This window comes from Anser cygnoides, chromosome 2, assembly GCF_040182565.1.
Source record: "Anser cygnoides isolate HZ-2024a breed goose chromosome 2, Taihu_goose_T2T_genome, whole genome shotgun sequence".
NCBI classification, from domain to species: domain Eukaryota; kingdom Metazoa; phylum Chordata; class Aves; order Anseriformes; family Anatidae; genus Anser; species Anser cygnoides.
In genome coordinates this window covers 19727403-19797393 of record NC_089874.1, presented here as the reverse complement: position 1 = coordinate 19797393, position 69991 = coordinate 19727403, and the positions used below count along the sequence as shown (strand labels likewise).

The window sequence follows — 69991 nt, the reverse complement described above, 5'->3', positions numbered from 1 at the left end:
GATTTTCCTCTATCATTAGAAATCAGAGGAGCTATGATGTTTTAAACACATAAACCTTCTCTGTTTGTCTCTATCCCTGAGTACTTAAATAAGGACTGAAACATAAATAGCTTAAACATGTATAATTTAAATGTGTATATAATTTAAATGTGAAAGCTGTCAGTTTATTTTTTCTTAAGATTTTTTTTTTTTACAGACTAAGAATATGTGGCTCTTTTCATGTATGAGGGGAATGCAAGAAGATCTTAAGTTTTGACAAATAGAAGACAGAAACAAGTCAGAAAGTAAATCAGAAGGTAAATAGATAAGCCCTTCATGTTTTGTTTTGGTTTGGTTTTTACCTAAATTAATGTTGCTTAAATTCAAAAATACTAACTAACAATGAAAGTATTTTTTCAGGTTAAACTTAGAATAAGAAATATTAAACTCCTGATCAAAACTATATTCAGCTACTATAGGTTTTACCTTACTAAAATAAATAAAGTGCTTCCACATATATAATTCAAAAGTTAATTTCCTGAACTGTTAATGAGAACTATTTGTGAGCAAACAAAGTAGGTTTTATTGAATAGTCCTTGTCCTTACCCAAACAAGGCATTTATTGAAATTAATACATACAAGAAAAACTTGAGGATATAAAATAGTTTTGCAAATAGATGTTATGTACTGTACTTTCACCAGATAGAAGGACTGTCTACAAGAATTGTACCAACTAAATAACCCATGTTACGGCTTTGTTCAAGGCAGTATTTTATTTGCTATACTGCACTTCTGTACCAGTTGCACAAGGGAAATTTTCCTGGGCCTTTTTGGGTATGCATGCTCCTTTTCTTTCATGCTATGATAATGTCAGTGAATGAAACATGACTGTTGATTTTTTTCTTTCAGAAATTAATCCATGCAAGAATCAAACTTTGTAGTAAATAGTCACTAATTATTTAATGTTCTTATCTGCTTCAAACGCTTTTTTTTTCCCCAGTAAAATATGTAAGTTAAAATAGACTCACTACTGACTTAGAAGAGAGGTTCTAGGGGCAGCCCATTACTTGCAGATGAAACTCTGAAGTCAGTAATAATTTGACTAAAATTGACATTAGAAATATCATCTTAAGTTACTGCTTTTCACTCTGTGAAAAACAATACACAGAAAAAAATGCTACTCTGAGAGTTTTCAGCGATACTTATGCCAACTCTTGAATTTTATGAATTAGTGCTCGTGACATGCAAAATGATTTCCCCTCATTTTGAACAGTTGCGTTATTTTGTTTTGAGTAACAAAGAACAAGCTGTAAAAAAGACTAGCTCGCATGTACTGAGGTAGTTTCACTGATTAATTAATATTCAAATATTAATGCATTTCCTTTGTAGTTTCCTTATTTGATATACATGTTGGCTTCCTCCTCTTGGAAATTATGATGAACAGGGTTTTAAAACATGTAAACACTATGCACAGGCAGTAAAATCTGATATCAGTTTGACAGCCTGTGAATACATCTTCTGTCCTTTTTGGGGGTGAAAAAAAAAAAAAGAGAGGAAAAATAAAGGTCAGGCTGAGAGGTTGGGCAGGAGAATTGAAAACACAAATTTTGTGATTAAAATTAATTAAAGGACTGACACGGGCTGTATAATCTTGTGATGAATCCTTACCAGTTGTTTTGCCTTTAAAGCCAGATTTTAATTTATATATTTCAATATGCTATAAATGATAAGGGGATGTTGAAGAATAGATTTCTGTAGCATGTAACCATGCCATATGTGTACATTTCTAACATTTTTTTATGACAATCCTTTTCCATAGCTGCGGTCTCTGCACCTTTGTAAATCTACAGCTCAGAGCTTTGTCCTCTCCTCCATTTTATGGTTTTTCTTCTCCTCCATTTTATGCCTTTTCTTATGTATCGTGTCTATATTTGACAACCATACCACAAGACAGAGAAAGCCTGATTTTGCCAGCCCACCTTGCTGTTGTCATGCCTTTTAGTTTCTGGCAAAATGCAAATCAGCAGGAATTCTGTCAGGCAGAGCTCTGAAGCTCAGCGTTCATCAATTCACTGGTGTTCATTTGTATGCCAAAGCATCGGACCAGTGCTATCACATCAGATCATACACCAAAAATGTAAGCAGTCGTTCTTCATGCGACCGCAAGACCTGACACTGTGCTTACGCGGTGTGTCAGAATTAAGGGCCGGATCCTGCAGGCAGCATACTTTTATTTTTTTTACCTCAGTTTGTGCGTAGTTGAGACCTAAGTTTAGCAATGCATGATTTTACCTAGTGAGCGGAGAATCCACAGTGCCAGCAACCTGATTGCTCGTGTCCTGCATCAGTACTGAGGGAGAAATGTACGTGGCAGGCAGACAGCCGATTTAGAGAAAAGAACTGGATTAATATCACAAAGAGAAAACACACTCAAATGCATATAAAATGTGATGTGGCTAGATGTGATAAAATCTAACCTTACCGTTCTCACTGGAACAAAACTTGAGCAGGTTCAAAACCTGGGCTGAGCTCTTAGATGACCGTCAATAATTAGTGACAGGTACAGATGTGGATACAAAATTCCTAACAGCTCTTCAATTAAATCCAGTCAATCGCATTGAATAGGTCAGGTGAAATGAAATTTGTATATTCAAAGCTCTTTCCTAGCACGAGGTCCACTCCTCTGGCAGCAGTGTCAACCCGCGAAGGGATCGCAGCGCAGGTCAGAAGTTGACCCAAAGAGCAGGGGATGCTCACCAATTTTAAATCAGGTTATGACAATATATGAGGGGTATGATAATATGTAGGGGATTGCACGGGATATGCTTTACACGTTGCACTACATTTACATATGTGCTAGTGCATCTGACTTACTCTCATCACCAACTCCTATTTCAGAGAAGAGGCGTTGCAAATCTAGAGGGAAAGCTCTTTTTATATGATTTTACGTTACATATTTGGTAATAATTGGCAGCTGGTCATTTTTACACCTCGTGTTGTCTGAAGTGTATGCGTAGTGTGGGAAGGCTGTGTTGTCTGAAATGTATCTGTAGCAGGAAAAGGACTACAATCTTGCTGTCAGTATGCAGATATTATTCTAAAATCACCAATCTGGCAGGGGCCTTTACCTTCTACTTTTTGTAAAAAAATTAGATTTCAATATGGAATTTCCACTGAAGAAATATTCTGCAGATAAGGCTTGTTCAGTCAGTATGTAGATGTTATTTTAAAATCACCAAGCCAGCAGGGGCCTTTTGCATCCGTTCTTAAAAATAAATAAACGAGTGGATTTCAACAGTGAATTTCCACTTCAGAGATATTATAATAAAAGTTGGTCGAGGGAAGGCTGGGTTAGGCGTCCCCGTCAGTGGTTAGGCGTTAGTGTCCCTGTCAGTGCTTCTACGTTTTGCAAACTGAGGAGATTTGAACGCGGAGTTTTCACTTCAGAAACACCACCGTAAAAAGTTAGTCGAGGGAAGGCTCGCTTATGCCTTATCGGTCCAGCCCGTTCAGAGGGGGGTGCTGCGGTCCCTTCTGCCTATCCCGGTTAGGATTTTCTCCTCAGAACACCGGGGAACGGGATCTGAGGAAAACCCAGATTATTTACACGGTTCGGCCGCAAAGGCACCGCGACCGAGGGAAGGCCCGGGGGGGCGCTTTCCTCACGGCTACGCGACCGGGGGGGGGGGGGGGGGGGGCGAGGGCGGGCGGAGGCGCCGCCGGGGCGAGGGCTCCGCGGTTCCGCGGAGCCCTCGCCCCGGCGGCGCCTCCGCCCGCCCTCGCCCGGTGCCGGTCGGCCCCGCCCCGCCTCCGCCGCCGGTGATCAGCTGCCGCGCGTCACGTGGCGCGTGTCGAAGGTCACGGCGGCACAATGGAGCTGTCGGCGGCCGCGCAGGGCGGGTGGCGGCTGCTGGGCGACCCCCGCCGCCTCCCCCGCCGCGCCTACGCCGCGCTGCTGCGCGCCGCCTTCCGCGGCCTCCTGCAGCCCCCCGGCGGCCTGGGTGAGCGCGGCGGAGGGGGTGAAGGGAGTACGTTTGTGTGTGTGTGGGGGGGGTGTTAAGGGGGCTTCCTGCTGGCACCTGCGCGGGGGTGGGGGGGGGGGGGATGCGGTGTGCCCAGGGGGTCGGGGAGAGCGGGGGGGGGGCGTGGGGGGGTCGTGCGTGGGGCTGCGGTGCTCAGTGTTAAGGTTGTGCGTGTACGGGGGGGGTGTATAAATATAGGGGTATGTACGCATATAGGGGTATAGGGGTGTGCATGCGTATAGGGGTGTGCACACACATAGGTGTGCGTGCACATAGGGGTGTGAATGCATGTAGGGGTATGCAAGCATATAGGCTTGCATGCGTGTATATAGGTCTGTGTGCATATAGGGGGCTGTGCGTGCTTATAGGGGTATGCGTGAATATAGGGGAATGCATACACATAGGCTTGCATGCATACATATAGGTCTGTGTACGTATCGGACTGTGTGCATGCTTATGGGGGGTATGTATGAATATAGGGGAATGCACACATAGGCTTGCACGCGTGTATATAGGTCTGTGTGCATATAGGGGTCTGCGTGCATGCATACAGGGGCATGCATGAATATAGGGGAATGCACACATCAGCTTGCATGCGTGCATATAGGTCTGTGTACATATAGGACTGTGTGCATGCTTATAGGGGTATGCATGAATATTGGGGTATGAGTGAATATAGGGGTATGCACACATATAGGAGTATTCATGCATATAGGAGTATGCACACATATAGGTGTGCATGTGCGTGTGCATGCACATAGGGGTGTGCATGAATATAGGGGTATGCATGCATATAGGCTTGCATGTGTACATATAGCAAGCAGTGTGCATATAGGGCTGTGTGCATGAATATAGGGCTGTGTACGCACATAGGGGTGTGCATGGATATAGCGTTATGCATGAATATAAGATCATGCATGCATATAGGTTTGCATGCGGGCAAATAAGTCTGTGCATATAGGACTGTGTGCATGCACGTAGGGGTGTGCATGGATACAGGGGTATGTATGAATACAGGGTTATGCACGCATATAGGTTTGCGTGTGGGCGCGTACAACTGTGTGCATATAGGACTGTGTGCCTGCACATAGGGGCGTGCGTCTGCCTAGGACCGCCCGCATGCATATAGCCGCGTGACCCCGCACACACCGCGTGTGCATGCACGCGGGCGTGTGCACGCGGACGGCGCCGCGTGTGCGAGCCCAGAGGTGCGTGCCCAGCGCCCCGGCACCGCGGCCGGACCCTCGCCCGCGGCCGGCTCCAGGCTGCCGCTGCGCGGGGCCGCCCCGCCGCTGCGCGCCCGCCTCCGCCGGGAGGTTTCAAAGCGGCGGAGCCCGGCCGGCTCCCCGCACTCCGCACCCTGCTCCCCGCACCCTGCTCCCCGCACCCTGCTCCCCGCTCCCCGCACCCTGCTCCCCGCTCCCCGCTCCCCGCACCCCGCCGGGCCGGAGGGGGGCGGCTGTGCCCCGGCTGCGAGCCTGCCTTTAACCCGCAGCCGCCCCGGGGAACCGCGAGCAGAGGAAACCGAGCTTCTCCTCGCGGTGCTTTTTTTTGTTTTTTGTTTTTTTTTTTTTCTATCATTTTTAATGGGGTGGAGGTTTAGGCGCAGCGCCGGGACGGACCGCGGGGTCTGTAGCATCATCTCCTTCGTCCCGTAGCATCATCCCCCGTCCCTTCCCCTTCGTCCCGACCCCGACGCCGTCCCCGTCCCCGGGCGGGTGGCACGGCGAAGTTTGCGGGCTCCGCGCTGCCCTCCTCAGCGGGGCGTTTGTTGTAGACGATCCAGACCTGCAAGATATCGACCCGGCGGTGCTGAAGCAGTGCCACGCCGCAGCCGCGACGTGCATTCTGGAGGCAGGAAGGCAGAGAGCCGACGTGGCTGCCATCAGGTACCAGCAGCGCCCTGCGGCCGCCCCACTGCCGCCCTGGCTCACGGCCGAGCCGGTGCTCGCAGAGGGCCGATAAATTCTGCTTCCCCGCAGCACGTGCCTGGAAGACTGTAAATTGGATAAAGAGAGAATCGAGCAGTTTTGCACCGAATATCAGGTTTTGAATCCAATTCGAACACATTGGTGTTTTTCTTTCTCCCGTAGCAATTTGTCTGAAGCTTCCAAATATATCTTCCTTTCTCTCCCCCTCTCTCTTTTTTTTTTCCTTCAGAAAAACAAGGATGCCTTGGAAATCCTGTTGGGAAGGTAGGTGAATCAGTGCCCGTTAAAGCTACTCCGAAACTCTCCTGGAAAACATCCATGCATACTTTACCTCATTAAAATAAAAAATATTGATTTTTTAAAAATTATTTATTTTTATTTTTTTTTTTTACATTTTTAACAGACCTTAGAAAACAACTGTTGAAACTTTCCTTCCTCCTTTCAGTATTCCACTTTTAAGTAACTTTTTGAACTTTTCAAGGAGCACTACCGGTATCTCGTTGACTTTATTGATGGGCAGCTTTAGAAAATTAACTTTTTCTTTTAGCGTAGGGAACTTGTTACTGTTGTGTCTTTCAGCATAGGCAGATCTCCCCTCCACATAACTGATGTGTCTTGGCGCTTGGAGTATCAGATCAAGGTAATCTCAAAGCATCAACGTGTTTCTTTGGTCCGTCCCAGTGCTGAGACCTGACTTTTTTCAATGCTCTTTGTTTCTAATTTAGACCAATCAACTTCATAAAACTTACCAGCCTTCCTATTTGGTGACCTTAAACGTGGAGGTACGGTACTGCTCGCACCCTCAGAGGACAAAATGCAATATCATGTCATTTTTTAATAAAACTGTCTTTTGTTGGTGTGTTTGTTTTTTTTTTTCTTTCCCTCAGAGTGATTCAGGATCGCACCCAGATGTTAGTTTTAGTTGCACGATGGAGCAATTGCAGGTACTTCTTTCCCTCCTCATTGTTTCTATGCTTGGCCCCAGTTGTGGATGTAAATGTTTTTAACACCTTGTCAATCATAATTAAGTGATAGAAAGTATGCTCAAAAAATAAAAATAATAAAAAATAAAATAAAAATCCAGAGCTGGGAGGGTATGGGAGAAACTTCTGACAAAATTACCTGGAGGTGGTCTTGCTGTCTTCTCAAATGAAGCTGTACAGTAACTGATTTTGGTTGCATGTGTTGTTTCCATGTGTGCGTAAATATTTGGTCAGTTTTCATAACCAATGCGTATATTTGGGAGGGGATGCATCATTTTTCTGAAACTCTGATTTGCCACGGTTTGGGGAAATGATTAAGGAAAGCGGTTCACTGACTGAAATATGTCACGAGTAAAAATAGAGAACGAACTGGAGCCCCTTCAGTGGCGTTAATGGCACGTCAGAAACGTGGTGAAACAAACGTTGATCTTTGTTTAGCGATTTAAATGTGTAACTGAACAATGGAGGTATTGTAATGCTTGAAAGTGAGCAAACGGGGGGAGAGTGGGAAGAGGGGCTGGGGGCAGAGAAGGCAAGATATTAAAACTGCAGGTTTACACTGCCCCTTGGTTCACGTGTGCCTCCAAAGTTGTCTTTGACATGCTAGAGAGTATTTTAGATTGGTTCACTGACTCACTTAAGCCTGGCGTACGTTGACTGGAGAATGGTCCCAGTACAAAATTGCACTCAAAATATTTTCAGGATTTTAGAAACGTATATAGCGCTCAAGCTTCGAGTAACTGTTAGCACCAGCCATTGTAACCATACCAATAAAATCTGCACGTTAAAAATAGTGATATATTTTAGGAGATCATATACGTTAAAAGGCGTTTTCCTTCAGTTCCAACTTTTCTTACTTTTTTACAACAGTATAAAAAAAAAAAAGGAATTTATTTAATTACTTGCTGGCATTGTTTGTCAACTGCAACAATTCTTTGTGGTATAGGATGCTGGTCTCCCTTCCCTCTGCGTGTAAAAGAATATTCTGTTCTACTGCTAGCTGACCTTTAAAAAATGTTTATTCTAAGATGGCATTCCATCTCTCAGGATTTAGTGGGAAAACTAAAAGATGCTGCAAAGAGTCTAGAAAGAGCGACTCAGATGTGACCGAAGGAAGGTGTCAGCCTGCTGAGCTCACGTACTGATTCCTAAAAGCGTCTTCTGAAGGACAAACGTCTTTCATCTCCGTTTACATCTCGTGATCTGAAGCTTTTTTTTAATGATCTCCTGGATGAGGGTTAAGTGAAATAGCTGTTCTTACGACCGCAGTTGCTATTCCTTGCTCAGTTTTTTGGAAGATCACCTCTCGAGTTAAACGTGCACCCACCCGCTGTCTTCCAAGCGTTCCTTCCCGTTCCCTGTGCCTCTGTTTCTGTGGTTTCTAATAAAGTTTATTCGCTCCTACTCCTCTTTTTCGGGGGGGGGGGGGGAGCGGCCGTCCCTAGCAGCGGGGCTGCGGAGCACGGCCCCGGCCCCACGGGGCGTTGCGGACTCGCCCCTCTCACGCTGTGGGATTTCACCGGGCCGATCCCGCATCCCGGCCGAGCTTCGAGGTCGGGCGGCGGCTCGGGAGGCGGAAAGGGCCCTCACTGAATTTTCTGGGGGCCGGCTCGCCCCGCAGCCCGCCCGCCCGCCGCACCGGAGGAGCCCCGGCGGCGGCTCCCGCCTCCCGGAGCCGCTCGGGGGGGGGGGGGGCTCGTCCCTTCGTCCCCTGCTCTCCGCCGCCCCGAGGTGGCCGGGGCCGAGCACCTGCCGGCGGGGGAAGCCCGTCGGGGGGACCCGGCCGCCCCCACGAGGCGCCGAGCGGGGCTCTTCCCTCGGCGCTCGCCGCCCGACGGCACCCGGCCGGCCTCGGCCCCGCTCCTCCGCGGCCGGGCCGCGGCGTGTCCCGGGCTGCGGGCTCCGGGCTGCGGGCTCCGGGCTGCGGGAGGCGGCGGCGGCTTCCCCCCGCCGCTCCCCGGCCCCTCCGAGGGGCTGCGGGCCCCGACGGGGCGGGCGGCGGCCGACGCGGTCCCCACGCGGGGCGGGACGGGGCGGGCGCAACAAGTGCGGGGGGGGGGGGGGTGTCCGGGGGGGGGGGCGTGGGGTGTGGAGGGGGGGGGGTCACGCGTGATCGTGGGGGAGCGGAGGGGATGAAAGAGAGAGGAGCCCGAGCGGCCGGGGGGGGGGGGGGGGGGGGAGAAAAGGAGGAATCGGGCGCGTTGCGTGGGGAGCGGGGGGGGGGGGGTCGGGGGGGCGGCGGGTGCGGGTCCGGGGCGGGGGTCGGTCCGTGCCGAGCCGAGCCGAGCCGAGCCGTGGCGGGGCGGGGAGGCGGCGGCGAAAAGGAGGCGGCGGCGGCGCGCGTGTAGGGCCGGGGGGGAGGGGAGGGGGCGGCGGGAGGGGGGAGGAGGAGGAGGAGGAGGAGGGGGAGGGCGAGGAGGAGGAGGAGGAGGGAGAAGAGGAGGAGGAGGAGGAGGAGGAGGTTGCGGGATTGGGTCACGGGGAGGCTGCCGGGCTCCGGCGGCACGGCCGCTAATTCCCAGGCCACCCTTAAGGAATGAGGAGCCCCACGTGACGCTGGCGGGGCGGGCGAACTCCGAGCCATTTTGGGGCCGGTGTCAGTTTGCAGTGTGTGCCTTCAGCCTTGCATTTTTCCCTCCTCCACCCTCCCGCCCCCCTCCTCCCCCCCCCCCCCCCCCCCCTCCGCGTCCCCCCTCGCCACCAACTATGAAATAATAATAATAAAAAAAAAAAAAAAAGGAGAGAAAAAAAAAAAGAGAGAGAGGAGAGGAGAGAGAGAGGAGAGAGAGAGAGCGAAAGCGAGAGGCAGAGCGGGGGGAAGAGGGAGAGACAATGGGCTGGTGGAGAGAGGACCCATCCGGATTAGCGAGACTTTGCGCTCCCGGCGCCTGAGCCACCCAAAAAGGCAGGCTCGGAGGGAGCGAGAGGGAGCCAGAAGGGTCGGTGGAAGCGAGGAGAAAACCCGGGCGTTTTGTAACTAACATGAGCGGAGCGCAGCGGCGGCGGCAGCAGCAATAAGCTTATTGCAATTGACAGCGTCTGCAGTTCATTTCAAGATGGCCGCTTGGCTCACATTCATTTTCTGCTGAACGACTTTTAACTTTCATTGTCTTTTTTGGCCGCTCCGATCGTCCCCCGCCGGCTCCTTCCTCCGGGTATGTATGCAGCGAGGTGTCTCCTCACCGACGGCGGGGGGCGGCGGGGGCTCGGCGGCGGTTTTCGGCCGGTTTGGGGGCTGCAAAGGGGAGCCTAGGTGTCCCCCCGGCTCTCCGGCTGGGAAAAGCGCTGACAGGCTGCTCCAGCCACACACGCACACATATAGACACGCAGCAGCAGCAGCAGCCCGTGCACTCGCTTTCGCTGCGCACCCACATTGGCAAATTTTAGTTCCTTTCTTCCCCCAGGTGCCCCCGAAAACGTTTCTGTGCACATGGCCCCCGAGGAGAATATTTATATTTCCAGACCCTGCTGCCAGCCCGGCCTGAGCGCCCTTTGTTTAAAGGCAGATTTTGATTAAACAGGGACGGTCGTGAAATCTGGAGCTGCCTGGGTCAAGTGATTTCAGTCCTCTCCGAAAGAAAGGCGTCCGGGGGAGCCCAAAATGTCAGATAACGCCCCCATTTTATAGAGACGGAGCCGCCGGGGGGTAGCGATCCTCCTGGAGGGGTTGGTAGGCTCCGGGGCGCCCGGCAGAAAATGTTATTAACTTAACTTGGACAAGTACTTGGGGGAAATTGGATGGCTCGTAAGATGGCGGTTCCCAGTTGTTCCCAGTGTCTCCTCTTACATTTGTGCTTCAAATGCGAAAGTTTGGGGGGGGTGTCCCTGCTGGGAGAGGCGGGGAGGGGGCGACCAGGACCGAGGAATAACTTTTATTTTTATTTTTTTTTTAATTTTGAATTTGGTGAAGAGAGCAGTTTGGCTGCGAGCTTTGGGGACTGGGGTGTGCGATTTGCTAGAGCCTTTGGAGCAAAGGTGATGTGCCCGTGGGACGGAGAGGGGTTTTCGGATTTCTTTCCTGCCATGGGGATTTTTTTTCTTTTTCCTCCTGAGCCCGGGAAGGGTACGTGAACGTGGAATCCTTTGTCAGGTCTTAAAGGTGTCACGAGTGGGATCCTCGTGCTGGCTGTGGGCAGCGCTGGGAAGTTGCTTGCGGATGTGTTTGCGATTGTCTGGCCTTGGCAGTGTGTAACGCGGGGTGTTTCCGCCTGTTTGCTGTAAATATTTGCGAATAAACAGGTAAAAATAAGCAAAAAACACGCGTATCTGGAAAAGTGAGAGAGTCACTTTTCAGCAGCTAGAAACTTTGATTCGCTCCTCCACTCTCAGAAAAGTTCAGGAAAACCTGGGCGCATGTGCCTATTTGCAAGCTGGGCACTAAATGGATTTTTTTTAAATTTATTTATTTATTTTTTTTTGCGTGGTCTGCAGTGCTCAGAGCAGCCTGTTTTACGGGACCGTCCCAAAGACCGGGCAGGTTCTGGAAGTGCAGTCCGGGGAAGCTACCGAGACTGCCCATTTGCAGCACGTCCTGGAAACCGAGACGGACTTTTGCTGCAGTTTGCCAGAGATACGAAGCGGTGACCTACCTGATCCCTTAATGAATGCAAAATTAACATTTTAGTGCATTTTTTAAGGGGACCGACGGTGGAGTTCACGTAGTTCCAGGGAGGTTATTTAAGGGGCTGGGATCCTTTTGCACTCTGTTGCCAATATTCAGGTCTTTTCCTGGCCGCAGCGTGCTGGGCGAGGGTATCTGAGCTACCTATGCCTCCTTTGAAAGGAGCACCATCCCTCCTTAAAAAACACATGGGGGCATTCTTACGTGAAAGAGCAGTAACAGACTTCTCAGTAGAAGTGGTTCTGGCTGATAGTAGGTGAGGATGTGGCATGACAGCTTCTTCCCTGATGAGGAGAGACTTTCCCGAGTGGATATAGGTGCCAAGTGTGCAGACCTGCCCCAGTGATGTTTCTATTTTTTTTTTATTTTTATTTTTTTGCGGGTGGATTTTCTGTCAGAGACCTGTCAGGCGAGCTTTGATAGTTTATTGCGTTTATGGATTTTTAATAATGTAGCTGATCCTCAGCAGGAGAATGCACTTCTGTTTTTCCTCATTTTGACACAGCCCGTTTAAGGCCTCTAAATAATCAGTCGGCTGGCAGTGTTTGCTTCCAGCAAGCATTATCTTCCTATATTTTACGTCTGGTTGTCCCATGTGTCAATGTGTAAATAAGTATTGTCCTGGCTGAGAGGCTGTTTGTATTGACCGTGTGAAGTGTCGGTACTCGTCGTCTTATCACCACGAGCAGGAAAAAAAAAAAACAAAAAACCGAAAGGGTTTCCCTCCTCCCAAAATCTTGAGCTCGGGCTGCTGGAGTGAAACGCGCCGGGTCGGTGTGGCCCCCACGCAGGGATTTACACGCGTGTCCGTGTGCCCGCTCGGGCGGCTGTCGGCGAGGGGTTCCCTGCCGGCTCCTGCTCGCCGGGGAAGATCTCCGACGGCAAAGATAACTCAAACTCCGGGCAATAAATAACCCGCGTTTAGGGGGTCGCTTCGACAAAACAGGTTTCACGGTTGAATTTAATCCTCCTCCGGTTGGGCAGGGGCTAGGCTCGCGTGAAATAAACGCGTCGGTGTCCTGCAAGGTTTGTCCCAGAAAGTCAGGGCTGGCGAGGAAGGAGTTCTGGCAGCCGGCTCGCCTGACCCCGCTCACCGACGGGTTTTTTACTTCGGGGATTTGTCAGCTCCGAGGCGTTGGCTCGGAAGAACAGGAGGAGGCAGCCCGGGGCAGGCAGGGACCCGGGGGCGCCCCGCAGCCGCTGCCTCGGGGGGGCCGGGGGCCGCAGCCCCGGCTCTGCCCGTGCTGGAGGGGGGCGAGCCGCCGGCCGGGGGTGCAGGGGGGGCCAGGGACCCTGGCAGCGGCAGCACAGCCCCAGAAAGCGGGGGGCTGGCATTCCTGCCCGGTGCCAGCAGCAGCTTTGGGGACCTGCCGTCGCTCGGGGCTTTTCGCACTTGGCTTTTCTCTTCGCCTGCTCGCTCCGCTTTTGGTTTGGGGGAGCCTGCTCGTGCGGCTCGTCCCGAGCTTCTCCTGGAGCAGCAGCAGCAGAAGTTTCCTTGCTAAGGTCGCTCGTTGGCGCTGTGTGTGCACTCCTCGGGAAATACCCTACCCCTGTCCTGGGCGGGGCTGGCCGAAAATTCAAAGCGTCTGCAGAGCTCGGGCTGTGGGGCTGCTCGCGCTGCCCAGCATCGAAGTTCGCCAGGAGCTGGGGAGAGCCTCGCCTCCGGAGGCTGCCCCAGCTCGCAGGAGGCGGCTGGGGGCTGCGGCTGGGCGACAGGGGGGACAGGCAGCCGAGCCGGGGGTGCCGGGAGCACCGGCATGGGAAAGCGAGCAGCGAGCAGCTCGGTAAACACGGGTACGTCGCGTTTTTTTTTTCAGGATCTGCCTGACAGAAAATAATTCGCTCTGCAACTGACGTGGCTGATAGGGTATTTTTCCCGCTGCGTACTTTCCCCTCTAGCTCTTATTCCCTCTCATTTTTTAAAATAGTACGCGTGCATGTAGCGCTGGTGCCCACTGCATCCGATGGGGGTTTATGGCTTTCAGACTGTGAAAATGACATTTGTTTTTCACTCTTGTCGCTGCATTGTGTTGACAAGGTGTTGATTTAGCTTTAGGAATGATTTGGTCACATGGTCCTTTGCATGTTGTCACTAATGTACCGTTTAAAGTCGGTTTGGGCTTTTTTTTTTTTCCCTTCCCTTGGTGCGCTTTATTACTGAAAAGGAGGTGGTTTCATTTTATTTATTTTTTATTTTATTTTTTTATTTTTGCTTTTTTTTTTATTTTTTAAGGATCCGGAGCCGTGCGTTGCCTCCCACCCGAGCACCTTGCCCCGGGGTGCTGCAAATCACTTTCCACCTCTTGCAAAACTTTGCACCGCTCTCGCTCCGTCCGCGGGAGGCTTTTCAAATGAGCCTCAAAAGAAGGGGGGGGGGGGGGAAGGAAGGAAAGAAAGAGAAGAGCGAGCTGGGGCGGAGGGGGAGGAAGGGGAGACCGGAGGGAAGGGGACCGGGGGGCGGCGGGACCCCGGCGGCGCGGCGCGGAGCGGGCTCAGCACCCCGCCGGCGGTGCGGGGGCCCGGGAGCGCGGCGGGGCGGCGCGGGGGAGGAGGGAGCGGAGGGGGGGAGCGGAGCGATCCGAGCCCAGCTCCTCGCCCCGAGTCGACGTGGAGAGAGGCCCCTGCGAGGAGCCGAAATGGCCGAGGCTCGGGAGGAGCCTCCCGCTCTCGCCTCCGCCGGGCTCAGACCCCGCAACCCGGCACCCCCCGGCCCGCCCCCTCCCCAAAATCCTCACCTCCCCCTGCCCGCCTTCCCTCCCCCCCCCCCCCCCCATCCCCTCGCCACCGGGCTCCCAGACCCCCAGGGCTCCCCCGCCCCCCGGGCAGCCCCCGGGGCCCCGTGTCCCACCCCCCCGGGCCCGGCTGAGCTCGGCCCGGCCCGGCCCGGCCCCCCTTCCCTCCCCACCCCCCCGGCCGCCCCCCGCCCGGCTCTCGTGTGTTCCCAGCGGTGGCAGGATGCCAAGTGTAAGTGTAAGTTGCTATAGCAACCCCCTCGGAGAGCGGAGCAGATCCGGATCGGCACCGAGCGGCAGCGGCAGCCGCCCGGACCCCCCTGTCGGGCCGGCCCCGGTGCCCGGACCCCGCTCCGAGGTGCGTGTCCCCCCGTGTCCCCCCCCCCCCCACCTCGGTCCCTCCTTCCCTCCTCCCCCCCCCCCCCCGCCGCCCCTCCCCGCTCTCCGGAAATGCCAGGGCAGCCGCACCGGGAGGCGCCGGTTCCCCTTTGTGCTGCTCGCCGGCAGCCCGGTGCCCGGCCGGCCCCCCCGGGCTCCCCGCCGAGCCGAGAGCCGCCGCCCGGCCCCGCCGAGAGCCCGGTGCCCGGCGGGGAGCGAGCGGCGCGGGGGCCGCCGCGGCCGCGCCTCCGCGGGGGCTGCGCCCAGCCCGGCCCCGAGCCGCCCGGAGCCGCGGGAGCCGCCCCGGGACCCGGGCTCGCCGCCGCCGCCGCCGCCGGGGGATGCCGGGCTCGGGGCCCCGGCGCCGGGACGCGGCGCTCGGCCCCGCTCACCCGGCCCGCCGGCCGCTCGCGTGTCTTGCAGAGCCGCCCGGTCCGCCGGCAAAATGCACCGGACCACCAGGATCAAAATCACGGAGCTAAACCCCCATCTGATGTGCGTGCTCTGCGGCGGGTACTTCATCGACGCGACGACCATCATAGAGTGCCTCCACTCCTGTAAGTAGCGCCGGGCGCCCGGCGAGCCCCTGCCCCGGGACAGCCCCGGGACAGCCCCGGGACAGCCCCGGGACAGCCGCCCCCGGCCGGCCCCGCCGCGGACGGCTTCCTCCCGCCGCCGGCCCTGCTGCTCTCTTTGTTAAAGTCCGAGTATATGGACTCCGAGCGTCCCCTTTTCATGTTAATCGCGGCTTATTTGGGTATTTGTTGAGCTTAAGCAGCGCGCTTCTGCCGATGGACGATCTGCGGGCTTGCATAGCAGAGGAGATCGCACCTCGCTCTATGCATGCTCCGGCGGCACCTCCACCTCTGGCTAAAAGGCTTCCCGTGTTTGCCTTGCAGTCTGCAAGACGTGTATCGTGCGTTACTTGGAGACGAGCAAGTACTGCCCCATTTGCGATGTCCAAGTTCACAAAACCCGGCCGCTTTTGAACATAAGGTAGGAGCGGGGGGCGAGGTGCGGCGCGCTCCTCCGGTTTTCCTCCTCCGGCTGGGGAGGCCAGCGGCGATTGTGCTGATGTTATCTCTCGGTGTGCCATTTAAATCTGAAAGGAGCTGTCAATTTCCGAGCTAACTTGCGCCTAGGCTCTCTCTTTGGAGTTTTGTCATTGATGGAAATTGAAGATTTCGCTGGATGCGAGGCAGAAAAGTTGCTGTTGGTCTTCTTTTTGCATACGCTAACCGCTGCCACAATGCCTTCTCCCTCTCCCCCCATTCTCATGGATACCGATCCGACAGTTTTTATCCCCACTTTCCATTTCTCACGGACGTGCTTCAGTCTGGCCATCCAGCAAAGCCATGGAAAAAATAAAACGCTGCTCCGACTTTTGAGGCTGAAAGTCAAAAGCCTCGAGAGCAGGCTTCTCGGTTCAGGAGTATTTTCTTCTCGCTGTTGCTTTTTCCCCGTTCTCCCTCTTCGTTTGGAGGACTGGTAGTTTTCAGGGCCTTCCTCCAGTCTGAGAGAATTATTTTTCAGTTGTTGTGCCGCAGATCGCTCGGGTGTTGTTTTATAGCAGCCTTTAGAAGAGTGTTAGCTTGACTATAAGGTCTTGTAAGTTAACTTTTTATGACTAGCCTCCTGCTTTGTAGGAGATGCCTCATTGTTGTGAAAGATTATAAATGAGGAGCTGCCACTCGGATTAAAATATTGCTTCATCTGCTTAATTTTATGGCTGTTGTTTTTTTTTTTCAGGTCAGATAAAACTCTCCAAGATATTGTATACAAGCTAGTGCCAGGCCTTTTCAAAAGTAAGTAGTTAAAGGAGTGTGTTTTTTTTTCCTTAAGAGTTAGAAAACCCCAAACCAGAACTGTTGTCCTGTCTCGCTGCCAGCAGTTACAGAGCACGTACTAAAAGACAAAAATGTATGCTTTTCCACCTAGATGAAATGAAAAGAAGAAGGGATTTTTATGCTGCTCATCCGTCGGCCGATGGTAAACGCTTCTCGTTCACAACTTAAATAACTGTAGCATTGACCTAGATGCTTCCCTGTTTCCTTTTTACCTTACAAATTAAGCGGTGCCACGATAGAATTTTAAGATGTAAATTCAGAGTAATGGAAGTTCATTGTTTTAGCACTTTGGTAGATTTAATTCATAATCTTGCTGTGGAGATTTTTTTTTTCTTGTTGCTGAGAATTGCCATTCTTCCTGATTTGAATTTCAAAATGTAAATTATTGTGGAAATTTCTGCGCAGCTGCCAATGGCTCTAATGAAGACAGGGGAGAAGTGGCTGACGAAGACAAAAGAATTATAACAGACGACGAGATAATAAGCTTATCCATTGAATTCTTTGACCAGAATAGGCAAGTTCCTGAATGGCAATATTTTATGTTTACCTGACTGATAGCAGCTATATTTACTATTTGTTGTAATTGTTTCATTTCTTCTCCCAGACTGGAACGAAAAGGAAATAAGGAGAAAGAAAAATCAAAGGAAGAGGTAAATAACTTTCCTTTGCTCCAGAGGAAACACGACACGCGCACAAGTATCTTTTGAGTGGGTTTGTTGCTGAGAAAAATAGATGGAGATTTGTGTCCGGATCGAGAGGAGAACACCTCCTGCTGCCGTAGTAGGGAGAGAAGAGGTAGAACAGCTCCATACAACTGTATATGCAACCAGCTCTTAAAAATAAAAAAAAACCTGGAGCATTGCTTTTAAAGTTGAACCTAATTTTTGTCATTCTGCAATAAATTATATATTGGTTATTTTTTTAAAAATCAGTGTGTAGCACATATGCATTCTTAACAGGGATTCGGTATGAGATACAAATCTTTATGTATAAAATTAGTTGCATTTTTAATTATTTTCCCTGGAAGTGCAAGGTACCGCTTATTTCTATTGTCCCTTAGAACAGCAGAAACTGTTACCGTACCGTTCAGAATTTAATAACGCGCATTTTTTTAAATATCGCATAAAACGTTAGAATGCAGCTTTGGCGGATGTAATTGCTTGTTCTCAGTTGACTGATTTCCTTTATTATGTCATTAGGTGAATGACAAAAGATACTTACGCTGCCCAGCAGCAATGACAGTGATGCATCTAAGAAAGTTCCTGCGGAGTAAAATGGATATTCCTAACACTTTCCAGGTACCCAGTGGTTTTTCTTTTTGTTTAATCAGTCTTGCTATTGGAACCCCGCTAACGCTGGTTAACGCTCTGCTTGGTTTACGTTTCTGGTCACTTCCAGCGAGTGCTAACAACGGGGCGTTTGCAACATGTTGACGGGATTCAGAGCATTATTTTACAGTATCTCAGGGCAGAGTTTGGTGACACCCTGATTTTTTTATGTAAATATCGAGGTATCAAGAGATTGCTCCTTAACTCATTACAAGCACGTTTGATGTATGCAAAAATTCCCAGCTCCATTTCTGGCACAGCGTTTTTTTTTAAATGGTTTGGGGGCTGTGGTGACCTCGGGGGCAGCGCAGTGGTAAATACCAGGGCGCTCGCTAACGCAAGGTTAAATGTCTCGAGCAGATCGATGTGATGTACGAAGAGGAGCCTTTGAAGGACTACTACACCCTAATGGACATCGCCTACATCTACACCTGGAGACGGGTAATTAGCAGCCCGGCCCTGGCTGGCGGGTGCCCGGTGGTGGCCGGGCAGGGCGCTCACGGGGGCTTCTCTTTGCCTTGCAGAACGGCCCTCTGCCCCTCAAGTACAGAGTGCGACCCACTTGCAAGAGAATGAAGATCGGTCACCAGAGGGAAGGCTTGAATAACAGCGGGGAGCTAGAAAGTGACTCTGGGAGCGATAAGGCGAGCAGCCCAGCAGGAGGCATCCCTTCCACCTCCTCCTGTTTGCCCAGCCCCAGCACGCCGGTCCAGTCTCCCCATCCCCAGTTCCCGCACATCTCCAGCACCATGAACGGCACCAGCAGCAGCCCCAGCAGTAACCACCAGTCCTCCTTCACCAACAGAGCGCGGAAAACCTCGATAAACGGCTCCTCGGCCACCTCGTCCGGTTGACGGGCCCACGAGACTACCGCCCCCGCCCCTCCTTTCTATAGATCTCTCCATGCCATTACAGCTTTATAGATGCTAATACATGTGACTATCGTCCAAACTGCTTTCTTTTGTAGTGACACTGAACTTGGCTATAAAAGGCGGACTAGGTGACATTCGCTGTGGACGTTAATTGCGACGCAAGATTGAAATGTAAATTGTTTTCGAAGGACTGGGAAGCAAACAGGAGCGACACCTTCATGTGTTCTGAATGATGTGGAGTTGTTTCCGTCCCCGTCATCTGGACCCGGGAGTCTCCCGAAGTTGATATAAACCCTGGGAAGTAGTTTGTTAATCCAGACTAACTCCTCCATTGCGTTCTCTTCAATTGTTATTGTTATTATGCTGTTTTGTGAACCTGTAGAAAGCAAGTGCTTTTTCATCTTGAAATCCAACGAAACGGAAAGAATATGCATAGAATAATGCATATATGTAGCCATGTCACTGTGAATAACAATTTTTGCGTATTAGCCATTTTGATTCTTATGTTGCATCTTTAATTCTCTGTTGCTGCGCAGAACCGATCAAAAGAAAAGTAAACTTCAGTTTTACAATCTGTATGCCTAAAAGCGGGTATTACCGTTTTATTTACTGACTTGTTTAAATGATTCGCTTTTGTAAGAATCAGATGGCATTATGCTTATTGTACAATGCCATATTGGTATATGACATAACAGGAAACAGTATTGTATGATATATTTATAAATACTATAAAGAAAATATTGTGTTTCATGCACTCATGATATGGTTGTTAAATTTCTAAACTGGTTCGACCCTTGCAGATGCCGCCTGTTTGAGCTTTGCTCATACTGCGAGAAACACTTTGTGTGTGAAAGCTACAGTATTGGGAAAGCACATTCGAGTCTCTGATAACCTGGGGGCAATTGGCAATCTTAAAAGCATTTTACTGCCTTTGTCTTTTTTTTTTTTTTTTTCAAGTGGTATATTTTTACTTTACCAAATGTTGTTGAAGTGATGCAGTGAAGAAAAAAAAAAGTTAAGGAAGATGAAAGTAATTGACCTGTTTGATTACCTTTTTATTATTTGGTGTGGTGGGATTGTGTTTTTAAAAGCACATGGAATCATTATAGAAGCCATAAACTATTTGGTATAAATTTTAAGGAACCAGCAATTTGCTGGATGAAGGCATTTTGTCTAAATTTGTTTTAATATATATGTATATGGTACAGTACTAACTTCATTAAAATTTAACAGGTACTTTAATATTTCCAATAAATTGTGGAGAATGCCTCCTCTTTAATGGCCTGCAAATAGGTGCATTTTATTAGAGGCTTCTAAGGGTATTATTTTTTTCAGTAGAAGGAACTTTTCCGACATAAAATATGAACAGCCCAGAACACTTTTCAGTTTGTGCTTTGCTTTGGTCGAACTTCGTGTGTGTTCATCACCCATCAGTTATACATTTGTGAGGGTGTTTATTCTATATGGATATTGTTTCATGTTTGTACGGGGAAAATTGTAGTTAAACATTTCATTGTCTCCAGTCTGCAAAAGAAGCACAATTCTATTGCTTTGTCTTGCTTATAGTCATTAAATCATTACTTTTGCATATAAATTGCTGTTATTTGTCCTGCTTGTTTTTATAGACCAGGTGATTGCAAATCCTCCACAAGGTTATTGCTTATTGATGTATAATGTCTTGTTAAACAAGAGTTGATATTTTTTCCTGTAGTAAACATGTACAGTTCAATTTCAACAGTAAAAACTTCAGTTTTATATACACGAATAACTTTCATTTATAGTTGATCAAAGAAATAAACAAATAAAAGGGATAATTCATTGAAAAATAGCAAATGAGCTGTGTTGATAATGTGGTATTGAAGGGGAAACGTTCTCAGTTCCACTTTTTCTGGGGGCATAAAAAGATTTTTAATGAACAGAACAGCCCGGTACTAAAATAACAGCAACAAAATTGCCTAGAAATTGCCACGCTTTGTTTTGGGTGCCGACCTAGGAAACATTTGCTGCTCTTTATTTGACCTCGGATTATTCTTGGCGATCAGCAAAGGGGGTATTCCCCCTTTCCCAGCCAGTTTCGCGTCCTCTGTGTCCGAGTTTAGCCCATGTCGAAGCTCAGAGGGCGTTTTCCCCGTAATTTCTGTGCTGGCGAACCCCATGCTCTGCCCGTACTGCTCTGCCTTCCTTCTCGAAACACCCTGCAGCCAAAGACGTTTCAATGCGAAGGTTCCTCTCCGTGCCACCGGGTGTGTGTCTTGGCGTGATTCCCCAACCCCAGGAGTTAATTCCTCCGTGCTCTTTGACTTAATTCGCAGCGAGACCGACACCGAGCCCAACCCGAAGGGCTGCGCGTTCGCACGCTGCTCGGATCTGCGCTGGAAGGAGCTGATAACCACCCCTCGGAGCCCTTAAACGGAGCTTCTCTTGCTCTTTGCGAAGTGTCCGCGCAGCACAAGGCGCTGAAGCAGGAGGTGGATGGTTCCCTCCGAGGTTTATTAGGCTCTCGCAGCGCGTCTGGCTTCTCCCGGTTCGCCTGGAAAAAGAACAAACGTCTCCGGTATCTCCCTGCCGGGCTGCTGAAGCCGCCGAGGATGCTTGGGGCAGCCTGTGAAAGTAACTTTTGGTGAGCTGCCGGCCCTGGGCAGCTGGCAGTGCGGTGCCGAGCGGGTCCGGGAGGGCGATGCCCGGCGGGCTGGGGATGCTCCGCTGGCGGAGCGGCGGCACCAGCCTCCCCGCTTCCACCGGCTTTCCCTTCGCAGCCGTACAGGGAACGGGGTTTTTAAGAAACGCATGTCAGTCCCCGCTGTTTGGAAAGAAATCCCGGCTATCCGCGTGCAAGAGGGATCTTTTCGCCACCCGACATTGCGTTTGCTGGGATTCGGGATGGAAGCCGAAGTGTGCTGCGTTTTCGGGAGCCTGTTCCACAGTCCGGCTGGAGAAAGGCAGGGGCAGGCGCCCTGCGTGCCCGCTGCAAAGCGAGGTTTTTCCGTGGTCGCCCGTCCAAAATTTCCGCCCGGCTCCAGCTGCCTGCAGCCCCGAGCCGTGCTCTTGTGCCCGGCCGGATCGGGGGCACCGCTCCCGGCGGTGCAGCCCCGGGAAGGAGAGGGAGAAGGAGCGCAAGGAGCTCCCAGGCTTTAGCAGAAGACGGGCAGGAACGGGAGGGAGGCACACAAAATTCTGCAAGAGAGAAAGAGGAGGAGCATGAGGAGCTCGCTCCGCCGAGCCGTTAGCCCCGGAGCACCAAGTCGTGGCTCGGAGAGACCTGTACGGAGCAGGCCGGTACCGGGCTGATGTGCCCGAAAATGCGGGCGGTGGGGGGGCTGCTCCTGCCCTGCTGTCGGGGGGCCCGGCCGGCCCCGGGGGAGCTGCGGGCAACCTCGCCCTGAGAAGTCCTCCCCCGTTTCTTTTTTCTTTTTTTTTTTTTTTTTTCCTTTTTTTTTCTTTGCTAATGAATGGGGGCTCGGAAGCCCGAGGGAAGGGACAAAGAAAGCGGCAGGCGTCCTTCCAGGCGGAAAACCGTTTTCCTCCCCTTTCCCCCGCAGCCGTCGAGGCCGTGCCGCCGTCCGCCCTCCTCCGCCCAGGACATCGCCCGCTCCGCACGGGATGGCCGAAGCGCTGCCGAAACGGGTCCTGCCGGGGATCGGGGGCTGACACCGGGACGAGGACCCCGTCCTTCCCCCCGACCCTCCCCGAGCCTCCTTTCGCCTTCACCTCGCCCCCGGCTCTCCCGTCCCGTCTCCCCGCCGGCGGGGAGCTCTGCTATTCCCTTCTCCGCATCTCCGGCGGACGGCTGGGCTCCCGGCGCTCGGCAGCTCCTGCAGTTCCGATCTTTGCCACCACAGCGGTTCGCGAGGACCGGGGCTCTCCCCGCCTCGGCCCCGCTTCCCGGCCCGGCCCCGGCGGGAGGCCGCAGGCAGGTACCGCGGCGGGGCGCGGGCGGCCGCGGTGCCGGCGAGCACCTTGCGCCCTCCCGGCTTTAATACGGCGAAATTGGGAGCCTCTGTTTACCCAGCTAAGTGTTTCCTGTTTCCGCTGTTAATTTTTAACGTTCTCGCTTCTCCTCTGGGTCCTCGAAACGGATTTCCTTTATTTTACTCTAAACTGTTTCTTTCTTTTTTTTCTTTTTTTTTTTTTTTTCATCTTTTCTGCCTACCTCCTAGGATGAGAACGCCTTTGGGCTCCCCGGCCCCGAGCCGCTGCCCTGCTCCGCGGCCGGCTTTGTGCCTGCGGGGAGCTCCCCGAGCCCCGAGCCCCGCTCCCGGATCCCCGCCGGGACAAAAAGCAAAACCCTCGGAGAGCGGGGCGACCCTCGGCCCCTCCGCCTTCGGGGACGGGATATCGGCGTTAATCAACCCGCGGTAATTACAGAAGGAGCAGCCACACGGGAAGGACGCGCAGTCCCCGGGAAGCCCCAGCGCGGCCCCGCAGCCCCGGGGCAGGACGCTGCGGGCACCTCCCGGGGGCTGCGCGCTGCCGCCGAGCCCCGCGGCCGCGCAACTTGCGCGCGAAGCCGCCGAGCGACCGCGGCGCGCCCCGCCGGGACGAGGCTGCCCGGGCCGGGGGGAGCTCACCGGGGACCCCCCCCAGCCGCTCCGCCCCGCCGCGGATCGGGCCCCCCGGCCCCCCCCGGCCGCCCCCCGCGCCGCCGCCCGGGCAGAGGCCATCTTGCGCCTGCGCAGCTCCCGCCTGGAGCCCGCGGAACTTCCCCGCCCGCCGCCCGGTTCGGACGGGAGCGGCGCCGGGACCCCCCCGGGACCCCCCCGGGACCCCCGCGGCTCCCGGGGCCGGGGCCGTGCCGCCGGGCGGGGCGCCCCGGACGGGCTTTGCAGGTCCCGTGCCGCCGTCCTGCCCCGCGTCGCCTCGAGGCCGGCCGGTGCCAGCCCTCCTCCGGGAGCCGCGGGGCTCCGGGGGCTTCCCGGGGGGGGGCTCGGCGGCCATTTGGCGCTGGCATCCTCACGGCGCGCAGCTCGGCGTCGCGGAGACAAAGGGCTGGATGCTTCAGCCCAGCGCCGGTGCGGCGGGGGATGAGCACCGGGAGCGGCCGGGCCGGGCCTCCCCGGCGGCGGGGGGACGCTTCCCGGCTAACGGGGACCCCCGACGGCCGCCCCCCCCGGCGAGGGAGGTCGAGGCCGGGAGGCGCCGCCCCGGGAGCCGGGGCTGAACGCGGAGCTCCCGGGCGGCTCTGCCCGCACGGGCGTCTCTCGCTCCTCCCTCGGCATGTGCCGGGGATGCTCCAGCGGTGCCGCCTCGACGAGGAGCTAGGAGTGGGGGGGGGGGGGGGGGGGGGGGAGACGACGGCGTGCGGAAGGTCCCGAGGCTGCTGGAGGCTGCCGGAAAGGGGTGGACGTAGGGAAAAAAAAATAAAAATGGAAGAAAAAAGAATGGAACAAATAAGAATTGAAAAAATAGAGATGGGAAAAACAGAAATGGAAAAAATAAAAATGGAAAAAATAAAAATGATAATAATATAAAAGAAAATAGGAAAAGAAAATAAGACACGACAAGAAAAGGAAACACCCCAGACAGCCCCGCGTACTCAAGCCCAAAAACTCGTCTAGGAAATGCGGGGCAAAAAAAATAACAAATAAAAATAAGAATTAAGCCAGAAGGGTGCTGCGAGGCGCTGCCTCGGCACGGGCAGGGTGCGGGGGCGCGGAACCTGCGCGCGTCCTGCGCCTCCGGCAGCCGTCGGGCCGCAGCCGGGCTGCGCGGGGCGCGGAGCGGGCACCGCAGAGCGGCGGGGGCGCCTCCCCCGGTGCGGGACGGCGGCGGGGCACCGCGGCTGGACGCGCCGGGGCGGAGGGAGGGCGGCCGCGGCCGGAGCCCCGGGGAACGCCGCGCCCCGAGGCCTCGCTGGCAGCGGCGAGGGCCGGCAGAGGCGAGGCTGGCGCCGAGAGGGATGGCTACGAGGCTGCCATTTTGTCTCTTTTTAGCGGGTTGCCTTTCCCCTCCGCCGGAGACCCGGGGCTCTGCGCCCCGGCGGAGCCATCCCCCCGCCCCCCCCCCCCGGCCCCGCCGCTCCCCGCGGGGAGGCTCCGGGCCTCGCCGTCCTCCCCGGCCCCGCCGGCCTCCCCGGCCGCAGCCTCCCGTCGCCACCTCGGCGCTAGGTGCTCGGGGTTTGCAGGCTGTTCAGCTGATTTGTTGCTAATAGCAACCACACGACAGCGATTCGCAGCCTTTCCTGCTGCCGGTGCCTCTCCTTACACCTCCGGCCGCGGCTCGGGATGCAGCCGGGAGGCTCCGCGCTCCCTCCCGGGCGAGGACGGGGCGAGGAGGACGGGGCGGGCGAATTGGGGTTTGCCAAATCCAGCCTCTTCCCCCCCCCCCCCCGCCTTCGGCTCGGCTCGGCTCGGCTCGCATTGTCTGGGCGCATTGTTGGGAGCTGCCAGCGGCACGGGTGGGTGCAGCGCTCGCCTCGCTGCCTATGGAGATGCGGGCAGCGCCCAGCGCCGAGCCGGAGCGCACCCTCCCCCGGAGCAACAGACACAAAGGAAGACCTCGATCCTTTCAGCTGCCCAGAATAAATTAAGCCCCGGCTTTCAGTTTTGGACAGTCCCAAAAATATTTGTTATTATTTCTCTCTCTCTTTTTTTTTTTTTTTTTAATGGTACTGCACAAGCGCCGGCGGTTCCGCAGGAAACCAGAGGTGCAACCATCTGCGTGTGGTAAAAAAAGGCTCAGCCCCAACCAGCTGATATTTCCTGGTCCCATCCTGCAAGCCAACCCGAAATATTTTTGTCCTTTCCCGGTTTATTTCTCCCTTTACGATTTTTCTCCTGCCTTCGCCCAGCGCGGTGGCGACGCGCTGATCCCCACCAGCCAAACCCGCGCCGGGACAAATGCCTGCTCCAGTGCCAGCGTCGTCCTCTTCGGTGAATAAAAAGGAGAATTCCCTTCTCCAGCGGGTTTGAAGCGCCCCGACGTCTCTGCCTTGCCCCCCCCAGAACTAGTTTGCTCGGTGGGAAGGTCCCGCAAATGAACGCCGCTGCCCGAAGCCCGCAGCGGGGTCCCCGCAGCACCGCGGGACCCGAAGGCATCGTGCGGGGAGCAGGGAGGGGACTCCGCGGCCACGCTAAAGCCAAGCGATGGCAAAGCCAGCCCTGAGCCGGCAAACGAAGCCATCCAGCCCAGCGGCTCGAATATTTACCTTTGTATCTCACACTAGGGTCTACCCCTGTTGTCCGCAGGTGCTTAGGACGACACCCCGAGCTCAGCACGCCTTCGTGGGAGCACTTGAGAGTCCTACCTCCCCTCCACTCGCGAACCTTTCCACGCGTAACCCCTCGCCCCCCCGCTTTCCGAAAGCCCAGCGCTCCGACCTCGGTGCCTCGGGGGAATCCCGAGGGGCGGGCGCTCTACCCTTCCCAACGAGCACGCCCGGGCGGGCGAGCGGGGGCTGAAACCCTCACTTTTACCGCCCCCCGGCCCCGTGCTGAGAGCCTCCAGCAGCAGCAGCAGCACGCCCAAACGGTTCGCCCGGCGTTCACCGAGCGGCGGCCGGCGGACGCCCCGTCGGGGCAGGGCGGGCCGGGGACGTCCCGCAGCCGCCGGGACGTGGGGTGAGCCGGGGGAGGGTCGGGGACCCGCCGCCCCTCCGTGTCAAGCCTTCCCCTTCACGCCCTCGCGGTGGAAAAGCGGTGAAGTCCCGCTTTTCGGGAGATAAACGGGCCGTCGGGGGGCGGCAGGCGCGGCTCCAGCCCCCGACGTGCCCCGCAGCGCCCCGGCAGACTCGCGTGGGTGCCGGCCGCTCCCACGAGTGGGGCCCAGACACTTGTTGCTTCGCGGCTCGACAAGCCCTTGGGAAGACCCCGGGCACCCCTCAGCCCCCCAAACCCCCGTGAATTGCTCTGCCCTTCCCCGACTTTGGGAAAAGGATATTTCCCCGCATTTGGAAATACTGGCCGCATTTCCCAGTGAACCAGAGGCTGGGATCAAAGCGCGCCCAGCAGCGAGCGAGCCCACGTTTATTTGGATAGTTGTTCCCCGGTCCCCTGCCCTCCAGGTTGTTTTTTAAGCCGACGTGTGGAGGAACACGACCCGCCGAAGGGTACGGGCTTGCTGCTGCTGAGCACCCCAGCGGCGTGCAGTGCGCTCTCCCCACTACGTCATTTCCATCAATGATTTTCCGTCCCCGGTACTTTTTTTTGCGAGAAGCGGTGACATTTCCGTAGACCGCATTTGCATGGTGTTTATCCCTCATTATTATTATTAACCACGCGAGCAGCCTCCCGGTATCAAGCAACGAAATGTCGCAGCGAGTTTTGGAGGTGCTCTGGGTGCGTGTGCTTGCTCCGCTTACCCGAGCATCAGACTTAATTAGGCAGATAAATCAATTTATCTGAAATCGACACATCTGCTTTTTTTTTTTTTTAAAAAAAAAAAAACAAACAAACCTCTGGAAGCAATTCATCACCGTTTGTTTATTTATTTTATTTTATTTTTTTATTTAACTTAAGAACAGAAATAAGTATAAAGAAATGTGTTTAACAGCTGTTCCCCTCTCAAGTACACATGGTGATAATTTCCCAAAATATTTTCTGTGACAAACGACCTTCTCCCCGATCTGATTTAATTTGTCCCATTTATTTCCGAAGAGCACCGCATCGCCTCTTTTGTTTGTTTGCTCAAAGAGCGATTTTTTTTCGCATTAAATCCTCCTGGAAACACGTGGCTCATTTCGGTGTACAACCTTCTTCACTCCTCTTTTTTTTTTTTTTTTTTTTTTTCTTTTCAGCTGAGCAAAAACGGGGACTATTTGCGCAAACTGGACCGATCTCTCAGACTTTTGCGAAGTTTTTAGATGCGGCTGAAGTAGCGACCCCCTTTCAAGTTTAAGCCCAGACTTCGCCCTGCCGACCAAACCGTGCGTTCGCGCAGGGCGAGGCGCCAGGTTCGCTCGGTTCGCGGCTCCGCGCAACCAAATTCCAGCCCGTGAAATCAGGAGGACGCTGTCAGGCAGGGGGTGGGCACAGAAAGGGACATTTTTCTTCGAGCCCTGCCTCTCGGCTCCCCTCGGAGCAGCCGGCTCCGTAGCGGGGCTCAGCGGGGACTTGGCTCACGAGCACCCCGCGCCCTGGGATCGCCCGCAAAAGAGAGCGGAGCGGGTGCGGAGCCTGGCCCCGTCCTCCTGCCCAGAGCCGGCATCTCATTTTTCCGCCTCGCCGTCCCCGTCAGTTGCTCGGAGGAGCCCCGGGGTTAAATCCGCCCGGAGCTGTGCCCGTGCTCTGCCCGCCGGGCTGGTACTCGGTGGCGAACCGGCACCGGCGTGCGGGAAGTGGGAGCCTGTGTCTGGGCGCTGGAGCGGAGCGAGCCGCCTTTGAGCCCCCCCCCCCCAAAAATATAAAAAGAAAATAAAAATCAAAGCGCTGCCGAGGTGGGCATTCCCGCAAGCAGCGCCTGTGCCCGGCGGAGGGCTCCCCCCGCGGGGTCGGGCGGTGCCCACGCGTGTCCCCGAGGCCCCCAGGGTCCCGCAGGCTCCTCGGCGTGGGTGGGCGCGGGGATCGAGCCCTTCCCGTCCCGCAGCCCCCCCGCACAGCCCGACGAGCAGCCCACGGGGGTGGGGGGTGCGGGGGCTGCGCGGCCCCACGCGGGGCCCCGAATCACGCGTGGGCCGGAGCGGCAGCGGGGATCCCCCGGGGAACCGCAGCGGCGGCGGTGGGGGGGGGAATAAAAAAGAAAGGGGGACGGAGGGACCCCGCAAGGAGCGCGGAGGGGCGGCGGGGAGCTGCGCAGCGCGGCGGTGCCCCCTCCTTTTAGCCCCTTTTTTACTTTTTTGTTCCCCGGGGGGGGCGTCTCGGGGCGGCGGGAGGGCGATGGGGTCCCACGGGGGGCTGCCCTTCCCCATCCTCATCCTGTCCCGTCTGATCCCACACTCACCCTGTCCCCATCCCATCCCCATCTCATCCGTTCCATCCCCATCCTACCCCCGTCCCCATCCCCATCCCATCCCCACCCTCATCCCATCCCATACCCATTCCATCCCCATCCCAATCCTATCCCTATCCCAAACCCTATCCCCATCCCATTCCTATCCCTATCCCACTCTCATCCTATCCCCATCCCGAACCTTATCCCATCCCCACCCCATCCCCATCCCAAACCCTATCCCACCCCATCCCCGTCCCCATCTCACCCTATCCTCATCCCATTCCTGTTCCCACCCCCATCCTATCCCCATCCCAAACCCTATCCCACCCCCACCCCATCCCATCCCGTCCCCGACCCCATCCTATCCCCATGCCATCCCAAACCCTACCCCATCCCCATCCCATCTCAACCCATTCCCCCCATCCCATCTCCGTCCCCACCCCATCCCAAACCCCATCCCACCCCCACCCCATCCCATCCCCATCCTATCCCCGTCCCCATCCCGCCCTCATCCCACTCCTACCCCTATCCCACCCCCATCCCCATCCCATCCCACTCCTATCCCAAACCCTATCCCACCCCCATCCCATCCCCACCCCCATCCCATCCCACCCCCATCCCATCCCATCCCATCCCCATCCCCCTCCCACCCCACCCCAAACCCTACCCCGCCCCCCCACGGGGCTCCCTCCTCTCTCAGCCCCCCCCCCCCCCGCCAGGAGCGGAGCGGGGCGGGGCGGGCGCGCTGACGTCACGGGCGGCGGCGAGGCCACGCCCCCTCCCTCAGCCGCGCGGCTTCCGCCCGGTTGCCATGGAGACGGGTACACAGCGCGGCCCTGCGCGGCCGCGGGGCCTCCGCCATGAGCCAGCGGCAGGTGCTGCAAGGTACGGCCGGGACGGGACGGGACGGGGCCGGGGGGCCGGGACCGGGGGGCCGGGACCGGGGCGGCGGGGGACCGGGGCGGCGGGGGACGGACGGACGGGGACCCGGGCCCCAGCCGCTCACCCGCCGCTGTCCCCCCGCAGTGTTCGAGCAGTACCAGCGCGCCCGGACGCAGTTCGTGCAGGCGGTGGCCGAGCTGTCCGCCAGGCCGCAGAACGCCGAGACCCTGAGGAGCGCAGGTACGTGGGGGGCCGTGACGGGCCGTGAGGGGCTGACCCCCGGGATCCGTCCCCGAGCGCCCCGCCGGAGCCCCGGGCGCGCCCGCTGCCCGCAGCCCCGCTTCTCCTCCGGCTCGGGGCACGGGCTGCGGCCCCCCAGGTTCCCCTTTACTCCGAGGGAAGGCTCCCGGCGCGACCTTCGGAGGAGTTTCCGTGGTGTTTTACGCGCCGCGCTGCCGGTGAAGCCGGCGCCGGCTCGCGGAGGCCGGGGTGCCCCAGAAGCAGCTGTTTCCGTGCCGCCTCTGGAAGTCGTCCGACAGTTCCTCGGTGCTTCTTGGCGGCGGGTCGGCTCGGCTCGGCAGGGGACTGGCTTCTGCCACACCGCGCGAACCGAGCTGGGGGTGCTGAGGGAGCGCTGGGAGCGGCTGTGCCCTGCTGCTGCCGTCGGGCAGCCCCGCAACGCCCGCCCCAGGTTCCTGAGCTTGAGCGAGGACAAAGAAGCGCTCCGAACTTAATTACCTGGAAGGCAGCAGGGCAGAGCGCTGTAAATCTGTAGTCGCTTTACCATATGGTACGCACGAATTGATTGTGTTTTGCTTCGTCCCGATTTTGTTTTCAGTGCTTGTTCCCCAGATCTTGTAAAGCTCTCAGTGCAGCCTGAGATACAGTGGGGACAAACAAACAAAAAAAAGAAAAGCAATCGCGTAAATGCTTTCAGGTTTCGGTTGTTGTGATTGCAGCTCTCTGGTAAAATAGTTCTGCTGAAAATCGCTCGCTCGCATCCTTGTTAAGGAAGCGTTTGCTTGGATTATGTGAGTGACACGCTGACGCCAGGCCTTTTGTATTGCCTTGCGGTGCTTCCCGGTTTTGTTGTAATCTTTCAGTGAGATAATGCCACTGCTTTAATTTATACAAATTATCTGCATTTACCAAAGCGACATCTTGGCCGTAGGAACAGATTGCGTCTTATTTGTAAGAAGAGGTCCCTCTGTGGCCATTTACAGTTCTGGGTTTTGTCTGTTTGCAGACAGAGATCCCATTCAGGCACGGTTCTTACAGTTCGGTGTTTTAAAAACTGCAGAAAACTTCTATTTTAAGAAAGCAATCAAAGTGTCAAGCTAATTTTACTTACATTGTATTTCATGATCTTAAAATAATTGTCTGATGTAGTCTGGTGCGTAGCTTTTCTTTAGAACCGATTTGTTGCTCGTGTAGAGGGAATAAGCAGTTGGAGGCCTGAAACAGTTCCGTGCCCAGCCAGTGTTGGTCTGAGAGTTCACTTTACAAGGATCAGGCTCTGGGGTCACGATGTGGAAAGGTGCCTTTGTGAGCCAAGAAGGATGGCAAGCAGCATTCTGGTGCTGAGCTGCTTCTCTATGGGTTTTGAATAGATTTTCAGATGGTAGAAAAGAGGGGAAAGTCTGCAAATGTAGTGTTTACTATTGCAATTTATTCGAGTGGCTGAGGCCCACAAATATTTTACCTTGTTCCCCCAATCTTAGCTTTTAAACTTATTTATGATGATATAATTAAAATAATAACTGTTAGTTTTGACCTTTTCAGGATGTGCTAGAAACAGGTTTCAAAACCTCCCTCTAAATGAAGCGTGATTAAGTGCTTTAAAAATGACTAACACAAATATTTAGAGGCATTGCTATGTCTAGCAGGATAACTGGCATGCATTTTGTGGTCTTGGTCCAGCGAGCTCTGTAGCAGTGGCTTGAGAAGGAAAGATGTCTGTCTACACATGCACCTCTGTATAAATCCATACATAATAGGACTGGGGGGCTGATTTTGTATTCTGGCAAAGAAAGTTAATTATTCCTTAGGGAGATGGCGGTTTTAAGAAGATGCAGAAAGTCTTTGCCTGCTGTCATTTTCCATTAGCTTCAGGAGTCAGGGGCGCTTGGCGGGGTTCTCCTGTTGGATCTCAAAGGCTGTTGGGGTTCGGTCTTTTCCCAGCTGAAGCAGAAGGCAAGATTGCACTGACTCGAATTTGAACCAAATTAAGCCCTCAAAATGTGCTGAAATGTATTCTTGTGAAATCGGCCTTGGTTTATATTCTCGGGTATCCAAAGTTCAGGCTGGTGACTGTGAAATACCAGTGCCCAAGGAATAAAGCATTTGGTTCCATTTGAGAAGTAGTTTTGGTAAATGCTAAGTATCTTATAAAAACTAAGTAGTAGTTTGAGATCATCTTGTTCTGCTCAGAGATTTCTTTGGACATGAAGCTAATATTGTGCAAGATGGAAGCGTGTTTAAAAAACAGCTCGCACTGCACTGCAAGCCCAGCTTTCTTGGCATTACAGCAGGCACGGTGCTGTTGTTGCAGGTGAGGAGGTGGCAGCAGGAGACTGCAGCATCAGAGGGAGCAAGTGGCCAGGGTCGGGGTGAAAGTTTCTTCTACTGGTTTGGCAGTTGAGAAATGTTACGGTACCATTCCTGTGGTGTGCCCTCTGTGTAATCTGTGGGGGATGCCAGTGGGGAGGGAGCCAAGTGGAAAACCACCTCTTTCTAGTGCCTCTCTCTTCTGAGGCTGCTCTGTCTAACCAAGCTCTGGAGCTGCCTTTGCACTCAAACCCCAGAGGTGGCTGTAACCAGGGAACCGCAAGCTGGCCCTGGGCTCCCTGGCACATTTCCAACGCACTGGCTCTGCGTGTACAAGAATGTCCAGGGGGTTTTGTTCCTGGGAGCTCAGCGGCTTTCTTGTGACGGGGAAATGCAAGGAATGATCAGAGAAATTCCTTTTTCAGGACTCATTCCTGTTTGTTTTCCAACAGCTCTCGGTTCATGCTGCTATGGTTTTGTTAAGGTTGTTCCTTATGATTAAATACCACTATGAATAATGACTGCAAGATTTTTCTTTTGAATGCTTAATTAACGGATACGTGGAAAAAAAATCCCAAACTCCTAAACCTCTTCTGTTTGGTAAATGTAAGCTCGGAACAACGACAGATGCTTCATTCATCAAATCTCATTTCTGGAGGACACCTGACTGATGGGAGAAGCTGCTATGACAGTAACAGCTGTAAACATATTCTTTAGAAGCAAATCTATCCCTCTGGCAGCTACAGCTCACGATGTTTGGTACTGTTATGCGTCATCAAGCCCCGTATCCTCTACTAGAAACCAACTGTTTTTACTTACAACAGCAGGTGAGCTTGAGCCCTCTTGCACTGAGATTCAGGCAGCATTTTTTTTTTTTTTTAAAGAAAATTTAGGAGAAAATCTGAGCTGGTTCCGGTATGTTTCTGCGACTGGTAGTCACTGAGGGTCTGCGTCTGCTTCCTTCATCTGTCTTGGGAAGTGCAGCACTCCGTAAATCGCCCCTTAGAAGTAGATACTTTTTTTTTTTTAGGCATTTATGATTCAGTATTAATAAATGCATCGAAATAAGACTTGCATGACTTCTGGATATTCATTTTTTGTGTTCTCCCGTAGTAAGAATTAAATATTTATTTATTCATTTTTGTGTTACAGCCGGTGGTGACGGGGTCATTGCTTTTAATGTTTATGTTTAAGGATGCGATTGGGATTAAGAAACAGTTTTAGTTCAGCCACTTTGAGTTTGACTCTAAAGGTAGTTCGAAGTCAGCCTTTCGTGGGTCTGATCACACTCCTCAGCATAACAGCTGTGGAAGGAATAGAGAGAAGCAGGTTTGGGATATGGACAAAGAAACTAGAAGCCGTGTGGTCTAGCAGCCTGGGTGTTGTTGTCCCGGGACTGTGTGTGCTGGCATCCTGCACACCTGTGAGTGCTTCTCGTTTCTGCCAGGGTTTTGTTTTAATGCCTTGAGCAGATTTCTTCCAGTTTTCTGTTCCTTGGCCTTACCTACTTGCTGGCCAGTCTTCAGAGCTCAGCGAGCCAAGTTCCAGAATGTCAGTGTGAGGGAGGACACCGTCTCAAACCCTTGTGGCACGGCAGGCTTCCTTCTTCATGGTCTTGTCCCTTTGCAGCTGAAGGGCAATGCCGTGCAGGTTAGTTCTTGCCCAGCCCCAGAGCTCCTCCACTGGTCCCAGGTTTTAAGTGCTGTGTTCCCCAAGCCTCGGAGTTGTTTTAGGAGTCTTTATTTTTACAAAAATGCTGTTCAGATATATTTCCCTCATCCAATTACATGGAGTCTTTTTGCCTGTACTTCTTTCAACTTCTAGTGTATATATTTGAACAGTGGGTTTTTCAAGAATATGAAGGTATCTGCCCTGAGAGCACAGTGCCTTGTAAAAAGCCTGCTGGGAGGATGGCATGTACAGGAGGTTGGCTGCCAAGTTAGCTGTGCGCAGAAGGGCCGCTCCCTTACAGCAGCTGTGTTCCTGCCCTGCCTGGATCTCACAAGTGGACGTGCACGGGTAGGCTCCAGTGCCCCCACGCAGCCAGCTCCAACGTTTGGGCTTAAGCACCCTCTGCTGCGAAGGATGGACTTATCCTCCTTGTTGTAATTTTTGGGTAAAAGCTTCTTGAGCTTTAGCGAGAGGAGAAGCGGATGGGGAAATAGAAGCATGCAGCGTGGGGAGGAAGGCAGGCGGCTAGCTTTGGAGTTGTAACGGGCCAAGTGAGGAGAGTGGCGTTCCCCAAAGCCTGGCGGTGCGGTTGTGCCTGGTGAGGGAAAGTACCAGAGAGATGACAAAAGAGGAGAAAGTAAACGTATCCGAGGCTGGAGGACTGCCTTTTGCTGTAAGTCAGTCAACTAAAAGCTCAACTGCTGCGGGATTCCCCCCCCACCTCTGCCTCCTGGCCTGTTCAGAGGAGACTTGCAGGTAGGAAATTCAGAGGTAGAATTTGTCGGCAGCTTCTGCACGGATGGCAATTAAGAAGCAGCAGCTCCTTGCGACCGCCTTGGTTTTGGTGTGGCTGTGAAGAGCTGTGTGGTGACCACTTACTAGCTCTTTGAGCAGTATTTTCAGCAACTCAGCCCTCTTGAAACAGGATTAGTTCTGGTCCATCAATGCCGGAACAGCCAAATTGGCTTTTAAGGAGGGGAGACTTACTGCTGCTTGTTTCTTCAGAGTTCTGCAGCCCTGCTGCTGCACCCAGCCTGCGTCACGTTCCACACCATCTGGCAACTGCTTGACGAATTACTTGGTTACCCGGAGTCTCTGTTACCGAACTGTATTTGTGTTCCCTTTGATATCTGAAGGACTGCGGTTGTGTTGTGCAAAGACGGGTCCTTTCTCAGGGCGAGTCATGCTGGAGGAGTTGGTACTTGAGATGTGTGTCGTGCATGGGCCATGGAAGGGACTGTGCCAAGATGAGTGAGTATGAAAGCTCTTTCTCACTGTTCTGGGAAGCTTTGTTTCAAGTCCCCGACTTAAACCTCACTATTTCTAGGAAGGGACTGTTGAAGGTAGGGTGCCGGGGTGAGACAGAAATAAGCTTGCATTTCATTTCCTTGTCGAATCATCTGAATTGGATGGGCATCAGGAGTCATGAAAAATCAAGGTGATACAACGAGTGTTGGAGCATTAGTGTTAGATCAGAGGCTGTTCGCGGTATAACAGCTGGCGTACAGAAGTAAGAGGACAACATTATATTTGATCCAAAGATAAGAGTATGTCAGGAGACAATAGTAGTGTAGAATTATGTTTTTTCATGCTTGCATTTAAAAATGGAAATACTGTTTTGAGGAAGGAGAATGGGGTGGAGGCGGCCATCTTCAGGTGCAAAAATTGAGAGAATTTGAAACCCAGAGTGATGTTACTCTGACTTGTTCCATGTTTCTGAAGTCCCTAACTTCAAGTTTCATGCGGGCTTTGCAGGAGGTAGGGAAAGAGAGTAGGTGGATTCTGCCTGACTTTTCTGCCTGACTTTCAGGTGGTTTTTCCCCCCCACAAAAAAGCCAAAATAACCAAATGAAGTCTGCTATTTCCAGAGCGATGACTGTTTGTTTGGCTACAGAAACTTGGAATGAAAAAACTTGGGATCTGCCGCTGCCTCGAGCATGCCTTTTTTTTTTTTTTTTTTTTTTTGTGTCTCCTCCAGAGAGGCGGCAGCAGTGCTTGCTTGCTAAAAGAAAGTGCATCAGGCCTGGGCACAACAGCTCCACTTGAGAAGTGTGCTAAGGGTGATTCAGCTGCTAAGTGTGTCATTCTTTGAAACAATTCTGAGTGGGAAACTGAGGATAGAAAGGGGAATCGGTCCTTGCCTGAGGTCAGTCAAGGTTGTGTGATGCAAGAGAGAATATTTGGCAGTAATTCTTTGTTACCCTGTTTCTGAGTTGCTTGTGGGAACCCTTCCAAAACAGATCTAGTCTAATGGTCTAAATGCCTTATTTTGTAGTTTACTTTGTGTTGCTGCCTTTGAATTAGACTTAATGAATTTTCTACCTCTGTCACAAGAGGCTCGTTTAGAAGATGGCCAAAGAGTTCTCCTAAAATTTTGGGCAGCAATATGCTGCTATCCCTGCTCTGTATGGCCCTACATCAGAGGAAGCTGTTGGATGTTTCTTACCTACGTTACCTGAAAATGCTGACAGGAATGATGGCTTGGACTTCTTTGGAGAAGAAAGTTAGACTTTGCTCTAGACCAGGCAGTCAAAAGAAAGGAAGAGGTTGACTAGAGGAGCTCACCAAATGCAGCGGCTGTCTCAGGTGAGAGCAGCTGGTTGGGCCCGGGGCAGGAAGGCTTCCTTCTGTCGGGCACGTTGGTTCTTTCCAGCGCTGTCTTCAAAAGTTGTAGAAGGAAAGGTCGTCTTTGCTTTCCTGTAGGTGTTTAAATGGAGACCACATCTCTTGGAATTAGCACTTCTTCGAAGTGCTGTTGGGAGAAATACTCTTTACTGAGGATGTAAATATGAAAATGAAATAAATGGAAATCATGAATAAAATGAAAACTTCTCAAGCAGTCTGTCTTGCTGCGGAGTCAGATTGAGATGATGGATATCATCATGATGCAGAGAAAGGAATTGGTTGCAGAGAATGTGAGAAGTGGAGGTAGAAGCTTTTAATTATGTTCAATGCACAGGCATAATCTAGGTCTATATGATTCTCTAAATTCTCAGTCAGTTTGATGTCAACATATGGCTTGTACAGCAACAAGAATTGATTTTTCTTTGTCTGGTTCCACCAAAGCTCCTGTCATGACGATTATTTGTTCACTGTCTTTTCTTTCATTCAGACATCACTTTGGGAAAATATGTTCTCCTTGAGAATCAGTACAGTTTCTATTTCTTTCTAAATCTTTTTCATCCGTTCACTGTTCTATCAGCCTTGCTTTAGCATTTTATGTCTTTTCTTCCAGCAGTAACTCCCGTTTCACTTTTCATCTCTTCCCTCACCTTCAGTTGCATCAGCTAAAATAGTTTGTCGTCTTAAATGTCATCATCAAGCTTTACGTGCTTTGTACCACAATGAAACGATCAGTGCTGGTCATGGTGAGGCGACGCTGCTTGGAAGCGTTTTCAGGCTCAAGGCTTTTTAGCATGTTCTAAAAGCAAAGTCTGAATCAGCTCCTCTTGAAAATACAAATCGAAGAAATCTCCTATTTGGGACAACTCAAAGCTCATGTACATGTACTTTCCTGCGTGTGGTTTTGCATTTTGCAGTGCCTAGGTATGCCATGCAGGCTAGAAACACGTCATGTCATCCGGAGCTAGCTCATGGGTTCCCCTGCTGTACATTCATTCCGGTCTGTTTAAATTTCACTGACTTTTGAGACTGCCTTGGTGTGCCACCTTGGCTTTTTTAGGGGCAGAACACTCACTACATGCTGAGGTGTCCCTTCTTTCCCAACCACTTTTAACAGTCTCTTTTTTTTTTTTTTTTTTAAATCAAGCTTTATTGATATCAAAAAGTAAATCTTGTTTTTGTATCATCTCACCTTAAGGGTTCAAATGTAATATAAATGCAAATGTCAGTACAAGTGTCCGAACTGGGGGCATTCCAGTAAAGCAGGAACAGCGCAAAGAGCTGGAACAGCATGAGGTCCCGCAGGAATTTCAGCAGGTGTTTGACCATGCAGCTCATGTTAGAGGGAAGGACAAGAAAATGCTTTCCTGTACAGGACACAGGTGACTTTTAGAAGATTAACTCACTGTAGATGATATATGGTGTTGGTGCTAATTTGCACGCCTTTCTGTTTTTTTTTTTCATTTTTAATTTGTCCTACGAGGTTCTTAGTCCATTTTAATATGAAGTATAGCTTTCTATTGAGACCTTACCTGCCATTTGGAAGAGTTTGTGAGAAGATACCAGCACAACGACCACGTCCTTAAATAGTGCTTCCTGCCAAGTGCTGAATGAAATCACACTGGAGGAGCTACCTTCGTCTACTGCTGCCCAGGAGGCCTCTTTCAGCTCCCCTGGCTTTGACAGGAATGTGAGCAGGCACCAGTGATACCACAGACCTATTTCCGTAGTCTCTATGTGTACATGTTCAATTAATCACAGCAGGACTATTTTTGGTGTTCTTGTAGTATTATTAAGACATCACAATTTCATTTCCCTTTTCTTGTGTGTCCCCATAAGACCTGTGGTGTTTTGTCTTGTGAACATCCTGGGAGGCTGCACCCACCATGGCTGGGCAGCTTCTGGTTGTGGTGCTGATCTTCCCAGAACAAACTCATCAAGGGTCAGCGTGGCCTCCATGGTTACTTGTCTCTCCTGTCCTCCCTACCTCTTTTTTAGAGCCAGCAGTGGATTCTTAGGTTTTCTTCGTGCTGGGAGTAATTTGGTTATAACTTAACATGAATGTTCCCTGTGAGAATTGCCCTGCTGCTCAATTACTTTTTTGGGTCTTTTTTTAGGGTGCTCTTCTGTACAGAAGTTTGCTCTGGGTATACTTTATTTAATAACTTCCATCCTTTAGACTATTCCTTGCTCTACACCCCTCGGTTTTTCCCCGTCTTGGTGTGTCAGTTCAACATCTTAGAGTCATCTGCCATTAGGCAGTGATCCTACTGTTGTGGGATTGTTGCACCAAAAGATCTTTGTTTGGCCCTCGAGAAGGGAAGTCTTGCTTTCTTCCATGCTCAGCCAGCTACATCTTTATCTGACGGAAACAAATGTAGTGGAAAGAGCAAAGAACGGAGGCAGCTGATATGGAGATTTTTAATTGTGGCTCTGGTGTTGGTGTCCTGGTGTAGCACTTTCACAGCCCCAGAGAACATTGCTTTCTGGTTAACTGTGAAGCTCAGAAGTATGAATTCATGCAGCTGGCTGTTAGAGGGACCCTGCTTTTACAGAACTGCAATACAAGCAATGTTCCCTTTATCATTTGTCACCTTACAAATGATAATCTTTATGTAACCACATGTATCTTGCTTATATCCCTACTAAGAATCTTGGTTTAACTGTAGGAATAACTTCATGTACGAAGTGCTCATCTTTGGTCATCCTTGTTGCTTTCTGTTCAACCTTTTCCAGTTCTCCTCTAGGGAAGGGAATTAAATGCAGAATGGATTTATGCAGTAGCATAGTGATGGGCTCTGTTTTGGTATCTCTTCATTTCTATATAATACTGAATACCCTATGTACTTCTGTATGTATATATATACCTTTTTTTTTTTTCTTGCTACCGAGCAGTGAGCCAATATCTCCATGGATCTGTCTGTTCTAGCAGTGACATCTTTCTCCTGAGCGGTAGCGATCTGTTTGTATGTATGGGACATTGGGGTTGGCTTTCCCATATGAGTTTGATTTAACTTGGCGTTTTATTGTCCAGTCATCCGGTCCCTAGTATCATAGTTTTCCTCATTGATACTACCTTGAATAACTTTGGTTTACCAGCATACATTCTCACCTCCCTGTTCATGCCCTCTCCCAGATCACAGAGGAGCACTGAAAGGCACACGTCCCCGCACTGACTCCTGCAGGACCTGCACTGTGACCTCCTCCCTCCTATTGCAGGAATGGAAAGTTTACTGCTGCCATTTCCTATTTTTAGTCAAATGTTTATTCATGTAAGCACTTTCTTGGGCTATGACTGCTAACACATTGCTGCTTACCTCACCTATAATTTCAACAGCATGTGTAGATACTGGAATATGCCCTTAGAGAATGGACTTCCAGATTCCTTCATATTTCGCTGATACACTGCGGACTGCAGTAAAAACACATCATAAATAGTAACGTGATTTAAAAAACAAAAACAAACACCAAACCAACAACCTCTTAACTCTTCTATCTGGAGTCTACTATATTATGGCAATTGGTCCCCAGCTCAGTCATAGCTTGTGTAGATGGAATGTAATTTGGTGTAAGTCGACGTGGGGGTTCTGCTGGCAGGCTGAACGAGTGACATACCAGTGGTAGCTCACCTCCAGGTGGATTTTCCTATGCAGACTTCATTAATACTTGTATTTTATATATATTTGAATGTACCTTATTTTCCTGTGCATATTTTAACATGTATTTTATTTATGTTTGAATATACCTTATTTCTACGTGTAAATCTTTTTATATTTCAGAGGAGTTTTGTACCTATGAAAAACGGGCAGAAACATTGCTATGCATCAGCAGTGCTATCCAAGTGCCAACTTCATTTCAGTGGAACACCTGAATTTCCTACAAGTTCTTTTTACCTGGAAGAGTAATTTAATAGTTTTTTTATGAATAAAGTTTAGTTAAAGCTTAGAATAAATGTTTAGAAGACAATCTGCTTACCGAATGGGCTTTTTTCTTCCTGTTGTAACTCAGGTGTAATGTCTTTGCTGAGACCTCTTTTGCTGGATGTGGTCCCAACTATTCAACAGACGGCTGCTTTGGCTCTCGGGAGACTTGCCAATTATAACGATGACCTGGCAGAGGCAGTCGTGAAGGGAGACATTCTTCCACAGCTCGTGTGTTCATTGTCTGAGCAGAATGTAAGGCATCATTGTTTTCTTAAGTAATCATTTTTTTTAACTGTTGCACAGGGAAAGAGAAATCTTTCTGTATCAGCTATCTGCTGTTATTCCTAATATAGCAATAAATGAATGGAAGTCGGAGACAGCATGCATGTTTGAACTCCTGAGAGATCCATGTGTATTGTATACATAAATTTGACTTTAAATAAGTTTGACTTTAAAATATCATCTTACCTCCTAGTGCTTTACGAGATATACACTCACGGCATTGGTATGGTTTTTAAATGTTGAGTGATATTTCATTAAAGGTCCCCCTTCAAAAAGGAGACAATTTGAAAGCTGTAGTGATAATTGACTAGGATTTGTCAATAATACTAAACACTTGTGAAATACATACTAAATGTTTCATTATAGAAGTTCAGTTTGTATCTCCAAACACAGCCATTTGGAAATCTGTAGCGTGAGAAATATCAAACCACTGATACAGGAGAACACACTAAAGGTTTTGGTCTTTATCGTTATTAAAAACAAAAAAAAAGTGTAGCAACAATTACAGATCTCACGGTCTCTCTTCCTCTGTTCTTGCCATTTTTCTTCAGTTCTTGCATATATTCCATTTTTTATTCCTAACCTAAATCAATAATAGTAATAAAAATATAGTTTTGTATACAGTTTCTAATGACTGGAAAAAGGAAGAGACAGCTGAGAGTGAAGTGCATTGATACCACAGCCACACTTAAGTTGCAATATTGTTTTGTTAGATTTAGGAGAATTAGGATTTCAATGGAAATATAGTTGGGAAAACTATATATATATATTTCTTTTTTTCAGTCTTTTGAGGAAAATGTAAATGTAAATACTCATTGCATTTTTTTTTTTTGCATATCTGGTCACTGCCTATACAATTAATCAAAAAAAAAATTAAAAAGAGAAACCTTGATGTCAAGATACTGGTATAGTATGGAAAGAAAATTAAGGTCTTAAGTAGACAAATTTATAACCACTTTGGTTAATTTATTTTTATTTTTTTAAGGGAAGGAGGGGAACAGAACTCTTTATCCTCTTTTTTTTTTAATTTGGAAACCACCCCCCTGTTACAATTCAAAGCACTCACTAAATTAGCTTGAGTACCCTGATTTATCTCTTCCATGTTACTGCCAGTGCTGTCCCTACATCTGTGAGATGGCTGTAATTCAGAATCACTTGGGGCAGCAACAAGATTAGTGTGAGGTCATGGAAAGCCTACTATGCCTTGGTGACTGAGGGCAAGTGAAGGAAACTCATTATCCAGTTCATGCAGAGTTTAGCAATGCATGCAGTTTGTACTTCCCATAGGCAAAAAAAAAAAAAAAAAAAAGATACATTTCCATTCCACTCACTCTTTGTGTATCAACATCTATATTTAAGGAGCAGATTCTCTGAGCACACAATAAATACTAATTCTACTGATTTATGGAGAACAGTTACAGGATTACATCCCAGCTCGATGTTTTGTCAATTAAACTGAGCAAAATGGTTTTACAGTATGTTCTAACTGGGCTTGTGAGTACGGTTTGTTTGTAAATAAATGTGTTTTGAATAACAATGGAAACAAATAAGTGTTTTCCTTTGCCAGAAGTGTAATTACTTAACAGAAGTAACATACCCATATTTGCACAGACATAGACTGGCGTAAATTATTATAGTTCCGTTGAGTTCAGCAGAACTTATGGTAACAAACCAGCTAGGGAATTGTCCACTTGTCTGTACAGTTTCCCTTAACCTCTGTTCCCCTAAGTGATGTTTAATGTCTTGCTCCTAAATTATGTTCATTGGTATCTGCTTGTAGGCCTTAGAAGTCTGGATTTTTGGCATTAAAGGATTGTGTTGGTACTGGTAAACTGAGCAGGACCAGGGCATGCACTTGAACACTGGAAGATGACGGTGCTCCCTAAATGCTAACATGATGGGGTTTTGGCCAATGCTAACCATCAAACTGCTCGGCAGTGCCTGGATATGGTTTAGGGGGTAGCGCAGGACAGAGACAGTTCTCAGTTGTATGGATGGGGCCATTGTGCTTTGGGGGAAGAGAAATTTAGGTGTGTGTACTTGTTATGCGATGTTGCTTTCCTTCAGGGCCAAGGAATGGGCATGGGTCCATTTTCCGTATACTCAGATACCTGTTGCAGGTAGTCCTCTACTGCCATACCTTAGTGCTTCAGGGTGAGATTTTTCAAAGGTGCTTGGACACCTTGCAAGATGCAAAAAAGCCACTCACCTGGCTCTTTGTTTCTATGAACTTCATTCAAAAGGGATGTGGGGTTTGCACTGTTTTAAGTTCTGGGTACTTTGACAGTAGGAATCCAGCAGTTAGCTGCCCAGGCTCCTTGTACAGAGCAGGAGGGAGAAAAGCAGCTTGGAAGGAGATTAAAACCAAGCTGATGGATGGAGAAGGAGCCCTCTAGAGCTAGTCATAGTGTTGATATACCAACTGTCAGGCCACAGAGCACACTCTCGGCATGTGGATGTGGCAGTAGGTTATTTGTGTCCCAGTGAATCTTGTGCTCATTGCTGCATGGTGACTTCAAGAGGGAGATGAACTTTCTCCTGGTGCAGTTCATAGAATCATTAAGGCTGGAAAAGACCACCAACATCATCTGGTCCAGCCATCCCCCTACCACCAATGTCACCCACTAAACTGTTTCCCTAAGCACCATGTCCAACCTTTCCTTAAACACCCCCAGGGACAGTGATGCCACTACTTCCCTGGGCAACCCGTTCCAATGCTTGACTGCTCTTTCTGAGAAGAAATGTCTCCTCATTTCCAACCTGAACCTCTTCTGGCACAGCTTAAGGCTGTTCCCTCTAGTCCTATCACTAGTTATCGGTGAGAAGAGGCCGACCCCCAGCTCCCCACACCTTCCTTTCAGGCAGTTGTAGAGAGCAATGAGGTCTCCCCTGAGCCTCCTCTCTCCAGACTAAACAACCCCAGCTCCCTCAGCCGCTCCTCACAGGACTTGTGCTCCAGTCCCTTCACCAGCTTCGTAGCCCTTCTCTGGACACGCTCCAGGGCCTTGATGTCCTTCTTATACTGAGGGGCCCAAAGCTGAACACAGCACTCGAGGTGTGGCCTCAGCAGAGCAGCGTACAGGGGAGCAATTACCTCCCTGGTCCTGCTGGCTATACTATTCCTGATATAGGCCAGGATGCTGCTGGCCGCCTTGGCCACCTGGGCACACTGCTGGCTCATGTTCAGGCAAGCATTGACCAGTGCCCCTGGATCCTTTTCCTCTGCACAGCTTTCCAGCCACTCTGCCCCAAGCCTGTAGCACTGCATGGGGTTGTTGTGGCCAAAGTGCAGGACCCAGCACTTAGCCATGCTGAACCTCATCCCACTGGCCTCTGCCCATTGACCCATCCTGTCCAGGTCCCTCTGCAGGGCCTTCCTACCCTCCGGCAGATCGACACTTCCCCCCGACTTGGTGTCACCTGCAAACTTACCGAGGGTATACTCAATTCCCTCATCCAAGTCAGCAACAAAGATACTAAAGAGGATGGGCCCCAACACCGACCCCTGGGGAGCGCTACTGGTGACCGGTCACCAGCTGGATCTCACTCCGTTCACCACCACTCTCTGGGCCCAACCATCCAGCCAGTTTTTAACACAGCAAAGCGTGTACCTGTCCAAGCCATGGGCTGCCAGCTTGTCCAGGGGAATACTGTGGGAGACCATGTCAAAAGCCTTGCTGAAGTCTAGGTAGACTACGTCAACAGGCTTCCCCTCATCCACCAGGCGGGTCACCCAGTCATAGAAGCAGTTGAGGTTGGTCAGGCAGGACTTGCCTTTCATGAATCCACGCTGACTGGGCCTGATCCCCTGGTGGTCCTGTATACATTGCGTGATTGCACTCAAGATGAGCTGTTCCATCACCTTTCCTGGCACTGAGGTCAGGCTGACAGGCCTGTAGCTCCCCGGGTCCTCCTTACGATGCTTCTTATAGATGGGTGGCACGTTAGCAAGTCTCCAGTCATCAGGGATCTCTCCGGATGACCATGACAGCTAATAGATGAGGGAAAGTGGCCCAGCAATCACATCAGCCAACTCCCTCAGCACTCTTGGGTGGATCCCATCTTGCTCCATGGACTTGTGACAGTCCAGGTGGAGCAGCAGGTCTCCGCCTGAACTGTGGGGGGTTTCTTCTGCTCCCCATCCCAGACTTCCAGGTCGGGAGGATGAGTACCCCGAGGATAAGTGGTCTGACTAGTAAAGACAGATGTAAAGAAGGCATTAAGAACCTCAGCCTTTTCCTTATCCTCAGTAGTCAGTTGTTTCTGGCAGGAGTGATTTAACTGGGCTCTGAATTTTGAAACTGAAAGGAGGGGAAGAAATGTAACTTTCAACTTCCACATCCCGATGATAGCTATGAAACTGTGGAAGGAGACTGTGAAATATGACTTCTGGGGGAATATGCAGTTTACATGGAACCCCATGATGTGTGCAGCATCATACATTATAAAGATGCTCAAAACAAGTACCTGCTCCAGCACTGAGGCAGATGGGTAGAAGGACTGAGACAATTGCTTGGATTTTGCGTGAATTCGTTACAGAGTCACCAAGCTGCTTAGTCCTGTTGAAAGTGAGTCAGTTCTGGACACGTGTGGTAGAACTGCAGCTTGCTGGTCAAAACTGAGTCATCCAGGGCTAGGTGTCTGCTAGGCTGACTTTTTGGGATCTTAGCTATGGATTGAGGCAGTATTTAGGGATTTGGGTCCTAAACCTTTTTGCTGGATCTTATTCTCTGTGTCTGTTTCCCATTTGTGAATGTAAACAATCTTTTTTCATAGCGATGTTATGAGGGTACAATATACATCACGAATTGTGAAGCCTTGTGAATGTTGCAGATGGGTAGAATTATTTTAGAAGCTTGCCCTACATAACCTATATAAGCTGGCTAAATATGTTAAGAGCTATTGTTTTTGCAGGTCTTATCACTCACTACTCACTTAAATAAACAGACTTATCTAGGCTATTATCTTTTCTCCATATCCTCTTAGCCCTCTCATTTTTTCTGTTTGTTTATACACTTACTGCAAATTTTAGATCATAAGCTGACTCAAAGAAGGACTGTATGTTCATTGTTTGTATGATGTCTGGTGGTCCTGATTTGGATCTGTGTGAGATACTGCTGCAATTAAAAAAGTCTAATTTATGCACATAGGTGCTCTGTTATGCTATAAACTACTTAATTTTATTAAAAGCATTTCTTTTTTTTTTTTTCTTATTTGTATAGCGTTTTTACAAGAAAGCAGCTGCATTTGTGCTAAGAGCAGTTGGTAAACATTCTCCACAGCTAGCTCAGGCAGTAGTTCAGTGTGGAGCACTGGAAACACTTGCAATTTGCCTGGAAGATTTTGACCCTGGAGTCAAAGAAGCTGCAGCTTGGGCACTCGGGTATATTGCCCGACACAATTCAGGTAACAGGTTACACGTGTGTTATCTTTCATCTCATGTGAGAGTTGTAATAAATTGTATTATTGTGATGTTCATAAATTAGAACAAGATGCTTCTTCTTTACTGTTATAAAATTTTAAATTTGGAATAAAGACCTGCGCTAACGTTAAAAATCTGTCAATGCTACCTTATGTGGGAAGCTGGCATATCTGACATCCACAATGCCCCAGTATGTGAGAGGTGATCTAAGAAGAGATGGATTGGATTTGTGACCAGAAAGTAGCGTTCTGCTTTATTCTCCTTTGTGAAGAAATTTCAAAACTTATACATATTATATAACTGTTACTATGGAACAAAGATTATTTTGCTCACCATTAATTCTTATTTTATATACATAATAGAAGGGAGAAGCCTAGGCAGAACCAAGTTTCATTCATCGGACAGCACTGCCTGCAGGATAAATGTGCTAAATTCATTGCAGTGACTATATATATTATCCTTAGCCAGTAGACCACACTCTTCTTTGAGAGTCAGGAATAGATCCTAGGAATCTGATATTGAGCAGTTCACTGCTGTCTTGCAAGCAGTTATATAACTCACTGGCAGTGTCATGTTCCTATTTAAAAGCAGATCCACGTGGTCAATAATTCTTTTACCAGCTATTTATATAGTTCAAGTAAAAGTTTTGAACTATGAATCAAAGAACTGAGAGAAGAAACTGCTGCATGGAAAGGATGGAAGAAATGGCTTGTGTTCATATTGCTTAAAGTTAAAATAATTGTAGGATCACAACATTAACTTATGTGTTGTTTTGGTTCTAAAAGGTACGTACACTGAATTTGGAAGTTATTCTTTTATTTCTTTCTTTTTTAATTTTTTTCTTTTTTAATCAGTGTGGAGTGCTGGACTGCAGAAGGTATGGGAGATTTCCTCTTCCCATTTAGAGAGATGGTTAACTTTCTGGGACAGACTACAAAGTTATCAGCATCTCGCAAATGGGCTGCTTTTTATCAGGGAACAAATTCATTCTTGGTGCACCTCTGTGTGCTAAGGAGCTTTTATCTTTTGGTTATTGGGCCTGAATCCCTGAAAATAAGTGTTGCTTTCATCTGAAACATATCTTCTTAAGTGTCATTTGGAAGTGTTCCTTTGTATAAATGTATGTAGTCGGAGTGTGTGTATGTGTTACTCTTAACGTAAACATTTCTGTAGTTTTGTTATGTCAGTAAATCAATATTGACTCACCTCAATTGCCCTTTGTGCTGTTCATTGCATGAATGCTGGCTGATCTTCAGGGTGATCCTGTTCACTCTGTGATGGCATTGTCTGCAAAGATGGAGATGGTGTAGAGGCATTGAATAGAACAAACTTCTTATACATTTTTTTATTCCATAGTTATGAATTATTTATTCACTGACAATGAATTAATGTATGTCCCATGTCAATTTATGCCAGGATTAAGAACAGCATTTTCAGAAATTAGGTTGAAATTGCAAGTGCTACCAACCTCAAGCATAAGGACAAGGACAGATTGTTTGATATAATCAGTTAAAAAAAAATAAAAATTCTCTGCAGCCAACTGGGGGATTTACCTTCTTCTATAACAAAATTGCAAGAAGTCTGTAAAATAATGATTACTGAAAGTAGAGGAGTTATTGACTTGTCAGTGTTAGGTGAAAGGTTGAACTAGATGATCTTAGAAGTCTTTTTCAACCTTAAATGATTCTATGATTCTAAGATCATTCTGTGCATGGTATGGCTCTTATATTGCTACAAGCATTCCTTTGCAAAGGAATATTGTTGGAGATGGGATACAACGATAGATGGACCTGGTCTTACCAACATCTGCTGTTTACTGTTAAGAAACTCTGGATTAGACTCACACGCTTATGTTGATAAAGTTTGGCAGTTATGATTTTCTGTCATTAACTGTGGACACATATTACGGCTTAAACTCTAAAAATAGAGCAGACTGATAAATGGTTTTCCCCACCCACAAGTAGTATTTCAGTTTCATAAATCGTTTCTATTCCCGTGGGGATAACATTAAGACAAGACATTTTTTTTTTTTTTTTTGTTTAACCTCCTGAAAAGACCGTGGAGGAGGGAGGCTTATTTGCCCCTCAGAAAGAATAGTTCCATGATTAGGGCATATGTCTGGGATGTGGGAGATGGATTAAAGTCCTGACCTGTCTTAGGCAGGATGTGAACCTCTGTCTCCCTGAGTGCAAGCAAATGCTCCCAGCATTAGGTGATAACTGCTCTGCTGTGGGAGGGATTCTCAGTTTTTTATCAGAAATTCTAGTCCATGACCTGGTAAAGCTGCTCTCTAGGAACTGCAGTGTATGTTCCCGTGAAAAGATTTTGAGAAATCAGTACTCTTTTCTTCTATGGTGATTTTCTTCCTGGTTGGCAAGTTCCTTTCTATCTTACTATCTATCACTATCTATCACTTAAAATACAGTTCTTCTGTAAACAGATGTCTCCAGAAGGCGTGTTAGATTTTAGGTCAAGACAGATATCTCATGAGATTCCAAGACACTAGAAATCCTGCTGGATCAGTTTCCAAAACTTAGCAATGGCTCTTGCAGTTCTGCTTTTTCTTGAAGATCCCCTTGAGCTGAATTTCCGATGCTGATTTTACTCCAAGGTATAGGGATCAGTGTGCTCTATTTTTGCTGTGCTCTAATCTTGCCAGTTGGTATTTCTACTGTATACTTGTGTTTGGAAAGAAGAGAAGTGTTTCAAATACCATCAAAATACTATCAAGTCCATGAAAAGCATGTTGTAAATTTTTACTTATACCATATGCAGTTAGATTGAAAATGCAAGATTCTTCTGTTTGAGAGAAATGCGTATCACTTAACTTTCTATTTGCTTTGCCGACATAAAAGTGTAAGACACATGATTTATTAATGTTCTCTTACCTGCTGCAGCATTTGGTAAACTGATAGGAAAACAAAACCAAACAACGCTATTTATGCTCAAGCATATTGCTGAGAGAGGAGTTAAATGCATTTTTTGAAGTGCTGTGGTGCCCACAGGATTGCAGGGTAGTTCGCTTGGAAGGGACCTTTGGGAAGGCTCTAGTCAAGCTTGCTGCCTAAAGCAGGGTCAGCTACTAAGTTGCTCGCATCTTCAGTGATGTGCCTTTGGTAGTAATTTTGTTTTATTCCAGGATCTAGGTTTGCCCTGTAGTTTGTGACCACCATCCATCTGATTTGAATTTTTCCCGCCATTCTCAGTGGAATCGTCACTGCTGTGGTTGTAATGGTCTGCATAAATCAGTGACCCTGAAGTGCAGCCTTTTGGCTGCTTGTGGACTTACTCTTCCTGTGTGGCCATCACACAATCACATGATCTTCGGAAAAATGCAGTATTAGTGGTTGTTTTAGTCAAAACCCATTATTTCCCGTGGCTACACGTGCCACCACAACACGGTCTGTTTGAGAACACTGCTCTACATTGAAACATGCCTTTGTTTCCAAGCAAAGAAGGTTTTGCTGCTGTCTTCCACTATGTGGATATGGCATTTGCACCTGGCTGGTTTGCCTGCCCTGGGGACTACCTTGCATATTCACTTCCTCATATTCATTTCTCTGCCTCATCTTTTTTTAATCCATACTATTATTGCTAGCTTGTTAATGTGAGTATGGATTTTTTTTTTTTTCCCCAGATCAATCCTGTAAGACTTTCCATTGATTTCAGAGGGTATGTAGTCAGGAGCTTATTGACTCCTCTTTATTCACTTTCAGCTCTTCCTGATCGCATAAGCTCGTGACTAGGCCTCAACTTACGTTGAATTAATTTCTTAGTCCCTGCTGACCACTTTTGTATTAAGACAAATCAGTACAACCCTAGTACCACTTTTAGGTGAAATGGTGACTTCTTAAATTCCAATGTCTTTCTGTATAAGTCTTTCTTATAACCTCCATGTCAGCCTGTCTTCCTGTCTGCCGTATCTTCCTCTGCTAAAATTCTCCTCATAGTTCTGGACAGAAGCAGCTTATCTATGGTGGGTTTTCAGACCAAATTCTCTTGTCTCTGAGTGTATGTGAAATCACAGTTCCTACTTTCCCTCATGTAGGGAGATGTCCAACTTTATCACCATGTAGTTAGATGGGTCTTTTGGTCCATGCTCTAAACTGCAGTTTCAAGCTCTGGGTTTGAGTCCACTTTCTGTGGGTTCAGATGATGTTCATAAGTCTTTCTTTTTTTCTTTTTTTTTTTTTTTTTTCTGATGTCTTTTCCCTTCTTATCAACTCTCGGTCTTGTCTGTAATCTGGTAATGGTGTCCTGGAACATTGTTAAGAAAAGTCTTTTTGTATTTTTGGTGATTCTGTTCCATCTCATTTAATTTCTTTGGCTGAATACTTGTTTTTAAAAGTGTCTGTATTTCTCCTTTAACTCTTTCTCAGCATTCTTTTCTTTTCACATCTCTCTGTGTTCTGTAATTAGATAGCAAAATTTTGTAAATAATAACAGATACATAGTCTGAATTAAAGTTGTTCTACCAAGTGGGAAGGTTAATTAAGATTTGTTTCGAGAGAAATAATTGCAATTATTATACAATCATTACTACTTAGAATCGTAGTTTTGGGCAGAGACTGTGGGGGAGAAGTGATGGGAGGATGCATAATTTCTTTTGTCCTTGCCTCGGCTTTCCTGGATTTCTGACAGTCTGTTTACTACTTGACTGTCTTCTGACACATGGTACAGCCCTACATGTGGTAAGTTATTAGCCATGAACCTTATAAACACCAGTGGAAGAACAACCGTTTAATTAACCATGACCAACAGTAACCATCAGTATTTAAATGATATCAGGCTTCTAACAGCAAGAGCTGATCTAAATTGAATCAGATTTAGTTTGCTCTTTTAAAAGAACTTTTATTTCTACTTTTACATGCCTGGGCATTGCTTTGACCTTAAAGTATTGCTCTTTTCCTCCCTACTTGAACTTCATAATTTCAGCTCATAAGGCATCAAAGAAACACCTTCTTCTAGTACTATCCTGTACCTCTTGGCATTATTTTCATGATATTAGTATCTTCTCAGCAGAGTGTAGACAAATGAGATGGTTGCTCTGAAGTTGCTTCTGAGACATTGGGTCAGTAACTGAGGCATGGTCAGATTAATCAAGACCTTTGGTCGGTAGTTCATGATGTATTTCTCTTGGTCAGTGTCCAGAAGAAATCAAAGAAGGAAGAATTTGAAGAATTTATTTATTTATTTTTAGTGAGAAGCTTTTTTATACCACTTACATTGTTTAGCTTGTTTTCTGGTTTGTTTTTATATGTACTTCAGGTACATTTCATTTCAGTTCTGTAAAATTGCAGATTGACCATTTGGCAAGATTTTGTTCAAATTGTGTGATGTCTATTTGCAGGGTACACACTGCACACTTTCAGCCAAATAGTCATTTGAATGGTTAATTTTTGTATTAGTTTATTTAAAAATCACTGCATTACATATAATTTTTGAAGTAATATTTTTATCCTTTGCTTAAAATTCTATATCATGTAAAATAGCATACAGTGTAAATATTTGAATGATCACATGTATTGGAGTGTGTGACTATAATTCACTAATTGAAAACAAATCTGGTCAGAAAAATTATTTGGATGCTAACAACCTAATGATAACGTGACTTACAGATTTCATGAAAAACTGTATTAGTCTATGTATATTTAATGAAGTATGCTATATTTTTCTTAGTATGAAAATCTCTTTATGGATGGCCTATAAATCAAAAGCTAAGTTAGAGTCTTGAAATACGACAGCTATATGTTGCCATGGTACTGTAAGTCAAGATAAATGTTAAAGATAATAATGGATATGCATAATAAGGTGTAGCAAAACTCAACTAAGACCTAATAGATTATTGAATTCCCCATGATTTTTACTACTTTTCCAACACTATTTTAAAACAGCACAGCTTTGTTATACTATAAATTTTGCTTGTGGTATCCAATAATTCTTATTTTAGGACTGTGATTAATGCTGCATATATGGACAGAGCTAATGAATTTCTAATAGTGTAATTTTTGCTCATGTCAGCTAATCATATGCTCAGCTTTTTTTTTTTGTCTTTTTATTTAAGGTGCAGTTAGTTAAGGATATTGTACTAATCTCAGACACACAATATCCCACTGATGATATTTCTAATTTATCTAATTGTGTGTGATAAAATTTTCATGTCATTGAAGTATAAATTCTGTATTTTCCTGTGTATGGTAGCAAAGCCTAATTTTGATAGGTGAGTTCAGTTTTTCCGGTCTTTTATGTAAGATAAATCTTCTGTGTATGTTTTTTGTATTTCTGGTTTTGGCATTTGATCTATGCTAGTATCTGCTTATCATTTAAAGAGGGTAAAATGCTCCCTAATTAGGTGGTTGGTAAAATTTTGGTACTTTGGCTTTCTGTGTTGTTGTTAGCCATGCATAAAATGCTTTCCTATTGATCAGTGTAGAATAGCCAGGGTTTAAACAGCTGACATCTGCTTACTTTAAAAAAAAAAAAAAGGAAAAAAAAAGAAAAAGAAAACAGAATAACAAACCATTTCAGCCTAATCTACCTCAAATGTGTGCATGTAAATGGGGGTCCATCTATTGACCTGCATTCTTTTCAGTTTTGGATTGGTCCACATGGTTTATGAAACCAGGAGGGCTGATTTGAAATGCAGATGTCGAGACAGTGAGCTACACCCTCCCCTTTTTCCTTTGCTGTATCTGTCAGGGTGAAAAATGGCTTGCACAAGGGTCAGTCACCCATACTCACTTAATTACTTTCCTTGGACCTACAGAACTGTCACAAGCTGTGGTGGATGCAGGAGCTGTTCCTCTTTTAGTGCTCTGTATCCAGGAGCCAGAAATTGCTTTGAAAAGGATTGCTGCTTCAACTCTCAGTGATATTTCAAAGCATTCTCCAGAGTTAGCACAGACAGTAGTGGATGCAGGAGCTATCGCTCACTTAGCTCAGATGATCCTGAACCCTGATGCTAAACTGAAGGTACATTTAAAAATTATTTTTTTAATCTCCATTTCACCAGTCATTACTTGATATTGAATCAATGACACTGATGTGCATATTTATTTAGAAAGCTGTCGTTTTGGGTGTTAAAATGTAACTACATAGTGACGGAGTTCTGAACGTGTTCACTGATCTAGCTACTGGATAAAAAAACTGCTGCTCAGTGAGGATCAGCTAAACAAATCTTTAAAGTGAATGGTATTTTTTTGGGGGGAGGGGAAATTATGTATCATCATATGAAGAATGCAATCTGATGTATGACACCCTGTCCTTTTAGTTTAACATTGTCTGACAGATACTTTTAATGCACAGTTCAGTTACAGAAAAGGTTTTGCATGCTTAAGATTATACCATAAAACGGTTAATATTGAATGCATTATTGTATTTTAGAATGTGCTATCCAATGTGAATAGCTCTTGTTGAAGACTTCATCACAAGTTTAACTGAAAAAAGATTTCCTTAATATATTTTTCCTGTTTTACTCTAACAGAAACAACATTAAAAACAGTACTTCAAACATAGATAAAAATTATTTGAGGTCTGACAGACCAAACTTATACAAATAAAAATACTTTCTGTAGATGTCACTGATTTTTAAATTATAGTTTTAAATGGTGTATATTTTTTCTTTTTTATTGCATAGCAGTTTGAATGACATGAAACAAAGAAGAAACTTTTATTCAGGAACCAGCAAATGTTCTCTGCCATTATATTCGTGCATGAATTGATTCAGTGAATTGTAAAATAGCTGTAATTGTTTTCCCTATCTTGCTTTGTTTTCCTTGATGCAATAGATTTTTGTGTGCAGGAGGAGTGTGTGTTGCAGGCTGTTTGTATACTATTGATTTTATAACAATTTTTATTTACTAGCGTCAGGTGCTGTCAGCGCTAAGCCAAATAGCAAAGCATTCAGTGGATCTTGCAGAGTTGGTGGTTGAAGCAGAAATTTTCCCAGTTGTGCTCACATGCCTGAAGGACTCAGATGAATATGTCAAGAAAAATGGTGCAACTTTAATTAGAGAGATAGCAAAGCATACGCCTGAGGTAAAACCTTGAAAATGCAAATGCAAGGTCATATCATTAGATTTTACACTTTAAATAAAATACAGGATTATTCTGTCATTTGCTTTTCGAAAGAGAGGGCAAATGGCTGTTTGGCATATTCATTGGAAAAATATGGAAATGCTTGCTGATATTATGAGATGTGTATTGAATATGAATTGGCTTAAGAAAATTGGGAATCACATAAAGTATACCTGACTATTTCATTCCTTAAGATATCAGCACAAAGAGGCAGTTTTAGGCTGACAGTACTGTCAGCATTAGATATTAAAAATATCATGAGTAAAGCCTCAGAGAAGTCATGATAGCAGCTTACGAATGACAAGAACATGTTGTAACAATAATAGATGGTGTGTGTCCTTCTAAAAAAATCTTTTGGGGTTGCTGGTATCACATTTTAATTATTTTTTCCAATAACAACGAAGTTCAAAAATTCCCGTATTTATTATTAAACTGATAATGATTGCTTATACTAGCTTGTGTTTGTGATCTGAGTGTCACCATTTACATTCTTTTTGCCAATAATAGATACAGGAGGATGGGGAGGTTTAGCAGAGCAAATGCAGAATGAATAGGAAAAACAAACAATTATATTCATTTGTCAGATCATAGAATCAGTTAAAAGGCTCCAAAATATGACTGTGGAATGAAATATAAGGAATGTATTTGTGGAGTGTGCTAGTGCTGAACACAGCCATCATGATACTAACTTAACAATTGAGAATTGTTTTATCATGAATATTGTGCTGCTGTTTCTTCAGCCTGCTTGTGTTGTAGCTGTTGTTTATTAAAGGTTGCAGTCTTGTTTTCCTACATTTCCTACTTTCCCTCTGCACCTCATGACTGATGTAACTTTGCTTTCTCAGAGAATTGAAGAAATTATCTTTATCAAAGGCAGGCACTGGAGTTGGGAGTTAGAGGCCAAACTCACAGGACTCCAGGCTAAGGTAGAGGAGCTGCTAGCACAGGATCCTTCATCCAAGGCCGCTTGGCCGTTCTAGCTGCACTGTAAAGGAGCCATAGGAGGTATCTTAGTGACTCCCAGTGGAAAGTCGCAACTGACGTTTAACTTTAGAAAGCTTTAGAAAGCTCTCTGTATCACTGAGCAACTCTCTTGAAGCAAAACACATTGCAGCAGAGATAGACTGACAAACGTTATTTCTAGAGTTGTCAGCTGTGTCTGTCATGCAAACATTGTGGCTTTTGGATCTCTGCTTTCTATCTGTATACGCTGTAAAATTCATGTGAAGGCCAGGATATGGGGGTCTTGAAGTGGGGCCTGGGGATCACAGCACCAGGGAGTGCATCTGTGCAGCAGCTCTGTGCATCTAAGTGCACGTGGCTGTGCCCAGACACAGGGCTTGGGCATTGCTGGCTGCACTTGGCAGTCATGTGAACAGTTTTTCCTAAGTAATAGCTTTAAATTCCATGTAGTTGTTTCATGAATAAACAATCCCCTTTTAAAGGCTCAGAGGTAACAGTGGATTTCATGTTAATAGAAACCAATTGGATTGGAAATCCACATAACCTCCAATTTTTGTTCGTTTAAATGCAACTCCTGAGAAGGTATTTCTTTTGCTTTGGAATCTTTGGAAAAAAATGTGATATACCCAACAATGTAGGAGGAAATAACCATAATATGAAATTATGTTAATTTCTATGCATTGTTGATACCATATATACTCTACTGCTGTCCCTCAAGTGACGTGAGAAGTGATACCACTTGGAAAGAAATATGTTTCATAGCTTAATATCCACAGCAAGCATCACAGACTGTGCACATGATTTTCATTTAAAAGCAAGGCTATATAATTTGGCATTCAGGGGCAAACTCCATCACCCATTAAGGGTGCTCCCTGGACACATTCTTTAGAGTACCATAACATGGCAGAATGGTGTAGTCCAAGTTGGTTTCGTGCAGCCGTGACAGTTGTCTTTGGCTTTGTGCCCAAGCTGGGGAATCCACAAGGGCTCTTATGCTGCAGAGGTTATCTATAAAGTGCAAGTGAGAGGAAGAGTGGGATTTCCCCTCTGTTCTTGCACAGAAATTTGTTGGCTTGGAGTAGGTGTGTCTTAAGGTCATTCGTGTATTAGGTTGTCACTTGGATGAATCTTTGGTGTATAATAATGGAGCTGAGAATATGTCATCCCTTGCTATACAGCATCAAGAATTCAGAATCCTGATTTCCTTACAGTAAAGTCAATCAAAATCAGGGTAGCAAAACAGTTTAATTCTTGAGAACTTCATGCTTCACTCAGTGCTCGACAAGTCAGCATGATACGTCAGTCTTATTCCAGCTTTATTTTGTAAGTCAGGAGCAATACATGTAAAGACTTTTATAATGTGGTGCTTTATGCCTGTTGATACTTCACGGTATCTAATCTGTTCCGTTTATCTTTGCAGCTTTCACAGTTTATAGTAAATGCAGGTGGAGTTGCTGCTGTGATTGATTGTATTGGCAGCTGCAGAGGGACTGTCAGACTGCCTGGCATCATGATGCTTGGTTATGTAGCAGCTCATTCCGAGAACCTGTCAATGGCAGTGATTGTCTCCAAGGTTAGCTATCACTTTGCCTTCTTTCTATAATTCTTCAGTGGTATTCTGAGTAAGAGATACAAATTAACATAGGCAGAGCACGTGTTTTGTGACAATTATATACTTGCTGTTGATTAATGTACTGTCTTGTAATATTGTGGCTTGCAATGTCTGAAATTGTGGTAACCTGATCAAAGTTGGTCCTTATGAAGCTGAACCTTTTATGAAATGTCTTGGATTGGTCTGTATAGTGTCACATATAGTGTATTCCACTACAGGATTTTTCTGTGTTGCAATTGAACGAGTACAAAAAAAATAAGTCAGTGAATTTCTATGGTCTGTTTCCTCTTAAAATGAATATTTGTGGCTACATCAAAACCCTTTTTGAAACAAGAATGTTTTATGGCACATTCTTTATTGCACTAGCATGACTATGCTAGTACTGCTAGAGTAGTCTTGCAACAGAAATCTGCGGACTTGCAGACACCTCAGTTTCTGAAATGTAGAATGGTTTGATTCAGCTGTGCAAGTGGTATTTCAAATGAGATAAGCTATTCATTTTCAGATTTAAATAAATTTTGCTGGGCAGTGAGATAGAAGGGAGATGCAGAAGGGTCATTTGCAATATCTGCAAAAGCTGAAATTAGTGTCCGAGGTAATATTCTGGTGTGAATAATGCTAACTAATGACATTAGGAAGAAGGGGTTAATTTCACTGAGTATTGTTGGCCCATTTTCACAGCAGCAGGCTGAGGAAGGTGATTCTTCCCCTCTGCTCTACTCTTATGAGACCCCACCTTGAGTTCTGTGTTCAGCTCTGGAGATCCCAGCATGAGGAAGGCATGGACCTGTTAGAGCAGGTCCAGAGGAGGGCCATGAGGACGATCAGAGGGCTGGAGCACCTCTCCTACGAAGACAGGCTGAGAGAGCTGGGGTTGTTCAGCCCGGAGAAGAAAAGGCTGCGATATAGCAGCCTTCCAGTACTTAAAGGGGACCTACGGAAAAGATGGGGAAGTAGTGATAGGATGAGCATTTTAAACTAAAAGAGGGGAGATTTAGATTAGACATTAGGAAGAAATTCTTTACTCAGAGGATGGTGAAGCACTGGAACAGGTTGCCCCAAGAAGCTGTGGATGCCCCATCCCTGGAGGTGCTCAAGGCCAGGCTGGATGGGGCTTTGGGCAGCCTGGTCTGGTGGGAGGGGTCCCTGCCCATGGCAGGGGGGTTGGAGTTAGATGATCTTTAAGGTCCCTTCCAACGCAAATCATTCTATGATTCTGTGATTTAAAATTTACTGTATGAATGGAAACAGCTAAGCAATAAAAACTGAGGACAGAAATGTCTTCTAGTAGGAATGCAAGATAGAAAATGGAAATTGCTACAACATAACGTCAAAAAGTGCACAGAGAAGGTAGGTGTGATCAAAAAATTCTCCTTTGCATTTGAAAACTGAAGAGACAAATGGTTCTGGCTTGTCATCTCTGGAGGCCCATCTTCTGTGTATGTGCCCATGTCTCACCCTTGTCAGTCATACCTAGAGCAAATATGCTTCTGCTGTTAAGTGCTTGAAGTTAAGTGTGACAAATGCAGGTTTGAGTTCACGAGGAAGCACCTAAGTGATAAATTTTTGAAGTGTAGTAATGATTTGATTGCTACCATAACTGAATGGGAACGCAGTGAGAGGTTTTGTAGGAATCTTCACAAACATATGAAATATTTTAATGAATGATCCCCAAAAGAAACCTGAATGAACCCAAAGCCCATTAAAAAATAAAAATTGCTTTGGGGAAACTGAGTTTTATCAAGTGGTGCATAGTGCTGAGGGCAGGGCTTGGTAAACTGGGACCATTTGAAAATAACACATCTAAGATGTCATGACATAAAGTTATAGTTCCATACTGCTCTATTGTCTCCTGGAAAGGATGAATTTTTAAAAGTGACGTTGTGTGTTACTGGACAAACACTTCATTGTGGTCTTCTGCAGTGCTGTGTCAAAAAAAAAAGGCACTTCAGTCCTTTGCAGTAATAAAGAGTGGAAGATAAAACATTGCAGATTAACATTTTTTTCCACTAGTCCTAGCGCATATAGTCCTGTTGTCTGTATTTGAGAAGGATCTTGGAAAAAAAAATGGAGTACAGGAAAGAATAAAAATGATCTAGGGAATGGGAAAAAAGATCTAGTTAGGGATTAGTAGCCTTGCCTCACCTAAAATAGTATGAAATGATACCTGTTGAACTATCCTGGACATAAAATACTGGCTACTGAGTAGCTCCATAATCCTGTGGAGAAAGGATAAAGATTGTGACCCTGAACCAGAAGAACTTCAGTAACAGCTGGATGCAAGCGAAGTATTCTCCATCTCTTGATGTCTTCATGTCAAGAGTTGAAGCCTTTCTGGAAGTTATCAGATGCATCAAACATGAACTACTGAACTCAAGAAGAGGTTTATGAGGTGAAATGTAGTGCTGTGACTAAAAGAAAGTTAAAAGACTGAATGATTGAGCCGTTCTGCTCTTAAACTGCTGTCATAGATTCATAAGCACTACAACTCTTTTATTTTCAGTCTGACAAAATGAAACCTTTACTGTTAGTACAGCCTGAATTATGTGATGTATTCCTTTTATCCCTTAAAGTTTGTGTGTTAGCTCCAACTGACTTAGAATATTGAATCTGTTTCCTTTTGTTTAACTAGATTTGTAAAGATTTCTTCAAAATTCTTGCTAGTCATGATGATGGCAAAATATGACAACACTAGCAAGTGTTCTCTTATAGCTTACTTTAGAAGAACAGTGTAAACAGAAACATTTTCTAACAATCTACCAGTTTAGTTGTCCTTTCTTGGTGTAGATTTGTAAAGGTTGTGCTTTTGGTTAATGCTACAGGGAATACCACCACTGTGTACCTGCTTGGTAGAAGAACAAGAAGATCATATTAAGGCAGCAGCTGCTTGGGCCTTGGGACAGGTTGGAAGACATACTCCTGAGCATGCACGTGCTGTTGCAGTAGCAAACGTCCTACCCACGCTGCTTTCTATGTATATGGACACACACAGTTCAGAAGATCTTCAAGTGAAAGCAAGTATATTCACAGTATCTGCAGTATGACACATTTATTGTAACCAACAAGTATAAGTGCTTAAAAACTGTTAAATGGTGAATGCTTTTATTGATATTCAATGAGTTGTGGATTTCCCGTGTGGAGGGTGTCTGAAGGCTATGTGGCATTTTTTAGGACTGGTTGGTCTTAATGGGTGTGCATATGGTGCCTGCCAAATCATTTGGTACAGCCAGAGCAGTATAGTCCCTCATTTTGTTCCTACTTTAGATTAGAGCTGTGTACACCCATAAATGCTGTAATGTAGGACCTTTCCTCCGTGGCAGCTAATAGGGCTGGACTTAGGTAAAATGTAGTTTTGAGCGACACTAAATGAACTCACTGAATAGTATTATATGACAGGATATGGTCTCCCAGGTTGTACTGTGCCTCGTTACAGTCCACCAAAGTATAATGAATTCCAGATCTATAAAATAAGAAGACAATTTTGCATTGTAATTTTCAGTGCTCACAAAAATATCAAGGCCAAATTAGCTGTACGTACAGTGAGGTCATTACTGCAATGAGGTCATTACTGCTTCTCGTAGGCAGCACTGAGTCTCTTTTCAGAAACCAGGCACTGACATACAACTGTTCTACTGTCTCTCTTTCCCTTTCTGCCTGGATGGTAGTGCACCTTGCTATCCCACACCAGCAGATTCTCCTAATAAGTCACTTCTAAAATACAATCTTTTAAACTGTGTTTTGATTTAGCTTTCTTATTATATTACAGTACTTCAATTTACTTAAAGGGTCTATGCCTGGTTCTGTTGTTGCCAAAGTAAAATTGCCATTACTTTGACTGTAGATAGCATAATAAGAATATGATGCACTGTAGGTTTGGGGTTTAATAAATCTAAGTAGAAAATTGATTAGAGTTCTGTAAGAGTATTTTCTGAATAAAAAGTATGATGTCCATCGGGTCACTCTAATAAAGAATCAATTTGCTTTTTTGGTCAGACTTCAGGGATATGTATCATGAATTCTTGTTGTTTTCATTGATGTCTTACTATAGTAATTTTATTTTGCATTTCAATAGACTAAAAGAGCATTAAAGAACGTACTTCAGAAATGCACATATCTTCCAGCACTTGAACCATTGCTGCATGATGCCCCTCCCAATATTATGAAACACATTGTTGGGCAGTTTAGCAAGGTAAGAAAAGGCTCTGCTTGATAACTAATGCATTGTTTTCCATTTAGCAAGAAAGCTATCGTTCCAAAGATGGGGCATCTGTAAAAGTCTTAGTTTTCTCAGGATCCTCAAGCATCCCTCGCAGAAGCAGTTGGAAGTGTCCTGCTTTGTTGTCTGATGAAACTGGATACTGTTTTATCTGGAACCTGCTATAATTCATCCTAAGACAGTGAGAAAACAATTGCTTATAAGCAAGGTGGTTCTTTTCTTCTTTGCCTCTTGAGATTAAGTGAAATACTAACTCATGTGCAAATACTTTCACTGAGCCAATGCATCACATAAATCCCAGTTATATCTGTTTTAGACAAAGTGCAAGCTGTCTGTACAGGACAGGAGTTGCTTAAGTTGGATGTTTTACAGTAACCTAGAGTGCAAAGACTTCATCGTTTCTGTCCTTATTAATTTTCAGTCTCAATTAAGAAAGCTTAAAAAATTCTACATCTTTTCTTATTTCTGTCAAAATTTTAACTGTTTATTGTTCATTACATTATTGATTTGAGCACAGAATGTAAAGAGCAATACTGTTTAATCAAAATATTTCAAATTATTTAAGTAATTCCTAACTAAACAGGAGACTTCTAGTTATGCTTACTAGCAATTGGGAATCCTGATTAACTATTGACTTTTCTTCTGTGCAGTTTAATCTACTTGGAGTATAATGCAGTATATGCAGTGCGATCTATTTGCAGGGGTACCAGATTCTCTTGGTGAGGTGTGCTTTCTGGAAATGGCTGAGTAAAACTCTTGATTGGTAATCAATTCTTCTTATCACAGATCTGGAAGTACTGCTGTTTGTAGTGCAGATTGGAGATTTGCTCAGAATGCAGTGCCTTTGGCTTTTGTGTGCTAACTAGAACTATTAAAGAGTTGAGTGTGTAGTAATTGGTTACCCAGTGTATATACATTTGAGTGTTGTTTGCTGTTGAAGTGACTTTATACCCTTTATATCAGCTGATATTTTGTTTAATTTTTCTTCTTCTACGTTGTATTAAAATCTACTTGTCTGGCATTTGTTATTCTGAAGTATACATTTAAAATGAAGTTCTTTGCACTAAAAGGTGTTTTTTTTTTCAGTCCTGTAGCGTAACTTAGGAATTTCCTATTTTTAAACCTGAGGTGTATTAGTTTTGTTGGCTTATTTATAGCTCAGTAAAAGCCTTATTTCTGAGCTGCGTTTCAGGGTGGGATGCTACGTGTTTTCACTGCTGGACTGTCTCGTTTAGCATTGCCCTTTCCAGGGTCTTAACAATTCTGTGCTGTCTCAGTTTGGACTCGGGGTGGGGAGAGACTGTCTCAGAGGTGTTGTCTGTCTTTAGAGCCTCTTCCAAGAAACTTTTCTGCTGTCTATCCAGCCTGGGAGTCACAGTGTGGAGGAAGAAGGCAGGGAAAGGGCCATATCCTGTCTCCTTGCTAGTTCCTCCTTGGCAGTTCTTGTGGGAGGTATGTGGAAACAGCTGTCTGTTTAGTTCCCAGAATGAAACGACCACAGTTGTTCCCGACACTTCTCTGGAACATAGTAGAGAGAAGTCTCTGTGCTCTCCTTGTTTTTCCTTACCTGTCTGTTGATTTTGCGCAGCCCAGAGGGACCAGAGAAATGAAGGCTGTTTGCCCATATGCGTGACAGAAATTTCATCCTTCTTTTCCTCCATCCTTTTAGGTAATCCCTTCCTCCTTCAAGGCTCTTGTTTTACACTGACACACAGTCAAATTTATGGCTCGATTTGTCCAACCAGGGTGAAGGCTTACAAAATGCTTTTGCCCCCATAGCCCTATAGTATGTAGCTCTCAGGGTTGGCTTTAAACCCATCTGTTTTTGTTGTAGATGCAGCTGACATCTTGCATTATCTTTTTTTTTTTTTTTTTTTTTAATATTATTGCAGCCCTGTGGGCCTATGGACTACATGCTGTCATTCTCCATTGCCTGGCCCAGCCCCCACCTCTCTCCCTTTCGTCCTCTGGAAAAAACTGCATATTGGCATCACTCAGGGAGTGCAGAATGTATTGTCTGATCATTTCTGCTTCTCATCCCCTTTGGCTGCAGAAACTTAACATTTTTGCTTTGTGTGTGTATGTGTGTAAAAGGCTTCCATGGCTACACAGTGTGTTGTAGGATTTTAATATCCAGGAATTTAATAGTAGCATGTAATGCTTCAAGGCTGCATTGTTCACTTGCAACAATTCTCAGTATTGTTTTCACGCAATAATCTATACTAGATCATTATGATGATATAAAATTCTGCTCTACAATTAAACTGTGGGAATTGACATAAAAGACCTGAATAACTTGGTTTAAGTGGAACAGATGCTGTTGTTATTCCATGTTAGTATTCTGTTTTTATTATCTGTTTAATCTCCACAATCATATTGTCTCTGTAGGGATAATTCAAGAAATATTACTTATGGAGCAATAAATGTTCAAATCAGAATTTTTATATATGTTATGTATTAAAGTACATGTTAAATTACATTATAACAATAAAGGGCTGGTTTATTATTTTTGCTGTATACCTGTGTGTTAAAATACAGTAGTCATTACAGATATACCTCTGATGTGTTCCACTTTAGCTGTCCTCTGAATTAAAAACAGATAAGCAATATTTGAGCCCAGTAGCACAGAGGTTCCTTTAGAATAATATATTCTTTTTATGTACTTTTCTGTGTGTAGGTGTTACCACATGACAGTAAAGCACGTCGTCTCTTTGTAACAACTGGTGGACTTAAAAAGGTTCAAGAAATAAAAGCAGAACCCGGGTCACTTCTTCAGGAGTATATCAACACTATTAACAATTGCTTTCCAGAGGAAATAGTAAGGTAGGGAAAGGGAAAATGAAATCTAAAAAAATTCATACTTTTAGTTGTTCTTTGTAGTAGCAATACAAAGCGAGAATTTAAAATACTGAACTTCTACATGAATTTTGTTTTTAATCAGTGTAACATTTGGTTAAATGCTCCAGTGGTAACCACAAATTTTAGATATATACTTTTGAACACTTTCTATTTTCTGATTGTTTTGGGGAATAAATGTCTTGGTTTGTAAATAAAGCCCAAATAATCAGGCTGTTGCAGGAAACTGAGATGAAAAGGTAGTCCTACACTACCTAGGTGAACCCTGAGGCTTCAGCACAGCCACTCATAGTTATGAATGTCTATAGCAAGCTTAGTTTATCTTGGTAACTTATCTGTGGATTTCTCAGGTATTGGGGAATCTTTGGTTACGTCCTTGACTTCCTTAAGCGCCTGTCAGAACTAGTGTATTCAGAGGCTCCTTTGAAACTTCCTCTGATAAACAGAGGGTGCAGTTGCTCTGCCCACAGCTGCCCTTCCTCCCCCAGCCTCATCATGAGGCTTAAGTGTTATATAAAAGGACCATGCACCAGCTGTCTGCACCAAGTTGAACTTTGCCCTTAATGAATACAGAAACACTATTAAATAGCTTACAGTCAAAATGTCACCATCCTAAATTGTAATAAGGAGGTAAATGCCCTCCTAGATTCTAGATATCCATTTACCAGTCCTTCACTCCATCAACACATCAAAAGGATGTTGTACTCATGTACTCCCTCTACAGGCTCTGAAAATCTGCATCATCAATTTTAATTATAGCAACAGAGTTCTTTAGCTAATAGCAGCTACAGACAGTCATGCAAAATGAAGCCCAGTGTGTCTCCACAAGGAAAAGCCACTGGCTGTCAAATGGGCAAAAGCAAAATCATAAAGAAACTTTATTCTGCAGCTACAAATACCAATACTTTGAAGGGAAAGAAGACTTTTGTTTACACTTCTCTGGATATAATTAATGTTTTCCTGTTCCATCTATTTTATTTTTCTGTAAATGAAACAAGCCTACTTATATAGGCTGAGATGTAACAAAGAAGGGCCCCTTCAAGCATCTCCCGCTTGCCTCTTTGTGCTACTGCCTGGTGGTGTTTCTACTGTCCAAGGCACAGCTGCTATACTAGACTCCAGGTCTGGGCTTGTTTCGGAGACTGTTATTCCAGGCCGTTTGCAGACTGAATATGATAACAGTGTATTGAAAAGTTAGCTTTACTATTGGAGAACTAATGAGTTTTTAAAAGAATTTAAAAAGTTGTATTATGCAGAAATAATTCAGAAAATGAAAATCTTTAAGGTAAATGGATCCTTCTTTAATGTTAAAAGATCAGGAATTTTTACGTGAATACATTTTAGGCATGCGCTACATAGAAGTGCGTTCCTCTCTCCTTATAGTTAAAACTTCCAGGGTTCAGAGATGATATCTTACCATGCCTGCAAAACCAAGAATGTACTGTGATGTATGTTTTTAGAATAGCATGATAATAATTTTCAGATACTCTTAACCTGGAAAACAAGGACTAAATGCAGCTTTGATGATGCTTGCATATTGGAAGCATGCAGTTGGTCCATTGTGGAAAACCAACTGAATGACAGCAGGACAATAATGGCACCATAGAGTTCTACTCTAGTGAAAACCTATTGGATAATCTCCATCATTGAGCTGACACTAGAGACGGAAGGTCACTGTGATCATTTTTGTGTTGTTCCAGAATCAATGTCTCTTGCAGTGATGTAGCCTTCACATTAGCTTTGGGGTGTGTGTTTGTGTTTCACAAACAGCAGTAGGCTATTTTTCTCTGGCAGCCTATGATTCAATGTAAACTCATGCCTTTTTATTAAAGAACCTAATTTCAATAGAAGTTAATATCTGTGTTTCCCAGTAAAGATGATGCTTATGGCTGCTGAACCTCTCTTAAAAATTTGCCGCTGCCCCAAAAGAAGCCAACATTTTTTTTGAAAACCTAACTTCCAATTATAAATGATAATGTAAGTTGAAAAGCAGACTTACAGCACTCTAGGAGAATAACTGTAGAGTTTGTTGACCAGTGTTTAATGCTAGGATTTTTTCCTGATCGATAGGAATATGAATAGTTTCATTACTTAGCACAGAACATGCTTTGTAGTCTAATGCACAAACAATATGTTTCTCTTTCAGGTATTATTCCCCTGGATATTCTGAGATACTTCTGGAACGGGTGGAAAATTACCAGCCAGTTTTATAAACTTCAATTTTTTATTAGAGCTGTATTTCACATTTATGCTTTTATGACTGTAATACAAATACAGCTGTTGAAACTCTTGTTAGATTCTGAAATCTCCTTCTACTGTTTGAACCACTGAAAGAGCTCAGCACTTCCAGCAAGCTGTATTTTGTTTCTTATAAAATTATTGCTAAGTTTTTGTTCCTATTTGTTTTTTTTTCTCTAACTTTACTACCACATACTGCAGCATATATCAATGGAATTTCATGCAGGGGTGTTGATTTATCACAAAGCCTTTTTAGAGTCAGTCATTTCCTCTTCCTTCCACAAGAAAGGTTTGTTATTATCTCATTCAAATTTTATCCTTCTCAGTACTTTATCGATTTTTTCCCCCTTTTGCCTTTGCATATTGTTTAGAGCTTCCCAAGCTTAAGAGCAGGAGGAAAAAGTTGTCCCTTGTGTCTTTTCTAACTATGGAATCCATTCTGCACTGAGATATTTCCTACCATTACCTTTCAGAAAGTGAAGTGATACGATTTTGCATCCCCAAACATGCTAATAGCTGCTAAATAAAGAGGTAATCAAGTCTGATGACGATAAAAGGGCTCTATTCTGCATGCTATAATAGTGTGGTGGTCCTGCCATGCTAGATAGTACACCTACTGCAGAAGTCCTCCTAATTAAGGCAGGATTACGTGGAGGGGTGGAACAATACATTGTTTGGTGTATGCGTCGTCGTTCCTCTTGGAAGGGACAGAGTGAACTCAGAGCTTCCATGGGTACAAAGGGAGAGAAGGACCCTGTGAGGTTCTGCCCCATTTGGATCAGCAGTGCTTGGGCAACTCAGGAAGAGAGGAGAAATGCTTGGCTGCGGGAATACTGTTAGCAAAGCTTTGAGCTCATTCAGAGGAAACCTGACGATACTTGAGTCCCACTGATTTGGTGCACTAAGACGGCTCAGTACTTATTCTTCAAGTGATGAAACTGCTGCAGAATTGAGTAGAAACACGCTTGGAACTTAAACTTACAGATCACATAGACGTGGAGGTTATTGGAGGTATGAACTATTAGATGTAGAACATCCAGGAAATATTTGTGCCCTCTTATGAAGAGTGAAAAGACTTATATTTTTCTTACTCTTCTGGTGTACTGTAGCAGCAGGGAGCATCATACAACCCTTCAGTATTCATCAAGTAATAGGAAATTGTCACTTACTATTTTTTGTTCTTCTAACCATTTTTCTCTTCTTAGTATGCAGCAGTTTCTATTTTTTTTTCTTTTTTTCCCAAAGAGCAATATGCAGCGTTTCTGGAATGGGATGTTGAAATGCTGGCAGCTACAAGGGAATACAATACTTGAAAACCCCTGCAGGAGAAACTTGTCTACTTTCTTAAACATATTAACTGAATGAGTTTATAAAACAGGGATAGTCTCTTCTATTACTTGTAAAAAAGGGAGCAGAGACTTACTGCAGTTGGAAATGATTTAGAGTGGGTTTTCCCTGCCAAATTCCAAATGACTATTTTCTTCTTGTCAGCATATTTTTCAACAGTTCACAAAAACATTGATGGGCTATCTTGTGCTAAGGTTTAGTTCTACAGAGGGCTATGCCGCTGGTCTGAGGTACTCGGTGCTCTCAGACTTGTCTGAGAAGCAGGGGATGCCCAGTAGCTGGCTGTATGGCACACAGCTGAGATGGAAAATGTTGGTCTCATGAATGCTGATGTATAAAACCACACCATCTGGGTTCTTGCCTTAGCCTACACCAGAATGAGAAGTCTTAGAATTGACTAACCACGTGCCTTTTCCTTTTTGGTTTTTATATTTTGTCATTATTGATGTTACAACACTGGTGGAAAAACTTTAGGTCTATTAAGAAAATCATTGTAATACTCAATAGATTTTGCATTATTTGCAAAATGCATTATGGATATTTAAAAATCAAATGTTGTACGATCTCTGAGAGAAAATGTACTGCAAGGGCTTCCGGAGAGTATTGAAGGATCTGAAGCCCTTATTTTCCCTAATAGAACAGAAATCCTGTAGAGGGCTGAATGCAGTTGCAGGCCACATGGGAGGCAGGTAGGCATTTAGCTGTGTGCCCGTAGCTGCGTCTTGTGTTTGGGAGCACACCCACAACACACAGTGCTAATGTATGTGTTCTGTGTGGAGAGAGCAAAGAGGCTTCAGTCTCCTGACAAAGGTGCTACACTGTAGTGATTCCACAGGGTTAAATTTCAATGCCTAAACCATTTGTCCACAGTTTTTTTTTTGCAGCCTTTTACTGATTGCTGACAAAGGAAATGATTGCACAAGGCAAACCTTCAAAGTGATTTGATTTTGCAGGATGCAATCTCAATCAGATCTAGCATAAGTACATCTTTACACCAGTTGCGCAGTTCTGTCCTAGGCTGGTGGAGCTGTTTGGCCTCTTGTTGCGGGTCTCCCTCCTGGATGATGCCACATCCCATCAGGCTGTGGCAGTGCAAAGTCCTCTCCCACATACTTGGAGAAGCCCTCAGCTCTCCTATGCTGGCAGGCTGCTTCCCTGCATTGTACATACACCCTGTCGCTGGAAGCTTCCCTGGTTGTGCACATCTGCACAAGGCAGATCTAGGCCTTTGCAACAGAGTTATCACTAATTTGTATTTTAAGCTTACTTTACTAGGGCAAGAGTTGCTTTTTTTTTTTTTTTTTCCCTGTATTATTTCACAGGCTCCAGTGTATGGTGTTTCTATTCTGCCCTCTTGTTTGACTTAACTCGTCATCTAAAACTATATTAATGTTTGTAATTGCTACTCTGGCAAGCTTCAAGTGTGTACCATTTGTCTCAATTTCATAGAATAAAATGTAGATTTGCATTTTAATTCATTGTGTAAATGCTGTTTTCATGCTAGTTCGTGACTGTGATGCTAGAGAAGATGAAGAGCAGGCTCATTTTGCAGCTGAGCCCGACACCACCTCTGAATGTTTGTCTCGGCATACCACTCAACAGTGCCTGAATTTCTCCTGAGCTTAGAGACATACAATGATTTCAAGTAAGAATCCTTCTCACAGAGGTGGCTTATTAAGACACACAAAGAAAATTAAGCCAGTGCTTTGGCAGAAGTGAATGTAAGCAGAGACAGCCCTTAAATCATTTTGCCAGTTGCTTTGACTGCAGTATGGGGACTTTTGAACCCAAGTCTTTAAAGGCTTTCTCTGGGGGCCCAAGCTATGATTTTTGTCTACATTACTACATCTATTATTATATCTACAGATGTAAACTACAGCCTTGAAAGAACATGTGGATTTGTAAAACTTCACCATATTTCATTCGGTGGATGGATTAACCGGCCTACAAAAGCTTCATTCTTTATATGAATGACTGGAAACCAAGAGGATCTGAAAGGGGGAAATTCAAGGAGTTCAACTCTTGTGCATATAATATGTTCTGCATTTCCAGAGGGGTTTACCAAGGCATTGCTTTGTCTCATCTGAAGTGATCAATCTGCTGGAGATCTGCATCTTAACAAACAAATGAACGAAGTGTTGAAGGAGCTGAATGGAATCGGTGAAAGAACAAATGAATCCCATTTTGTGAAGTAAAGCATAAAGTTACTGTAATTAGGAAGCTGATGGTGTGTGGGTAGATCCTCAGTTGGGGGCTGTGAATTAGCTTGACCAGAAGGGAGTTACAGGCATGGAGGATGCCACGCAGCAGTCCACAGCTCGTGGCGTAAACTGGAGTTCTCTGATTTCTGGGCACGTAGAGGTGGTTGACTATAATCCATTCAAGTGAGGGATCTCTGAAAGTATGCTTCCTCGATGTGTCTTCCTTAATGGCTGTATCTTCGTTGCTAGAGTTTTAGATCTCATTATGTGACCGGGGTAGGAAAAAAAATAAGGAGCAGCACTAGATTGCAAAGCCAATGATTCTGGTTCTTGTGCTGGTATTGGACTGCTTTTATGGTCTTGGATAAGCATTACACCTCCCTGTTTTATGGTCTTGGATAAGCATTACACCTCCCTGTGTATCATCGTCTTCCTCCGCGGAGAATCTGTTTCACTTCATTATTAGCTTACCTAAGTACTGGAAATATCATATTCCTGTAAGAGGTCAATGCAGCAGGACTTAAATTATTTATTCCTTACTGAACCTATTAGTTATATTGTTTAAGAACCTTCAGA

General features: G+C 46.7%; 2 protein-coding genes and 1 long non-coding RNA gene across 9 annotated transcripts; all 3 read left to right on the top strand.

The window, feature by feature from the left end:
- The first annotated feature begins 3770 nt into the window (after positions 1-3770).
- On the top strand, positions 3771-20487 carry BMI1 (BMI1 proto-oncogene, polycomb ring finger). Of its 5 annotated transcripts, XM_066991620.1 has the most exons (14): positions 3771-4007; positions 5779-5890; positions 5984-6047; positions 6162-6196; positions 6820-6897; positions 15070-15203; positions 15546-15642; positions 16396-16451; positions 16585-16635; positions 16899-17007; positions 17098-17143; positions 17693-17791; positions 18182-18262; positions 18346-20487. In XM_066991620.1, exons 1-14 carry the CDS (start codon positions 3851-3853, stop codon positions 18673-18675), a joined length of 1449 nt encoding a protein of 482 aa, XP_066847721.1. In that variant the 5' UTR covers positions 3771-3850; the 3' UTR covers positions 18676-20487. The 5 variants fall into 5 exon arrangements, with proteins under 5 accessions (XP_066847721.1, XP_066847719.1, XP_066847720.1 ...); XM_066991617.1 differs by lacking the exons at positions 3771-4007; positions 5779-5890; positions 5984-6047; positions 6162-6196; positions 6820-6897 and adding exons at positions 9604-10070; positions 14521-14626 and having other exon boundaries at positions 18346-20485; XM_048061751.2 differs by lacking the exons at positions 3771-4007; positions 5779-5890; positions 5984-6047; positions 6162-6196; positions 6820-6897 and adding an exon at positions 9606-10070 and having other exon boundaries at positions 18346-20485.
- Positions 20488-29324: 8837 nt separating this feature from the next.
- Positions 29325-68688, top strand: SPAG6 (sperm associated antigen 6). 3 transcript variants are annotated; one of them, XM_048061779.2, is made up of 11 exons: positions 29325-29442; positions 29584-29679; positions 40288-40454; positions 45707-45890; positions 52673-52878; positions 53770-53943; positions 56366-56518; positions 59380-59571; positions 60630-60746; positions 63451-63596; positions 65776-68688. In XM_048061779.2, the coding sequence occupies exons 1-11, from the start codon at positions 29418-29420 to the stop codon at positions 65840-65842; spliced, it is 1527 nt and encodes a 508-aa protein (XP_047917736.2). In that variant the 5' UTR covers positions 29325-29417; the 3' UTR covers positions 65843-68688. The 3 variants fall into 3 exon arrangements, with proteins under 3 accessions (XP_047917736.2, XP_047917737.2, XP_066847717.1); XM_048061780.2 differs by lacking the exon at positions 29325-29442 and adding an exon at positions 40059-40180; XM_066991616.1 differs by lacking the exons at positions 29325-29442; positions 29584-29679 and adding an exon at positions 33820-34908.
- Positions 60757-63431, top strand: LOC136790025 (uncharacterized). The gene is made up of 3 exons (XR_010829115.1): positions 60757-62225; positions 62362-62442; positions 62666-63431. It is a non-coding gene; the product is annotated as an uncharacterized lncRNA (long non-coding RNA).
- Positions 68689-69991: the final 1303 nt, after the last annotated feature.

Bases quoted from the DNA above. Each gene is read 5' to 3' on its own strand.
- BMI1 (XM_066991620.1), top strand. From the start codon at position 3,851: ATGGAGCTGTCGGCGGCCGCGCAGGGCGGGTGGCGGCTGCTGGGCGAC. The intron at 15,643-16,395 runs GTAGGAGCGGGG...TTTTTTTTTCAG, and splicing joins CGGCCGCTTTTGAACATAAG to GTCAGATAAAACTCTCCAAG. The intron at 17,792-18,181 runs GTACCCAGTGGT...TGTCTCGAGCAG, and splicing joins ATATTCCTAACACTTTCCAG to ATCGATGTGATGTACGAAGA.
- SPAG6 (XM_048061779.2), top strand. From the start codon at position 29,418: ATGAGCCAGCGGCAGGTGCTGCAAG. The intron at 40,455-45,706 runs GTAAGGCATCAT...TTATTTGTATAG, and splicing joins GTTCATTGTCTGAGCAGAAT to CGTTTTTACAAGAAAGCAGC. The intron at 63,597-65,775 runs GTAGGGAAAGGG...TTTCTCTTTCAG, and splicing joins TTTCCAGAGGAAATAGTAAG to GTATTATTCCCCTGGATATT.